The sequence below is a fragment of the Ambystoma mexicanum genome, chromosome 13 (assembly GCF_040938575.1).
Source record: "Ambystoma mexicanum isolate Mex_15411 chromosome 13, UKY_AmexF1_1, whole genome shotgun sequence".
Taxonomy (NCBI): Eukaryota; Metazoa; Chordata; class Amphibia; order Caudata; family Ambystomatidae; genus Ambystoma; species Ambystoma mexicanum.
In genome coordinates this window covers 21051150-21122751 of record NC_090938.1, presented here as the reverse complement: position 1 = coordinate 21122751, position 71602 = coordinate 21051150, and the positions used below count along the sequence as shown (strand labels likewise).

The following is a 71602-nucleotide window of genomic DNA, read 5'->3' as shown; positions in this document are numbered from 1 at the left end:
AGGCAGGGGAATTCCCTTTAGAATAGGGTCAGAGAGTCATTCTCCCAACCCTTTTATTTTCAATGAAAGCCTTTAAACAAAACGTGGCTAACTTGTGTCCGAGTTTCATTCCTGACTCCTTACACTACACTGTTGAGATTAGACCCGAACCATCCCCAGTGAATAAGGATGTGCTTTTAAATGTGCATAAAACTAAGGTAACTCGCTGCGTCTGCTTGGAATAGGCACAGAGGGGTGAGCATTGCAAGAGAGGGTCTTTCCAGACCCTGCCATGCAATTTATTGTTTAAGTGTAACAGCATCGGTATGAACAGCTGATATCTCACTTGCATTTCTATTACTCAAACGGGATAGAAATATATATGTTTTTAATCCCATTTCACTGTGACAGCACCTTTAAGGGCCAGTCATAGTGCAATGAGCTGGGTGCCTGTAGGGCATTAGTGTCTGGAGAGTGTTCCCAATATATAGATTGCGGCTGGTCAGTGGATCACTTGCATCACAGCTCAGCCCCCTGGAAATGTGCTTTTCACCTTTGAGAGCAAGCTGACCTCCTCAGTACAAAAATGCAGCATCTAAAACAGCACACCCTCTGCTCTATTTATATATGCACCATTTTTTGAAGGACTGGCCCAAAACCTACATTTTAAAAATAAAATAAAAAATAGACTCAAAATGAGTGAGGGGAGGAGAGAGAGGTGGAGCGATGGGCCAGAGGGGGAGTGATGGCAAGAAAGCAGAGAGGGAGCATTGGGCCAGATGTGAGGTCCAGAAAGCAAAGATAGCACCGGGCTACAGGGGTAGTGGTGTACCAGAAAGCAGAGAGGGAGCAGTGGCCCAGAGGTGAGGTCAGAAAGCAGAGTTAACGGCGGGCTACAAGGTAGCGGTGTGCTAGAAAGCAGGGACAGAGCAGAGGACCAGAAAGCACAGATAACGTTGAGCTACAGGGGTAACAGTGTGCCAGGAAACAGAGAGTGAGGGGAGGTCCAGAAAGCAGAGATAACAGCAGGCTACAGGGCTAGCGGTAGGCTAGAAAGCAGAGAGGGAGCAGAGAAGGAGCGGAGGTCCAGAGAGCAGAGATAGCTGCGAGCTACAGGGGTAGCTGTGCGGTAGGAAGCAGACAAGGAGCGGAGGTCCAGAAAGCAGAGATAGCTGCGAGCTACAGGGCTAGTGGTGTGCCGCCAGAAAGCAGAGAGGGAGCAGTGGCCCAGAAAGCAGAGATAGCAGTGGGCTACAGGAGTAGCAGTGTGCCAGAAAGCAGAGAGTGAGCAGAGGTCCAGAAAGCAGAGATAGCAGTGGGCTAGTAGCGGTGTGCCAGAAAGCAGAGAGTGAGCGGAGGTCCAGAAAGCAGAGATAGCAGTGGGCTACAGGGGTAGCGGTGTGCCAGAAAGCAGAGAGGGAGCAGTGTGCTGGAAAGCAGAGAGGGAGCATTGGGCCAGAGGTGAGATCCAGAAAGCAGCACTAGTGGTGGGCTACAGAGATAGCGATGTGCCAGAAAGCAGAGAGTGAGCGGAGGTCCAGAAAGCAGAGATAGCAGTGGGCTACAGGGGCAGCGGTGTGCCAGAAAGCAGAGAGGGAGCAGTGTGCTGGAAAGCAGAGAGGGAGCATTGGGCCAGAGGTGAGATCCAGAAAGCAGCACTAGTGGTGGGCTACAGAGATAGCGATGTGCCAGAAAGCATAGATCGAGTCGAGGTGCAGGAAGCAGAGATGGCAGCGGGCTACAGGGGTAGCAATGTGCCAGAAAGCAGAGAGCGAGCAGATGTCCAGAAAGTAGAGATTGTATTTCCAACTATTGCAAAAACCCCTTCAGCTGTTGACATCAGGAGCGAATGCAGGAGCCTACTTCTAAACCCCTTGTTGCCGATTGCAAATCACTACCAAAACCTGCCAATCCCCCTCAAGTGACGAATGTAGAAACTAACCGAGCTACTCTTTGGAGACTGCGTATAGGAAAGTCCCAAAGGCCAAGAACAAAGGATACCATTATACAAGCTTTTGCTATGGACCAAAGGAACTTTATTATCATGAACGTCTTTGAGAAGACAGAAGGAAAAGAACCTAGAGAAGCCTTACAGAACAGTGCTGGCATGGCTTCGCCAGAGAACCGGGCCGCGAGCTGTCAGATCGTTTTATTTGAAGACTTTACGTATGATTGAGCTGAATGATTGGTGTGTTCATTCGAATGGACACTGTGTCCTGGTGGGCTGTGGGTCTAATAATCCACCTCTTAATTTAAGTATGTGTCAATATCTTCCTATGGGTTCCTTGAACTGTAGCTTGATACTTGATTCCCCAGACCTATTTTTTTCATTCTTTGTTATATTTGTCTGGTTTAGCGTTTCTATGACTCAGGGCTTTTGTATCGTGCTTTATAAATAAATAAATACAACATTTAAAAAAAGAGATGGCTACAGGGGTAGCAGCGTGCCAATAAGCAGAGGGGGGGCGGAGGTCCAGAAAGCAGAGATAGCAGTGGGCTACAGGGGCAGCGATGTGCCAGAAAGCAGAGAGGGAGCATTGGCCCAAAGGCGAGGTCAGAGAGCAGAGATGCCAGAATGCAGGGAAAGAACGGAGGTCCAGAAAGCACAGATAACGGTGAGCTAAAGGGGTAGCGGTGTGCCAGAAAGCAGAGAGGGCGCAGTGGTGCAGAAAGCAGAGAGGGAGCATTGGGCCAGAGGTGAGATCCAGAAAGCAGAGATAGATGTGAGCTACACGGGTAGCAGTGTGCCTGAAAGCAGAGAGGGAGCAGAGGTATGGAAAGCAGAGATAGCAGTGGGCTACAGCAGTAGCGGTGTGCCAGAAAGCAGAGAGCGAGCGGAGGTCCAGATAGCAGAGATGGCAACGGGCTAAAGGGGTAGCGGTTTGCCAGAAAGTAGAGCGGGAACGGATGTCCAGAAAGCAGAGATAGCAGTGGGCTACAGAGGTAGCGGTGTGCCAGAAAGCATAGAGGGAGCAGAGGCCCAGATAGCAGAGATAGCAATGGGCTACGGGGGTAGAGTTGGGCCATAAAGCAGAGAGGGAGCGGTGTGCCAGAATGCAGAGAGGGAGTGGTGGTGCAGAAAGCAGAGAGGGAGCAATGGGCCAGAGGTGAGGTCCAGAAAGCATCGATAACTGCGGGCTACAGGTGAAACAGTGTGCCAGATATTAGAGAGGGAGCCAAGGTCCAGAAAGCAAAGATAGCGGCGTGGTACAGGGGTAGTGCTGTGCCAGAAAGCAGAGAGGGGGCAGAGGTCCAGAAAGCAGAAGTAGTGGCAAGCTACAGGGGTATCGGTGGGACAGAAAGCAGAGAGGGAGCAGAGGTCCAGAAAGTAGAGATAGCGGCAGGCTACGGGGTAGCTGTGTGCCAGAAAGTAGAGAGGGGGCAGAGGTCCAGAAAGTAGAGATAGCAGCAGGCTACAGGGTAGCTGTGTGCCAGAAAGCTCGTTGGGAACAGAGGTTCAGAAAGCAGAGATAGCGGCAAGCTACAGACGTAGCAGTGTGCCAGAAATCAGAGAGGGAGTAAAGGTCCAGAAAGCATAGATAGCGGCGAGGTACAGGGGAAGTGCTGTGCCAGAAAGCAGAGAGGGAGCAGAGGTCCAGAAAGCAGAGATAGCAGCGGGCTACAGGGCTAGCGGTAGGCCAGAAAGCAGAGGTCCAGAAAGCAGAAGTAACGGCGAGGTACAGGGTTATCGGTGGGCCAGAAAGCAGAGAGGGAGGAGAGGTTCAGAAAGTAGAGATAGTGGCGGGCTACGGGGTACCTGTGTGCCAGAAAGCTGGGAGGGAGCAGAGATCCAGAAAGCAGAGATAGCAGTGGGTTATAGGGGTAGCTGTGGGCCAGAAGGCAGAGAGGGAGTGGAGATCCAGAAAGCAGAGATGTCAGCGGGCTACAGGGGTAGTGGTGTGCCAGAAAGCAGAGAGGGGACGGAAGTCCAGAAAGTACAGCTATCAGTGGGCTATAGGGGTAGCAGTGGACTAGAAAGGAGAGAGGTCATGCAGGTCCATAAAGCAGAGGTAGCAGCAGGCTAGAGGGGTAGCAGTGGACCAGAAAGCCGAGAGGGAGCGCAGGTCCACAAAACAGAGGTAGGGGCAGGCTAGAGGGGTAGTGGTGGGCCAGAAAGCAGAGCGGGAGCGGACGTCCAGAAAGCAGAGATAGTGGTTGGCTCCAGGGGTAGCAGTTTTCCAGAAATCAGAGAGGGAGCCGTGGTCCAGAAAGCAGAGATAGCGGTGGGATACAGGGGTAGTGGTGTGCCAGAAAGCAGAGAGGGAGCAGAGGTCCAGAAAGCAGAGATGGTAGCAGGCTACAGGGCTAGCGGTCGGCCAGAAAGCTAAGAGGTAGCAGAGGTCCATAAAGCAGAGATAGCAGTGGGCTATAGGGGTAGCAGTAGGCCAGGAAGAAGAGAGGAAGTGGAGGTCCAGAAATCAGAGGTAGTTGCAGCTACAGGGCTATTGGTGGGCCAGAACGCAGAGAGGGAGCAGAGGTCCAGAAATCAGAGATGGCAGTGGGCTACAGGGGTAGCGTGGACCAGAAAGCAGAGAGGGAGTGCAGGTCCACAAAGCAGAGGTAGCTGCGGGCTACAGGGTAGTGGTGGGACAGAAAGCAGAGCGGGAGCAGACGTCCAGAAAGCAGAGATAGTGGTGGGCTCCAGGGGCAGCAGTTTGCCAGAAAGCAGAGAGGGAGCTGTGGTCCAGAAAGCAGAGATAGTGGCGGGGTACAGGGGTAGTGGTGTGCCAGAAAGCAGAGAGGGAGCAGAGGTCCAGAAAGCAGAGATAGCAGTGGGCTACAGGGCTAGCGATAGGCCAGAAGGCAGAGAGGAAGTGGAGGTCCAGATAGCAGAGTTAGCGGCGGGCTACAGGGGTATCGGTGAGCCAGAAGGCAGAGAGGAAGTGGAGGTCCAGAAAGCAGAGATAGCAGTGGGTTACAGGGGTTGCTTTGTGCCAGAAAGCAGAGAGGGGGCGGATATCCAGAAAGCAGAGATAGCAGTGGGCAACAGGCGTAGCAGTGTGCCAGAAAGCAGAAATGGTGCAGACGCCTAGAAAGCAGAGATAACTGTGGGCTATAGGGGTAGCAGTGTGCCAGAAAGCAGAGAGGGAGCTGAGGTCCAGCAAACAGAGATAGCGGCAGCATACAGTGGTAGTGGTGTGCCAGAAAGCAGAGAGGGAGCAGAGGTCCAGAAAGCAGGGTAGCAGCGGGCTACAGGGCTAGCGATAGGCTAGAAGGCAGAGAGGAAGGGGACATCCAGAAAGCAGAGATAGTGGTGGGCTCAAGGGGTAGCAATTTGCCAGAAATCTGAGAGGGAGCCGTGGTCCAGATAGCGGCGGGGTACAGGGGTAGTGGTGTGCCAGAAAGCAGAGAGGGAGCAGAGGTCCAGAAAGCAGAGATAGCAGTGGGTTACAGGGGGTGCGTTGTGCCAGAAAGCAGAGAGGGGGCGGATGTCCAGAAAGCAGAGATAGCAGTGGGCAACAGGCGTAGCAGTGTGCCAGAAAGCAGAGATGGTGCAGAGGCCTAGAAATCAGAGATAACTGTGGGCTATAGGGGTACCAGTGTGCCAGAAAGCAGAGATGGAGCTGAGGTCCAGCAAACAGAGATAGTGTCAGCATACGGGGGTAGTGGTGTGCCAGAAAGCAGAGAGGGAGCAGAGGTCCAGAAAGCAGAGTAGCAGTGGGCTACAGAGCTAGTGATAGGCCAGAAGGTAGAGAGAAAAGGGAGGTCCAGAAAGCAGAGATAATGGTGGCCTGCATGGGTAGCAGTGTGCCAGAAAGAAGAGAGGGAGTGGGGGTCCAGACAGCAGAGATAGCAGTGGGCTACAGGGGCAGCAGTGTGCTGGAAAGCAGAGAGGGAGCGGGGGTCCAGAAAGCAGATATAGCTGTGAGGTACAGGGGTAGTGCTGTGCCAGAAAGCAGAGAGGGAGCAGAGGTCCAGAAAGCAGAGATAACAGCGGGCTACAGGGCTAGCGGTAGGCCAGAAAGCAGAGAGGAAGTGGAGGTCCAGAGAGCAGAAGTAGCTGCAGGCTACAGGCTTAGCTGTGCGTGAAAGCTGGGAGGGAGGAGAGGTCCAGAAAGCAGAGATAGCGGTGGGCTATAGGGGTAGCAGTGGGCCAGAAGGCAGAGAGGGAGCGGAGGTCCAGAAAGCAGTGATGTCAGCGGGCTACAGGGGTAGCCATGTGCCAGAAAGCAGAGAGGGGGCGGAATTCCAGAAAGTAGAGCTAGCAGTGGGCTATAGGGGTAGCAGTGGACCAGAAAGCAGAGAGGGCATGCAGGTCCATAAAGCAGAGGTAGCGGCGGACTAGAGGGGTAGCAGTGGACCAGAAAACCGAGAGGGAGCGCAGGTCCACAAAACAGAGGTAGGGGCGGGCTGAAGGGTAGTGGTGGGCCAGAAAGCAGAGCGGGAGCGGACGTCCAGAAAGCAGAGATAGTGGTGGGCTCCAGGGGTAGCAGTTTTCCAGAAATCAGAGAGGGAGCCGTGGTCCAGAAAGCAGAGATAGCGGTGGGGTACAGGGGTAGTGGTGTGCCAAAAAGCAGAGAGGGAGCAGAGGTCCAGAAAGCAGAGATGGTAGCAGGCTACAGGGCTAGCGGTAGACCAGAAATGTCATGTTCTGTATGGCAGATTCTTATTTCGGGAAGTATTCCAACATGGCCGCCCTATCTGGCGATCATTGCAAACACAACAGTCTAGATGTTCTATCCCAGAACACACTGCAGCTCACTGATGTCACATCCTCCCAAACAGCTTATCAACAGAATCCTCCAAGAGTGCAGTGCGTTGCTACTCTCATAGGAGTATACAAGCACTACGTGAGTTAGTTTGTTTGTGATTTACATATCCTTACTTCCTTACTCTTGACTCCCTTCTGACACTCTCCATAACCTTGTTAACCCTTCCTTCTATTCTTGATCCGCAGACCGCTACGGCTGTTCGAGAGAAATCTTTACCCGATCTCAGACGATTAAAACCACGCCCCTTAGGAGCGCGGTTTCAGCCCAGTTTCACTTCAGTTCGGTATTCCGACCCTCACTCTTCACGAGGTATTACGTTACGCCCTGCCTTAATCCTCCTTCCATTTGAAGTCTAGGGTACTCCATAATCTGTTGTTCCCTTTTTCATGTTTTCCTTCTAGCGCGGTTTTTCTACCACGACACTCCAGGCTTACAGCCACACCCCCGTGAGCAGTCTCCGGGTGGCTTTCCTTGTTCACAAACCGGTAGGCGTTTGTATTTCGTTCTTTGTTGCTCCTTTGGATTGTTGCTATTGTTTTTATCATCTTTATCTATTCCTCATCTACCCTGTTTGTATTTATACTGTTCTCCTTAGCCCATCTATTCAGTATCCTTGGGAACGCCAGGCGGCCTCCCCCTTCCTTCATATCTATTACCCAAGATGCCTTTCTTTCCACAAACCGGGGGTAAGATATAGAATAGAATATTACGGGGGGGTCTGACAGCTTGAAAGGACAAGGGAATCTTATCCTACTCTAACCTACTCTAACCTTTACCTTCATATCCAGTCCTTAGTTACGTTCGCTAAGAAGCCTCCAACCACAGGAGGCGGAATCACATCCCGCGCAGGAACATCTCCGGGAGACAACGCTCTCTAGCAGCTCTCCGCAGGGTTTTATTCCCCGTGAGGGATTCCCTGGGGACCTCCCGGGGATCAAGCCTTTGTGCCGGACTCCGGAGGGGTTTTCAGGGTAATTCCTAATTACTGCAGGGAAAGTCACAGTGAGATTCATTACTGGATATCCCCAGTCCACGGGACATTTCTCCCCGTTAACTCAGTTCAGGGAGGTGATTTTCTGTTTTCCTTCTCTGTTCACCTGGAGCAAATCTCATTTAGGTCCAACAAAGTATAATCGTTGACAAGAAATCAGAGAGGAAGCGGAGGTCCAGAAAGTAGAGATTGTGGCAGGCTACAGGGGTAGTTGTGTGCCAGAAAGCTAAGAGGTAGCAGAGGTCCATAAAGCAGAGATAGCAGTGGGCTATAGGGGTAGCAGTAGGCCAGGAAGAAGAGAGGAAGTGGAGGTCCACAAAGCAGAGGTAGTTGCAGCTACAGGGCTATTGGTGGGCCAGAAGGCAGAGAGGCAGCAGAGGTCCAGAAAGCAGAGATGGCAGTGGGCTACAGGGGTAGCAGTGGACCAGAAAGCAGAGAGGGAGCGCAGGTCCACAAAACAGAGGTGGGTGCAGGCTACAGGGTAGTGGTGGGACAGAAAGCAGAGCGGGAGCGGACATTCAGAAAGCAGAGATAGTGGTGGGCTCCAGGGGTAGCAGTTTGCCAGAAATCAGAGAGGGAGCCGTGGTCCAGAAAGCAGAGATAGTGGCGGGGTACAGGGGTAGTGGTGTGCAAGAAAGCAGAGAGGGAGCAGCGGTCCAGAAAGCAGAGATAGTATCGGGCTACAGGGCTAGCGATAGGCCAGAAGGCAGAGAGGAAGTGGAGGTCTAGATAGCAGAGGTAGCGGCGGGCTACAGGGGTATCGGTGAGCCAGAAAGCAGAAAGGGAGCAGAGGTCCAGAAAGCAGAGATAGTAGCAGGCTACAGGGCTAGCAATAGGCCAGAAGGCAGAGAGGAAGTGGAGGTCCAGAAAGCAGAGCGAGAGCGGATGTCCAGAAAGCAGAGATAGTGGTGGGCTCCAGGGTAGCAGTTTGCCAGAAATCAGAGAGGGAGCCGTGGTGCAGAAAGCAGAGATAGTGGTGGGCTACAGGGCTAGCGATAGGCCAGAAGGCAGAGAGTAAGTGGAGGTCCAGATATCAGAGGTAGCGGCGGGCTACAGGGCTAGTGATAGGCCAGAAGGCAGAGAGGAAGGGGAGGTCCAGAAAGCAGAGATAATGGTGGCCTGCATGGGTAGCAGTGTGCCAGAAAGAAGAGAGGGAGTGGAGGTCCAGACAGCAGAGATAGCAGTGGCCTACATGGGCAGCGGTGTGCTGGAAAGCAGAGAGGGAGCGGTGGTCCAGATAGCAGAGGTAGCGGCGGGCTACAGGGGTATCGGTGAGCCAGAAAGCACAGAGTGAGTGGAGGTCCAGAAAGCAGAGATAGCTGCGATCTACAGGGTTAGCGGTGTGCCAGAAAGCAGAGAGGGAGCTAAGGTCCAGAAAGTAGAGATAGCGGCAAGGAACAGGGGTAGCGGCGTGCCAGAAGGCAGAGAGGGCGCAGTGGTGCAGAAAGCAGAGAGGGAGCATTGGGCCAGAGGTGAGATCCAGAAAGCAGAGATAGATGCAAGCTACACGGGTAGAGAGAGTGCAGGTCCACATAACAGAGGTAGCAGCGGGCTACAGGACAGTGGTGGGCCAGAAGGCAGAGAGGAAGTAGAGGTCCAGATAGCAGAGGTAGCGGCGGGCTACAGGGGTATCGGTGAGCCAGAAAGCAGAAAGGGAGCAGAGGTCCAGAAAGCAGAGATAGTAGCAGGCTACAGGGCTAGCAATAGGCCAGAAGGCAGAGAGGAAGTGGAGGTCCAGAAAGCAGAGCGAGAGCGGACGTCCAGAAAGCAGAGATAGTGGTGGGCTCCAGGGTAGCAGTTTGCCAGAAATCAGAGAGGGAGCCGTGGTGCAGAAAGCAGAGATAGTGGTGGGCTACAGGGCTAGCGATAGGCCAGAAGGCAGAGAGTAAGTGGAGGTCCAGATATCAGAGGTAGCGGCGGGCTACAGGGCTAGTGATAGGCCAGAAGGCAGAGAGGAAGGGGAGGTCCAGAAAGCAGAGATAATGGTGGCCTGCATGGGTAGCAGTGTGCCAGAAAGAAGAGAGGGAGTGGAGGTCCAGACAGCAGAGATGGCAGTGGCCTACATGGGCAGCGGTGTGCTGGAAAGCAGAGAGGGAGCGGGGGTCCAGGAAGCAGATATAGCACTGGGCTACAGGGGTAGCAGTGTACCAGAAAGCACAGAGTGAGTGGAGGTCCAGAAAGCAGAGATAGCTGCGATCTACAGGGTTAGCGGTGTGCCAGAAAGCAGAGAGGGAGCTAAGGTCCAGAAAGTAGAGATAGCGGCAAGGAACAGGGGTAGCGGCGTGCCAGAAGGCAGAGAGGGCGCAGTGGTGCAGAAAGCAGAGAGGGAGCATTGGGCCAGAGGTGAGATCCAGAAAGCAGAGATAGATGCGAGCTACACGGGTAGAGAGAGTGCAGGTCCACATAACAGAGGTAGCAGCGGGCTACAGGACAGTGGTGGGCCAGAAAGCAGAGTGAGAACGGACGTCCAGAAAGCAGAGATTGTGGTGGGCTCCAGGGTAGCAGTTTGCCACAAATCAGAGAGGGAGCCGTGGTGCAGAAAGCAGAGATAGTGGCGGGCTACAGGGCTAGTGATAGGCCAGAAGGCAGAGAGGAAGTGGAGGTCCAGATATCAGAGGTAGCGGCGGGCTACAGGGGTATCGGTGAGCCAGAAAGAAAAGAGGGAGCAGAGGTCTAGAAAGCAGAGATAGCAGTGGGTTACAGGGGTTGCTTTGTGCCAGAAAGCAAAGAGGGGGCGGATATCCATAAAGCAGAGATAGCAGTGGCAACAGGCGTAGCAGTGTGCCAGAAAGCAGAGATGGTGCAGATGCCTAGAAAGCAGAGATAACTGTGGGCTATAGGGGTAGCAGTGTGCCAGAAAGCAGAGAGGGAGCTGAGGTCCAGCAAACAGAGGTAGCGGCAGCATATGGGGGTAGTGGTGTGCCAGACAGCAGAGAGGGAGCAGAGGTCCAGAAAGCAGAGATAGCAGTGCGCTACAGGGGTAGCAATGTGCCAGAAAGCAGAGATGAGCACAGGCCTCGAAAGCAGAGATAACTGTGGGCTATAGGGGTAGCAGTGTGCGAGAAAGCAGAGAGAGAGCTGTGGTACAGAAAACAGAGATAGCGGCAGCGTACAGGGGTTGTGTTGTGCCAGAGAGCTAAGAGGGAGCAGAGGTCCTGAAAGCAGAGATAGCAGTGGGCAACAGGGGTAGCGGTAGGCCAGAAAGCGGAGAGGAAGCAGAGGTCCAGAAAGCAGAGGTAGTGGCGGGCTATAGGGGTGTTGGTAGGCCAGAAAGCAGAGAAGGAGCGGAGGTCCAGAAAGCAGAGATAGCAGAGGGCTACAGGGTTAGCAGTGTGCCAGAAAGCAGAGAGGGAGCAGAGGTATAGAAAGCAGAGGTAGCAGCGGGCTAATGGGGTGGCATTGTGCCAGAAAGCAGTGAGGGAGCGAAGGTTCACAAAGCAGAGATGGCGGTGGGCTATAGAGTTAGCAGTGGGCCAGAAAGCAGAGAGGGAGTGGAGTTCCAGAGAGCAGAGATAGTGGCGGGCCACAGGGGTTGTGGTGGGCCAGAAAGCAGTGAGGGAATGGTTGCCCAGGAAGAGGTAGCGAGCTGCAGATTGGGAGAAAGGATGTGGGAAGAGTGCGATAGAATGGGAGAGAGAATGCAAGATACAGAATGAGCGAGAATGAATGAAGGACTGTAGACTGCAGGGGGCACAGGGGAGCATAAGGTGAAAGGTGTGAGTTAGGAGCATGATTTGGAGTGTGGCAGGCAATGGTGAGTGCGAGTTGTACTTGGCAGTATGACAGAATACCTCAGTATACACAAGACTCGCGAGAGGTTTGGGAATGTAAGTTGTGATGGGGAATTGGTGAGTGTGAGGAGTGTTGGTGAGTGGGATTTGTGGGTGCTTGGAGGACATAGAAGGGGAATATATTTATAATTACATCTGATATTGATCAATAAGGTTCATAATATAAAATAGGCACACACATCAAACCAAAAAAGTAGAGTAAAGCAAACACTTCTGTCAAGCCTGGGACATCTTGGACCCTTTCCTATTAAATTGCTACAAAAGGTGCTAACAATGACAACCTGGCTCTCTTGTAGCCTCACACTGCCTCTTTCTTGCAATCTGCCAATCTTACACCCTGCAGTTAATAAAAAGTGATGAAAAAATGCTGCAAGGAATTCAAATGTATGCCAATAAATGTTTCTATTTCATGCCACAATATCCTGGAGGGTCTGCCTAGATCCGCAAGACCTGTGTTACCACATTCTGATCGGGCAGAGTCGCCTGGAGTTTCTCAGATTTGCAATGGAAGGGGAGCACTTCCTGTTCATGTTACTGCCCTCTGGGCCAGAGACAGCACCCAGGGTCCTTACAAGGCACCTGGCACCCCCAATATCCTCTCTTCACATGGAGGGAAAACAAACATTTCCTTATTTTGAAGATTGTCTGTTCAGGGAGTTCGAAGGACGACAATGGCATCTCATCTCCAGAGGACTTGCCAGTGTCTGGTGGGCTGCCAGGTCCTGATAAATTGGGGGAAATCTCACCCAGTTCTCTCTCAGGGGCTGGCTGTTATTGGGGCACAGTTCTGCATGAGAGATGGCAAGTTGCTCCTGCCAAAAGGCAGGGGTGTTCCAGCTAGAGGTGCAACTGCCCAACACTATAAGGAAGAAGGCTACATCAGTCAGGGGTATGGTGGCACATGGCATCATGTGCTTTTGGTGCCATGGGCCAGACTCAACCTCAGGCCCCTGATATCAGACATTCACAGGTACCGGAGGCCGGTGTCCCAGGAATTCAAAGCCCTCATTCCCATGTCTACAGAACTGAGTTCCAGTCTACAGTGGTGGTCTGTGATGTCCAACCACAGGAAGGGGGTGAGGTTGTAGCAAAGTACCAAGACAATCCTTACTAAAGATGCAAGTAGTTTAGAGTAGTGTGCCACCCTGGCGGACAGGCTTTACCAGGAACAATGTGACCAGCCAAGGCAGATCACACTTCCTCCTGGAGGGAGCTGACAGCGCAGGCAGGGCAAGTAAAGCATTCTTGGACCTAGTGAGGAATCAGGCAGTGTTGATCAGGACAGACACTGGGACGTCTTTGGGCAAAATGAACCAGCAAGGAGGGACAAGATCAAGACTAGGGCCAAACCCCTAGTCCCTGGTGGAGGGGCTGGCAAGGGATGTAGGGGAGTGGACGAAGCTTCTCTTGAAGTCTTTAGAAGAATTTGCCAGCAGACATCCGGGTATTCCTGATTTCCCAGGAAATGTGGGTCTGTCTGGACCTTTTTCAGGAGTTATATCACAGGTGTGGGACTCCTCTGTGTGAGATGTCAAATGGCCCAAAATAACGCAGAGCAAATTTACCAGATGTAAGATGGGAAGGTAAGGTACAGGCCGATAGCCAGACTTGATCCCCAGGTTTGTAGTTGACGGTTGTTGACCTTTTCCGATTCGCATACTTTTTAATCACAAGCCTGGCCAGGGCAAGATGTTCTGTTGCCGACCTTTGAGTTTTCTGCAGATGATGTAAAAATGCTTTGATGGTAGGGGAGACAGTGTCTGATGGCAAGATTCTGGGTATCCTATTAGGATGGAACCCATAAGCACACTGGAAAGGGCTCATACTGATTGAAGAGTGGTAGGAGTTGTTATAAGAGAATTGTGTGGTCACCAGTAACTGTCCCCAGTCGTCCTGTGTGGCTGAAATGAAAGAACGTAGGTACTGCTGAAAGGTATGATTAACCCGTTCCGTCTGTCCATTGTACTCACGATGGTAACCTGAAGAGAGACATCATAGTATTCCTATTTGTTCACAGAGAGGACTACAATTTAGAGGTATATTGAGGCCCTCTGTCAGATATGATCTGTTCGGGTATGCCATGAAGCTTACAGATCTCTTTCAAGAAAGTGTTTATCATTTGAGGTGCCGAAGGCAGTTTGTTCAATGGAGTAATTTGGGCCATCTTGGTGAATGTATCTATTGTCACCATAATCACGGTACATCCTTCAGAGGGCAGAAGATCCCCTATAAAATCTGTTGATATTTTTTGCCATGGTTTTGTAGCGGCTTCCGCTTAAAGTAAAGATCCCACTAGTTTTTTTCCAGGTGTCTTGACTTGAGCACATATCAGACAGGTTGACAGATAATGGTACACGTCCTTTCGTATTCTGGGCCACCAGAATCGTCGAGACATATTTTCAAGAGTGGTATTATTCACCATATGACCTGCAACAGGGGTGTTATGGTGAAGAGAAAGTCAAATCAAATGTAAATCTTGTAAGGGAGCATAGAGACAGTATTCTTTAAGGAGCCATCCGTCTTTAAGGGCCAGTCCCCAATTGCCACAGAAAACATGTGTAGAGGGGTTTCTTATGAGTTCTTGTTGTATTCTCTGTAAGGTCGTTTCGATGCTCAATATAAAGGTGGTAGTTGGTAACATCTTTTCCGTCTGTAAGGAAGGGCCACATACCTGACCCCAGCGAGACAAGGTATCTGCTACCAACTGTTTTGTTCCAGGGATATAAGTCAACAAAAACCAATACTGGGAAAAGAAATGGGCCCAAAGTGCCTGCCAACTGTTCTTACAGTCAAAATTCTGTAACAACTGGAGGTTTCTGTGGTCAGTACATATTTCAATGATTTCTGGAGTTCTAAGTAAAAGATTCCACCATTCAACCCAGGCTAATTTGATTGCGAGGAGGTCTTTTTCCAGGACCGAATTTTTCCTTTCAGAATCGGACAATGGGCCTCATTACGACCCTGGTAAGGGTACCGTACCGGTAATCCCTTAGCGCCTGATTACGAGGTCCCTTTGCGGGTTCCCACCTTAATGGCTGGTTTTACCAGCCGTTAAGGAATGGACCTGCAAAGGGATCTTGGTGCTAATTACGGTACCGCAATTTGCGGTAGCGTAATTACCACCTTCCCCATTCCCATTATGCCTTATGGGGCAAAAATGGGAATGGGGAAGGGCCATGGTGAAATGGGGAAGTACCGCCCCGCCAACCTTGGAATGGGGTGGTACTTCCCCATTTCACCATGGCGAACTCGTTACAATACGGCAGCAACAATGGTGCTAATAGCGCTATGGTTTAGCGCCGGTGTTGTAATGAGGGCCAATGTTTTGGAAAAATAGCAGACTGGATGCTCTTCTTAGTTGTCTTGCCGTTGCTTAAGGATGGCTCCAACTGCCCAGTCGGAGGCATCAGTCTCCATCAGAAATTGCTTACGGATGTTTGGCTGGGCAAGAATTGGTGCTTCGGTAAAGGACCATTTGAGGGAATCGAAAGGCCTCCTCTGCGCCAGTGTACCAAATAAAGTGATGATTTTTTTAGCAGGGACGTTAGAGGTGGGATTTTCTCAGAAAATGCGGGAATACTCTGTAGAAGTTTGCCAATCCAAAAGAATTGTTGTAGGCCTTTGACCGATGTAGGTGCTTTCCAACTTAGTATTGCATGCACATTCTGAGGGTCCATAGCAATGCCCGTAGTGGACAAAATGTATTGTATTGTATTTGGTTATTTATATAGCGCTCTTTCCCATTTGTTTGGCTTCAATGTGCTTTGTGGTTGGAACGCCCTCGGTGACCGCAGACAATGTGTTGCAAGTTCTAAAAGTTTTAGATTAGAAGATGCATGTGTGCATTTCGCCGGACTAGGACTTAGGTGGCTGGCTAGGCTCGACTAAGCAGCCCAAGAAGGTCAGGCACGTGGGTGGGCGCTGTTGGTGGTTTGCGATAGAGTGCTAGTGTTGAGAAGTCGATGTGTGGCCAGCAATACAACATTTCTTTTTATTGATAGTTGCTGTATGCTAGTGGAAGGGTGTTGAGGTACGTCAGGTGTTCAGTGTGGACGGCTATACGCGATGCTAGATCGGATGAGAATAGCCATAGCTGCATTCTACGGTGCTAGATGTTTTGTCTTGCCTGCGGTCTGTGTCCACAGAGGTGCTGTGAGGTATATGTACCATAGGCTTGGGGCGATCTTTGTCCAGTGCGGGTGGCTTGGTCTGATTCTTCATGGTCTCTTGGTTTGAGGGTCTGAGCGGTGAGGGTGGGTGAGTTTATTGCGGTGTGCCAGAGAGAAAGCTGCTGGCTTCCCTGGTATATTTGTTAGGTGAGAAATGTTGTTCTGCATGGGGGACAGTATGTCAGGTGAGCCACTGCGAAAGCTGCCGGCCTCTATGTTGTAATTGGTGTAAGGGTGTCCTTTCTTGATTGGCTGGCCTGACTGGGTCCGGCAATGTGGTTTTCGAGGGGGGGGGAGATTCAGGGGGATATTATGGGAAGAGCCAAGATTTTAGGGCCTTCCTGAATTTCAGATGGTTTTCTGTGTTGCGAATGTGTAGGGGTACGGAGTTCCAGATGATTGACGCTTGTACGCAGAAGGAGGATCCGCCCAGCCTGGAGGAGTTGTGAGGTGGGACCACTAGGCGAAATGCTGTGTGAGATCTGAGATTCCTTGAGGACTAGTAGGGAACTATTTTGTCTCGAAGGAATTCCGGTCCGGTGTTGTGGACGGCACGATGGATGATGCACATGGCTTTAAAGGAAGTGCATCGACCAATCAGGAGCCAGTGGAGGACTTTTAGTGTGGGGCTGGTGTGTTCATTGGCGTGTAGGTTAATGAGCTGGCATGCTGTCGCATTTTGGATTCTTTGGAGTTTCCTTAGTTGAGAGGCCGGAGTGCTTAGGTAGAGGCTGTTTGCGTTATCTAGGCGGGACAGGATGATGGACTTCATGGCCGAGAAGCGTTGGGGATAGGTAAGGTAAGGGAATGAGAATTTGTAGATGGAAGAAGCAGGTTTTAGATTTGATAGTGGTGTGTTGGGTGAGAGATAGGTCTGAGTCCAATGTGCATCCCAAGTTTTTTACCATGTTGGAGATTGCCGGTGCTTGTCCTAGGGCTTGAGGCCACAGAATTGGTTAGGGGAGGAGGGCAGTTCTGCCGCAAACTAGTTTTTCACTTTTCACCGGGTTGAGGATGAGGTGGTTCGTCGTCCTCCAGCGGTCAATATCCGAGAGGCATGCAGACGGGTCCGGACTGCCCGAGCCTTGAGATTTTTTGGATTTTGAGGATGATCCGGTTGTAGTCTGCATAGTTGTAGCAGGTAAGAAAGTATGAGTGAATGATTGCGGGCAGGGGTTTTAAGTAGAAGTTGAAAATTAGGGGAGATAGGGATGCTCCTTGTGGGACACATTTCCTTACTGGTCGTGATGTGGATGTGAACTGGTGGAGGTGCATGGTTTGTGATTGATTTGAGATAAAAGAGGAGATCCATGAGAGGGCTGTGTTTCTGATTCCTAGTGTTTTTACCCTGTCCAGTAGAATAGCGTGATCAGTGGTATTGAAGGCTGCAGAGAGATCCAGCAGGATGAGGACTACGCAGCCTTCTGCATCAGCTGTTCTTTTCTAAGTCATGCCAAATGGAGACTAGGGAAGATTCTGTTCCCCTGAGTGGACTGAAGCCTGATTGTGCAGGGTCTAGGAGGTTGTTGGCTTCAGCAAAGTGGCCAAGCTGTTTGTATGCCGCACGGTCCATGAGTTTGGCAATGAAGCTTGTGTTGGAAATAGGGTGGTAGTTCTGGGGGAGGAGTGGGTCGAGTGTTGGTTTTTTGAGGATGGGTTTGACGCAGGAGGTTTTTAGGGATTTTGAGAACGATCCTGATGTGAGTGAGTGATTGAGGAATGTGCATGCGACACTACCTGCACAGGTGGAGGCTAGGATGTTTTTGAGGAGTGAGGGTGCGCAAGGGGCCCTCAGGGGAGCCTGAAGGGCAGCTATCTGCTCAGAGAGAGAGGAACTCTTGGTTTGTGATGGGAGAGAAAGAGTCAAGGATTTGTATCATAGAGGGGTTTGAAGGTCGGTAGGTGGGCGGCGGAGGCAATTGTTTTAATTTAGAGATGATGGTGCAGTGTCTGTCATTAGCGACATTGTGGAAGTGCAGTGATAAGGTGTCACATAAGGCTTGGGTGATTGGTGGCGGCTGGCTCGTGCATGCAGGGGATTGGAATTCTTTTATGATTCTATGTAGTTCCTTGCTTGGGTTATGAGCATTTAGAATTCTGTTCCCATAGAATGTTTTCTTGCTTTTTTGATTTCCAGTCTGTATATTCTGTTGTTTTTGCTAGGGCAATTTTGTTCTGGGCTGAAGGGCCGGTTCCCAGGTCCGCTCAAGACGGTGCTTGAGAGTTTTGAGATTGGCGGTGAACCACCTAGGTGTTGGTCCTGATCTCTGAGAGGTCTGTTTTGTTGGAGTGAGGGGTGTGAGGGTGTTTGTAAGCCAGAGGTCAAAGGATTTGATCACTGGAGGTCCTTTCTGGAGGCCATGTGTATGGAGAAAGTTGAGGAGTGAGTGTGCTAGATGTGGGGTGTTTACGAATTTGTTCCATAGTGGAATGGTAGGGGCGGGTGGTTGGCGGTGGTCCTGAGTGGCCTTGAACGCTGGCCACTGTGCTAAGCGGTATGCAGAAGTAAATTGCTGAGTGACCAGTCCATGAAAGGGGGCACGGTGCTGAAAATTGCATCGAGGGTGTGACCGCTCGGGTGGGTAGGTGTGGAGATGTATTTTGTGATCGGGGACTCAGGCAGCATCAAACAAGCATTTCTTATTTTCCAATCAATGTAGAACTACTGCTACTTGTTTTTGATGTTCTTCGGGTATTTTGGAGTAAATCAAAATTTCGTTCAGATAGGCTATGACAGAATGTTGCGACAGATCAGAAAATAAATGGTCAATGAATCGATGGAAAACACCAGGGGCATTGGAGAGTCCAAACGGCATACGCAGTATTCAAAGGGTCCAAATAGTGTCCTAAAGGCAGTTTTCCATTCATCCCAACTTTGACGTGGATTAAATGATAGGCCCCGCTAAGGTCTAGCTTGGTAAAGACACATGCACCATGGACGGCTTCCAAGATGTCAGGTATCAAGGATAGTGGGTACTTATCTTTCCAGGTGATTTTATTCAATCTGCAATAATCGATGCCGGGGTGAAGTTCGGTGGTATCATTTTTAGCTACAAAACAAAGAGGCCCCACCTGGAGAGGTGGACTCCCTAATCAATCCATTGGCTAGGTTTTCAGAGAATAAACATTCAGCTGAAGGGCGGCGTGGTATCTGGGAGGAGATTGTTAGCACAATCCTCCGGTCCGATAAGGTGGCAAGGTCTTTGTGATTTCTTTTTGGAACACATTTAGGCATGATGAGTATTTTGCTGGCACAGCACACTTGTAACATCTCATTAGGTGGTTTCTGTAAAGGATTTTTGTTCTCATGTACTGTACTTTGACCTGCTGTTAAGCAAGATTACATGCAATATTCTGACCCAGAGAGGAGGGTTGGAGCAGTCCAGTTAATATAAGGGGTGTGTAGACGTAGCCATGGTATTCCGAATGATTGCATGATGCGCAGCCTTTATGAGGTCGAAATACATGGGTTCTTTATGTTGTACGATCTGCATAGTTAATTCCGAAGTGTTTTCAGTCACAGGACCGCTTTCCAGTGGACAATCGTCCACACCTTCCATGGGTAAAGCATGTTCTATGGTGACACATGGTATGCCAATACTGGGTGTCCAGGATCGATCCATAAACAAACCAGGGGCTCCGGAGTCTATGATAGCCAGCACCTCCCAAACCCGGTCTTCAGTTCACCAAAGGGACACCCTTATCATTAACATGTAACCACAGTATGAGGTGTTGGTTGTATACTGGAGGACACTTCCAACTAGGGACTTTTTTCTGTTTCCCAAACCACTGTCCCTATTAGGTGCGGGAGATGAGTTTCCCTGTTTTCTGGGTGGAGCCAAAGGGCAAAATCAAAGTAAATGTGAGGAAGATCGGCAATACATGCAAAGACCTTTGGAACGTCTGTGTAACCTGTCTTCATAAGACAAGGGCCGTCTAAGTTCCGAAGGATCAGTGGTTGATGCAACTGGCATCTCGGAACTGGTGATAGGTGGTTGTATGAGGGAGGATCACATGGGAGGAGATAATTACCATTAAGATGTCATGACTTTGGATGAGACATGATATCCCCCATGTGCCCATGTAGAAGATCCCTTGATACCCAGCACCATAATGCCATATTGCCACGCATCTGTCCCCCCCTTCAGGGAAAGTAGAGAAACCTTTTCCCAACATTCTTCAAACCAAACTTTTATTTCTGGTCTAAAAAACACAAGCTCCATTTACCCTTCTTGTGGCGCTGATTTGTCATATGAAAATATTGACAATGAGTTTCCAAATGCTAAACATCACTCAATATGGGTGGACTTCAATTTCCTAAGTACTGAGACGAGGAGGATGAAGGAATTGACACAGAGCAACAAGCGTAATGCGCGTGCAAGTTGTTTGATGAAGACACCTGTACGTTGGATCTTTAAAAATGGTAACCGAACTAGAGAAGGGGGCAGCAATGGAGAAGACGTGGCTTCTCTACTGAAAGGCGTACATAGGCTGAGGCCTTGGCCTGTTTGCAGAAGCTGGAGGCATGAGCTGGTGTTGCAGAGCGAAGGAGCTCGCCAGCCGACAAGACAGAAACGTGGTGCAAGAGAGGCAGGCCATAAAGACACTGGGAAATGTGAGATGAACCCTGGGTGTCTGGCAGCCGAGAGAAGCAGCGCTGTCCTTATTGGGAGCCATAGAGAAGCCAGTGTGCAGGAGCGTAGCCGAAGAGAAGCCTGAGTGACATCAGAGCAGCCCAGACTGCGGAGCAAGAGGCAAAGGAATGCTGCATAAGCACAAGCAAGATCGAAGACGCCACACAGAGCTGGTGAGTCCGCCAAAGCAGAGTGGGGATTTCAGGGCATTACAGCGACTGCACAAAAGAAAATTTGAACATTGAAAAGTTACAGAAAGTGAAATGCTAAAAGGATTGTTTGTGAAGCGAATAGGGCAGAGTGCCAACCCAAAACCCCAAAAAGAAATGAATGCAAATGTGAGGAGATAGACAAAGCCAAGAAAGGTATATGCTACTTAGTTGTAAAAAGGAACTATAACATATGAGAAATTCATGCCAAGTATATACCAGACAGTTGAAAGCACAAGAAGATAAATCCTGACAGGTGAGTAACTTATATAAGAAGGCCTGGCAGGAGAGTATACCAGGCAGTTGTGAGTGCAACAGAAGACCTGGCAGGGGAGTACAGCAGGTAAATTGCAAATCTATGAGAAGAAACAAGACAAGACAGTATTTGTTGAACAAAGAAGGAACTTTGTTAAAGAAGGACTTATAATGCTAAACAGGATAGTTGTGGGCCAAGAAAGCCATAAAGAACTGTTAGTCCAAGAGACATTGTTATACCTTTGCAGAATCCTGGGGAAGGGGAGGAGCCCCCTCTGGAACCAAGGTCTTTTCCTCTTGGAGAACATGTATTCTATTTTCATTTATGAACACTTTTGCAAGCATCAGGTTAAATACATTTCCCTTTCCACTTTATTATTTTGTTTGTAGTGTGAGGGTCAGGATAGAATGTTTGGACACAAGGAAGGCTTTTGATCTCTGATATCCTGACAAAAAGGACAGTTCCTGAGTTTTTGGTTTTAGGTGGGAAACTCCTCTTTGTGCATGGTCAGAGAGGCATTTTTCCCAACCCAGTTTAGTTCAGTTTAGTTTATTTATTTGTAGAGCGCACCGAACCCTGAGGTACCTGGGCACTTGCGCTTGTACAAAGGTTACATATACAAAGATTACATACAAAAAACCAAAATGAGCGCAGATGACTGGGGTTACATATCCGGTCAACTGGCAAGAGGTATAGGTAGCATACAATTAACATTAACAAGGGGAACATCCAAAAACAGAAAGTGGCGGTGAGCGTGCGTGTGGTCATAGTGCCAGGTAGCTGCTTGGTATGCAAGCCATTGAGTAGCAAGAAACCAACCAATTATGTACAGGTGGACAGGCCTGGCAGGAATCAGCAAATGTATTGTTTCTTGGCGAAAAGCCATTCTTTTACTCTTCTTCTGAAGGCCCAGAAGGAAGGTTCGGCTCTGAGTGCATTAAGGAGGAAGTTCATTGCTTTGCAGCTAACACCGGGAAGCTGGTCCCACCAGTTTGTATTGGGGATATGGAGGCAGTGTGAGTAGTTAGTTCTGGTTTGTCTGGAAGATTGGTTCCTGGTGAATTTATCGACCAGGTATTTTGGTGCTGTATTGGGTAGACATTTGTGGGTAATTCCTAGTGTTCGGAACGATATTCTGTCACACACTGGGAGCCAGTGTGTATCTCGTCTGATAGCAGATATATGGCTAGATCTCAGGATACTTAGCTGATCTGAGTGCATTGTTCTGAAGCACTTGTAACTTGTTGAGGTTACGAACATTAGAGCCTACGTATGGAGTGTTACAGTAGTCGAGCTTGGAAAGGATCAGTGCTCTCGCTAGGGTAATGGGGCTCTGAGTGGAGATATAGGGTTTGCAGGCATTAATCAGCTTGGTAGTGTGGGCAGTAGCTGAGGCAGTAGCATTGATTTGCCGAGTAAGTGAAAGAGTGGAATCGAGATAGATGCAGAGAGTGTTGACCTCGCTAGAGACCTTAATGATGTTGCCATCAATGTTAAAGGATTTGTAGAGTTCATTTAACTTTAGAAAACGAGGTTGGGAGCCTATGATAGGAAGCTCAGTTTTATCATCGTTTAGGCAGAGGCCGTGTGCAGCCATCGTGTGCAGCCATCCAGGCCTGGATCTGCAGGTAGATTTCATTTCGGATTTGTGCGTCTTTGTCGTAGCAGCCCGTGAGAGTGATGAGGACTTGGATGTCATCTGCATTGTTAGTGTAGGTGACACCCAGTCCATCAAGATGGTTGAAGAGAAGCTTTGCAAAATATGTTGTAAAGGGTGGGCGAAATGCACGAACCCTGTGGGACTCCGCAAGATATTGGTACTGGTTCGGCAGATGCTGAGGGAGCAAAAACCCTCATCGTTTTGTTTACAAGAAAGGATGCAATCCAAGTGGCTGCGTTATGGGAGAAGTGGGCTGCTGTGGTTAGATGTTTGGAGAGGATCTGGTGGTCAACAAGATCAAAAGCCGCAGGAAGGTCCAACAGCAAGATTTCCTTTGTCTTTCGATTCATCCATTTGCATTTTAAGATCAAGATGGGCTGTTTCCGTGCCATGTCTAAGTCTAAAACCGGATTGACGTAGGCCTAAGAGATTGTTATCTTCTCGGTGCTTTTGTATTTGTAAATATGCTGCTCTATCAATGATTTTTATGAGGAATAGCACTGTGGTTATGGGTCTTTAGTTGGACAGAGTATTTGGGTCTAGGTTAGGTTTTTTAAGGAGAGGCATGACTCATGCCTCCTTAAGATTGTTCGGTACAGTGCAAGTTTCAAAAGATGCTTTGATCAAGGCTGTGATAAATGGTGCGAGATCCTTAGCTCCTTCTTTAATAGCCGTAGCTGGACAGATGTCCCCCTGGCATCTAGCTGGTTTCAAACTAGTTATGATATATCTTCTACTTCTTTAGTAGTGACTGGGGAAAGTTGGAATGGCTGACATAGTGTAGGTTGTAGCTTTTGGAGATTGTTGAAATTGGTATTGAGAGTGAGACTTTGCTTTTTTGCCTTGATTTTTTATTGTAAAAGGGCTATTTTGTCCAAAAGGGCTTTTTCGATGTTCTTGCACCACAGGGCGTCTTTGATATAAGACTCTGTGGGTGCAACAGGGGTTTCCAATTCCCTTAGGATCGTGAACAGTTCATTGGCTCCTGATGTGGCGTTTTGAATTCTGGCGTTATACATTTTCTTTTGGTATTTAGTATAGCTGCTCTATGAGTTTTGGCGGTAATTAGGGAATGTTCCTTGTATAGGGTAAAAGGTGATCTTTTCCAGACAGCTTCAGAACTTCTTTTAGAGCTACGTAATGCTTTTAGGTCTGAATTTAATCACTTGTTAAGGTGGGCTGTTGGTTCGGCTTTTCTTAGTTTTAGTGGGGCAATTTTATTTAGACCTTGGTGCAATTCATTTAATAAAAGTCTTTAACCAAAAACATGGCAACTTTGTGTCCGGCTTTAATTTCTGACCCTCACAGCGCTCTGTACGGAGTCACTTCTTGACACTGGGAGAACCTGGGCAACCTGTTTGGCATGACGTCTTGGGTGGGAATGTGTGGCCAATACACGGTTGCCAGGGTTAGACACGTGTTTCCCTCATGCCCAGTTAAGTCTTGACTTTGATATGATATGATCGTTTATTTATATAGCGCCTATACACAAGTGTTTCAAAGCGCTACAAGGCAAGGGAGGGAACAAGGGAAAATATGACGACATTCTTACAGGCCATGAACAGTAAGGATGTGAAATTAACTATCGTACTCGGCCCGACGACATTTCAGATAGTGCAAGAGCTAAGACATAGATAAGGAAGGGAGGGGGAGAGTGGGAAGGAAATGGAAACAGACAGACGACTACAGTACTAGGCCTGACGACATTTCTGGTAGAGCAGGAAAAAAACAAAAGGTGAGGGAGAGGCGTGCAGAAAGGGAGGGGTGGAACCAAACAAGCGACTATCATACTAGGCCTGACATCGTTTCAGATAGTGCTGGAGGGAGGAGGGGGGGAACAGTAAGGGGATGGAGGAGCGACAGGCGAGGTTGCTATCATAATAGGTCCAGGGACAATTCTGATAGAGTAAGTGCATAGAAGAAAGCAAAGGGAGGAGGGGAGGAGATAGGAAAAGGGAGAGGGGAGGGGAGGACAGAACAGAGAGTAAGCAGTCATAAAGAGTGGAGAAGCAAGAGGGGAGAGCGAATACAATTGCAGAAGTCAGTAGCAACACATAATGTTGCAAGCCAGGATACAAGATGAAGATGGGAACAGCATGATTCAGGGCCACCATGAGAAAGGGTGACGCACCGTGAATCAATGAAGTCCATAAAAGTAAAATCCAGCATTGGCCACAAGACGGTGATGCTGAAACCAGAATGTATCAGGACAGACTCCTGTGTGCAGGAAGGGGGGGCACAAGGGAACAACACGGGGGGACCAGAAAGGGTGAGGATGGCCTGTGGGGACAGAGGGTGTAAACACATGTTGGTGCATGCTTACCTGCTGTCTTAGCAGGGGGTCGGACCCTGGATCCTCCTGGACCGAACAGGCCCAAACAGGAATTGCCCTTTTCTTTGATTGCCCTTCACTTTGGACGTCCGGGCGAGAGACGCCCTTGATCTAAGAGTTAAGAGCAGGAAGGAAGAGGCAGGGCTAAGGTGGTGGGTGATGCTTAGGCTGGGTGACCTAGATCCACTTGCACCTGCTCCCCAGCTGCAAAGGAAAAGAGGCTGGAGGGCTCCTTAAGTAGGGAAAAGAGCGGCAAGCAGGAAGGCACCAGGTGGGCGGGGCTTGCTAAGTGGTGAAAAGGAGCGGCAAGCAGGAAGGCACCAGGTGGGCGGGGCTTGCTAAGTGGTGAAAAGGAGCGGCAACCAGGAAGGCACCAGGTGGGCGGGGCTTAGGCCAGGTGACCTAGATCCACTTACACCTGCTCCCCAGCTCTTGTAAGCTCCCCAGCTCCCCACCTGCTCTACATCGCTATTGTAACATAAGTCAATCAATTCTTGACTTTGGCATATTGTGAGCCCTCTACGAGTGGTGTGCCAATCACTTCAGTAGATGGTACTATGCCCCAGCAAGTCTTGATGGCGAGAGACAATGGGAAGTCATACGGTTTTGACTTTGTGAGAGTGTTGGTGCCCCCTTATGGCCACAACTCTTGACTTTTGGGCGTGCACATAGGAGTGTTTTCCACTTCTGCAGTGGCTCATGATAAAGGCAACCATGAAATAGCTTCTCGCATGGGTTCGCTGTGGGGAAAGGGTAATTGTAAATCCCTGTAATGTATTTGACGTGATAACCTGTAAACCCCATTAAGTTGAGGGAGGAGGGTGTGAGTTGTTATGCTCCCTCTCATCATGGGATATACCGTGGCAAAGTGATGGTTTTGCAGCTCTGTGTTGAGCAATGGTTGCATTCTTTTAAAGTGTGATTCATGTCACGGCTCGTGTCTGATGAACAGGCGGTGAGTCGGGCTCTACTACCTTGGTCATTTCTGTATGTGTGCTGCACAGGTGTTGCATCTCGTGGGAGAAATGCTGCTTACTTTAACTTCACCAACCTTTAAAGGTTTCTCAAAAATGCCTGTTTGGTTTCCCGGAATATCATTAAATGTCCTGAAGATAAGTCATTGGAGGACCGAGTCAAGCCTCACATGTGGATTAGGCTTCGATTACTGGCAGTACCCTCTTTCTGATCAGTGGCCCCTCTAGAGGCACATGGCATGTGCCCAGCTCTGTCCCCGCATTACCTGCCTTCCAAAAGAACTGGCTGTGAGCAAACTTCCAAATTCCCTGCCTCGCTGTCTTTGTCTAATTCTCCCTCCTTCCCGAGCTCCCAACAAACCAATCCATCTTCCACAGACTTCCTGGATCCTCCTAAAATGCAAGCTCTCCAGTACGATTGACTTTCCATAGATACAATTCATCCAGCAACATCTGGCATCTCATACGTGCAGACACAATATTTCAGACTCATCCACATTGCCCCATCCAGAAATAAAAATGGACGCCTACACATCAGAACCGGTCAATGCTTTCCAAGAATTTATTTGCACACATGATTATGAAGACAGACCTTGTTTTACAAATGTGACCTGAGGATGAGAAAGCAAAGAGGTGGCAGCTAAGAGCAGGTGCACTGTTCAGATAGCGTGGCACTCCAGCAGCAACGTTTAGGATAAATGGAGTCTCTGGTCCTCGTTGGAAGAAGGCGTTGGATATCGGTGAAGGAAGGAGGCAATGTCCTCATCGTAGGGAGAGATGGTGCAATGAGATTGCTGTTTAAAGTTAAAAGTGGAAAGGAGGATGGGTATGACTGTGGTCATGGCTTGAACAGCTGCGCTGGTGGTGCTCTGTGCTAGGAGCTTCCATAGGATGTGGTCACTATTTCAAGAGCTGGGTGGCATGTGTTGGTATCCCCTCCCCCCTTCTCTTCACCAGACATTGACTCCTTCGTGCCTGTACTTTGTCTGCACCTTCACATTGTGAAGGTGGCAATGCATGTGGCTAAGGTGAGCTAAAGGTTAGGTGGGTCAAGGGGTGGCAGGGGAGTAGAATATGGCATAAAAGGGAAAGGGGCGGCGCAAGGGGGTCTCGCCCTGTAATGAGGAAGTGAAAGACAGGAGAAGTCAATGTGACTCAGTGAATGTATGGTGAAGTGAATGCAGGGGGAGTAAAGGCAGACATCTGAGTTGCTCTCACATAAGGGGTTCCATTGGCTGTGGTTACTATTTCAAGGCTGGGCTGGATGTGTTCTCTTATGAGAGATCCCATTGGTCGCGTGCACCGATTGGATAGCACTGTGGCATGGACCCATCAGTGCAATAAAGGGAACTGCTTCCTGTTGCTGTTGGGGATGGTGGTTGGGCTGGGCCACTTCCGAGGAGGACACATTCTACGGACCAGCAGTGTCTCTGAAATGTAAAACATGCTCTTGGTGTCCCAATGTGACGGGGAGACGCCAAAGCTCCTATTTGAGTGTAGTTTGGAGTTATTGTGAACGCGGAGCTCATCTTGCTCAGACATCCTTGCTTCTCCTATTGGCACCAATTATTGGCCTTCTACCAAGAAGAAGTAGATGGGGGGCGGCTTTACGATCTCAGATGGAGGACAACCTGGAAGATACAGGATCCTACTGTCCAAGGTCCTGCCCTAGCACTGAACCTACCCCCCTTACTGGTGAGGTTTACTGCAATCTAACAAATGAAAGACAAAGGTATCCAATGTGTTAGTGCCGAGCGGAGATGTACCCCAATGGATTTTTAAACAGGATTTAGAAATTTGGAGGTGCTTACCCTATGTGTGTGTGTGTATATATATATATGACGTCACTCATTCTGCATCTCGAAATGTATGAGAAATCCTATATCTATATTCCTTACCCAGTTATAAAATAAAACAATTATTTAGTTTCTATGGCTGCAAAAAACACACCCTTTGGATCAGTGCACCTTGCTACACTGATGTGGTAAATTAAGTTCCCCAACACTATATTATTTTCTGTTTAGTAATCAAAAAGTGAACTTGTAATCTTAGTTAGATTTTATTATTTGCTGTTCAACACATTTCCCACTTTTGCTAGTACGTGTTTCGAGCAACTGCTCTTCATCAGGGAATATTTAGGGGTAATGTTAGTAAAAAGTAAGCACTACACATAAACACCTTGGTAAGTGTTATACTTAAATCGTTAACAAACAATCACAATACAAAACGTATGATTGTTGTTTCAGGGCTACGCTTATTTAACAACGTCTCATTAGTAATCAGATTCGCATCTGGTACGTATCGTGAATTTCACTTGGCAGTGCCTTCCCTATTTGGTCATGCAGATTGGTATCCTGGTCCCATTTGATCAGTCACCTGAAGTGTTTATCAGCCTCTCCTTATGGTTATAGTCTTGTATCCTGGTTACACAGATTCTTTAGGCCCTGTTCGAGACGCGGTAATACTGCGTGTAAGCCTACGGTTGGCTAAATATATTATGCTATTTTATGTTATGTTGCAGTTTTATGAAGCACCCCGACACCATCAGAAGATGGCTTCTTAGCACTGAGAACGGGATACACTTAGAACAGTATTTTTTAAACTGTAAGCGAGCTTTGCATACTTCATGCGACCTGCACTCCCAAATGCATGGTCAGCACACTCGATATACGTCACTCACACGCCTCTTCCCCACCTAGTTGCTAGTGTGCAAGTTGTCTTCCATATACGCCAATGGGTGATGTTTGTGGTTGCTGTAGGTGAGTGCACTAAGGCATGTGGTATATGGTGCATGGAAGATAGGGGTGCAAGCGAGCAGGGCCACATCATGAGTATTGTAAACAGCTCTTTATTGCAGTCAGAAGCACATTTTGGTGATATTATAATCTGGAAAGCAAAATGTTTGAGTTTGAGAACCCTACATTGGGTCCTCAATGACGAGAGGCCATTGGATCTATGCCATCGCCGCCAAGCCCACACGGTTGTTGCCAAAATCGTAGACAGAGTAGTACTGGCGGAGGAAGACATCACCCAGGATCCAGAGTGGCTGCCCGTTCCGGGCGGGCAGGTAGGTGGACTCCACCCCGATGACACAGTTGCCGTTGATCTGCAAGAGAATGGACATGAAATGGATCAGGAAGTTCACACCACTGTCTCAATGGTCAAAGTTGTTGATCACCTGTAAGAGGCCATCAGTCAAGATACAATGCCACAGAGGTCCAGAAGAGGTCTTTCCCTGTGTTCCATGCTACACCCCATTGCATGCTGGGACGGGAGACCTGACATTGGCACAGAGGTCTAGGAAAAGGCTGTCCATGTGCACCCTAGTACACCCCATTGCATGCTGGGACAGGAAGACCCAATGACATATCTTGGAGGGAGGTGCATCAGAACTCACCCCTTCTCAAAAACCCATGTCTTTTATAAAAAATATTGATAAACAAAAGTGGTGCCACACATTATAACAGGCGTCTAGATAAAGAAAGTGACAGAAAAGTATAATTTTCATTCCATTAACATGTCAATTGTTTTCCTCGATCATCACAAAAATTCAGAAATAAACGGAAACTCTTTTTTCCATGAAGGAAATATTTTTGGCCCGTGAGACGATTACCAACATCTAACAAAAAGCAAATTAAGTTGAGGGACCTTTTCCCAATGGACACTTATCAGGGTAGACCTCAGCGCCCTTCTGTTTGTCGAGAAGCTAATGTTTGTCGCATGAATTGCGTAACAACGGAGAAATCGTGGTTCCTCCACTCCGTTTTGTAAACTAATAGTAAAAGTATAGTTACACCTTTTCATTCATGCGCCAGATAAAGAAAGGAAAAACCCACTCAGTAGGAATATGGTTATTGAGACTGGCCTCATTCCGAGTATGGCGGTACGGGATACCGGTCACCGTTAACGAGACCGTGCCGGTAATCCCTTACCGCCACATTCCGAGTTCCCTTTGCGCCCTCGTCCTTAACGCCTGCTTTTAGCAGGCGTTAGGGACGAGGGCGCAAAGGGGCTTTTTAGCCAATAACGGTGACCGTAAAGTACGGTCACCGTTATTTGCAATTTTCCCATTCCCATTGAGTCCTGTGGGGGCTCATTTGGGAATGGGGAAGGGCCCTGGGGAATGGGAAATGACCGCCCTGGTCAACTCGGAATAGGGCGGTAATTTCCCATTCCACCAGGGCGGTGCCGGTACGGGTCCGGTGCCGACCAAGGCGCAACTACCGCCATTAGTTAGCGTCGGACTCGGAATGAGGCCCTGTGTATTAGTACGAGTGGGTGCCCTTTGTGATGACACGTGTTTCAACGGACTTTGCCGTCTTTTTCATATCTGGGCTAATTTGTAACACAAATTAAAATCAAATGATAGGCAATGCCATTCATTAATTATTGTGCAGTCAATACAAAGGAAAAGGTACCAAATGCAACACAGACATGAAGGAAGGGGAGTTGGGGAGGATTGATTCGGATGGACAGTGAGCCATCAAGCATTAAAACAATAAGACAACATGGAAAACATCAAGGGAATATGAAAACACAGACAAATGGGAAAAAGGGGAGCCCAAAAGATGGCACCCAGAATAGTAATTGAAAAAGGACCATTACAGTCGCCGTGGAGACCACAGTAACAACTATTAAAGCAACCATTTTGGTTTCTCATACGAACGTGGACAGATTTGCACAGAGTTCTTTTTTGAATTGCAGAGGTAAGATACGAGCATTAGGCTGTCTGCACCCGCAGCCCGCACGACATGCGGAGTGATTATAGAAACTGCACTTGCAAATTACTCACTTAATAATTCAATGAGATAATAAGTTCGCTTTAGATGTTAAAAAAAATACTCTTCGCGCAGCTCTGTGACCAACTGAATGGCACATGAACAAACACAAGATGCATTAAACCTTCCTTCTTCTTTTTTACCATATGGGCACGTTTAAACTGTAATCAAGAAAGCAGTATTACTCTAATCCACTGACTTATGTAAAACCAGTTGTATTAGCATAGAACTAATTACCTCCACATGAACAAACACAAGATGCATTAAACCTTCCTTCTTCTATTTTGCCATATGCGCACATCTAAACTTTACTCAAGGAAGTATTATTATTTCAACCCACATACTGATGAAAAACCAGTTGTATTAATATAGAACAAATTACCCCCAGTTTATTTGGCAGGTTGGGATTGAGCCCATGACTTTTTTGCTTTGCTGAAAAGCCACGTTCCGAATTAGAAATCAATACCATTAGGGAAGAGAAAATCCTCTTTTGTTCCATGTTTGAGATCACTCACTATTTGTTTTCAAGTATGTAAACTAATACGCAAGAGGTAAATGAACTCATGGAAATGTTCTTTCTTTTGGGCTCCCCTTTTTCCCATTTGTCTGTGTTTTCATATTCCCTTGATGTTTTCCATGTTGTCTTATTGTTTTAATGCTTGATGGCTCACTGTCCATCCGAATCAATCCTCCCCAACTCCCCTTCCTTCATGTCTGTGTTGCATTTGGTACCTTTTCCTTTGTATTGACTGCACAATAATTAATGAATGGCATTGCCTATCATTTGATTTTAATTTGTGTTACAAATTAGCCCAGATTTGAAAAATGCTAATACAACTGGTTTTACATAAGTCAGTGGATTAGAGTAATACTGCTTTCTTGTTTACAGTTTAAACGTGCCCATATGGTAAAAAAGAAGAAGGAAGGTTTAATGCATCTTGTGTTTGTTCATGTGCCATTCAGTTGGTCACAGAGCTGCGCGAAGAGTATTTTTTTTAACATCTAAAGCGAACTTATTATCTCATTGAATTATTAAGTGAGTAATTTGCAAGTGCAGTTTCTATAATCACTCCGCATGTCGTGCGGGCTGCGGGTGCAGACAGCCTAATGCTCGTATCTTACCTCTGCAATTCAAAAAAGAACTCTGTGCAAATCTGTCCACGTTCGTATGAGAAACCAAAATGGTTGCTTTAATAGTTGTTACTGTGGTCTCCATGGCGACTGTAATGGTCCTTTTTCAATTACTATTCTGGGCGCCATCTTTTGGGCTCGGAAAGCAAGAAGACTAAAACTCAAAACTAAATGATAAGCCTTTTACAAAATCCAATGTGGGTTAATTACACAAACATAATATTAAAGAGGATGTACAACGGCATGTGCCAATTTCTTAATAATACTGCAGGCTGTTATCATGACAACCCGTAGAAGTGATTGCTCGATAATAGATCGCTAATTACTGCAAGGTAATGAACAAAAAGCCAATTGAATATTTAAGTGTTGTGAGCGTTATTTGCTGAATTATCATGTGTGTCGATTGCACAATGCAATGTGTTACATTTGGTACCTTTTCCTTTGTATTGACTGCACAATAATTAATGAATGGCATTGCCTATCATTTGATTTTAATTTGTGTTACAAATTAGCCCAGATTTGAAAAAGACGGCAAAGTCCGTTGAAACACGTGTCATTACAAAGAGCACCCACTCGTACTAATACACAGTCTCAATAACCATATTCCTACTGAGTGGGTTTTTCTTTTGTTTATCTGGCGCATTAATGAAAAGGTGTAACTATACTTTTACTATTAGTTTACCCAAATCTAAACCCATCATGCATTAATTGTCTTCCCACGCACTTGATATCATCTTTGATTTTGGGAACCCACCACCTATAGAGGCACTTCCCACATGCCTGGTTTCCATTTTCTGGGACCTTCTTGAGGCAATTCTCATTCATTTTAGATTAAGTCGTTTTTTGTTCATCTCGTTTAATAAATGAGTCTTTTCTCCCTAATATCAGGAAATATCAGGTGCTAATGTTAAAGACTACACATTCAAGGGTAAGTACCCGCCCCATATCTGATCCGTTTGCAGAACGACTCCCATTACCCAGCTCATGGGGTTGCTATCAATGCGGCAGTGGGGGAACCACCTGAGGTTATGAAGCGGGCTTTGAGGACCTACCTGGAGGATGTATGCTGAGGGCGGGATCGGGAACGAGGCGCTGTTGATGGTGAAGCTGAGGGACGGGAGGTTCTGCACATTGTTGCAATTCACTGCATACTACAAAAGAAAAAAGAGAGATTCAAGGTACGCCAACACCTCGGAGGAACCCCTCTCGCAGCCGTCCTCCATCCTTAACTTCCAGCCTCAGCCTGCTTCTCCTCTCTGTAGGACGTTTCCCTTGTGAGTACTGGTCCTCTGTTGGCAATTCCATGTAACCCAAGAAATGTGTGACTCTGGTTTCTCTCTAAGTTTCTTGTAGCAATGTCCGGGATGAGACCTTACGGTCCTGGGCGAGCCGTATAGCCCTGTCGCCGCCGCTGCTTCGGGGACCCTCAGAGCATGCCGCTGCGTGCCCTATCTGGTGCCGTAAGGTCCACTAGTGCGCTTCATGGCCTACCTGCCCATTTTGCATCTGCTGCCCTCCCAGGTACTGCACCAGATCGCCAATGTACTGCTTTGGGACGGTGAGCAGCGGCGTGCCAGTGTCCACGATAGCCTGGCATCCCTGGCTGCACCAGCCACTTGCCTGGCTTCCGATGGAGAACCTGTGGAAAGATGGGAGAAAGGAATCAGTCTGAGTGGAAGCCAGAGAGGGGGGGAATCTGAGGGTCAAGGAGTTGGAAGGGGGGAACTCTTGGGGTTTACCAGTCCCTGGTCCCAGCAGGGTGCTGGGAGTCTGTGCAACAGAGCATTGCCAAGGCGTGAGGGATTCCCACTACAGAATGCTGTGTAGACCACTCCTGGTAATCCACAATGACTTCTCTGTTACGGCGCTTCTAGGAGGGCTTCAGGGTCTGGTGATGGCTTGGGTACCATCATGAGAGGGATCGGGGACCAGTAATGGAAGCTACGAATCACCCTTGATCAGGAGACTGGGGGCACGCCATCTGTGGTAGGGCGCGCCACTATCCCTTGGTAGGACAAGCCTCCTCTACAGTGTAGACACAGCAGAGAGACTCTAACCCCCCAAGGCTGGGGAGGGTGAGGGGAAGGTGGTGAGCTTAGAAGGGAGACCTACTCCTGGATCCCGATTTGCCAGTAGATCTCTTGAGTGACGGGCGCCCAGTAGATCTGGCCAGAGTAGAGGCTGGTGTCAACGCCGCCAAGAACAACTTCTCCCGATTGCCTGGGGAGACAAGGGGCACAAAACACAAGAATAAGCAGCGACACAACAACCTGTAGAAGTCTAGATGATATGTGTGTGCCTTGTGAGCACTGGAGGCGGGGCACTGAGCCCACATTTAATCTTAGGCCTCCTACTTACATCACACTTTCCATAATTAAAGAATGTTTACATTTCACCCTTATGTCTCGAATGAATTGCCTTGGGAGAGTGAATGTTTTGGCAACCTCTCTCCCACGCTGCCAAGAGAATTCATCTTCTGGCCCTGACCATTCCATGGTTCTGCGTCTGACTATGGACAGCCCCCGCTCCGTGCATGGTGACCGCGCTTCTCGTGGTGGTGGTGCAGTGTACGGTAGATTCACCCCCGGCAGCCACTCCATGTGGACCTACTAACATTCCCATTCCTGTGGGCTGCGACCTTCTGGTTGAAGGTAAAGTGTGTCACAGTGAACGTTGCAGGAGCTTGTTGCACCCACCTTCAGTGATGAAGGCCAGGTGGTGGTAGCACGTATCAAGGATTATTATCTAACGTGTAAATTACAATGGACACCATTTGCATGGCTTCTTGGCGCTGACGACTCTGTGGGTTAGGTGTGGTGGGCAGAAATGGTTCCATGGCTTTTAATGTTTGATATTTGGCAGGGTGGGGTCTTGCACACCTCCTAATACACTAGAATGTGCTGTGAGTTGGGGGTGGTAGGTTGTGAGGAGACAGGCACTGTGTGTGTAATACTTTACACACTTGGTGAACTGCTGCCGGGTTCAGTGAACTATGGTGGAAGTCCTGACTTGGATCCTCTATTAGTGAGTTTTGAGTCACTGTGAGTGTTGTTGAGTTATGGCCCAATCACTCTGTGAGACTGATAACACTCAGCTTCGAGGGTCGAGGGTCGAGGGTAATCAGGGTGTAAGCACTGGCAAGTGGTGAGCAGGCACTCTGAGTAGTGGTAAGGGTCAGAAAACACACCCAGCTCTGACATTGCAAAGAACAGTGAGTCCCCATGACTCTGTGTGAAGTGTGGTGAGCTAGATTTTCACTGGTGCAAATGAGACGCCCGAGTTGCTCGTGCCACCGTAGACCTGATTCACAAGGAATGAAACCAGAGCAAATCTGGAGCCGTCTGGAGCATCTTGCAGAGGCTGACGTGCAAATGCGGCCCACAAGGATTTGCCTGAGGGCATCTCAGAGTGGCTGCAGGCTACCCGGATTTGCTCCAGCTTTTTGTTCGTTAATGAGGTATAAGGTCACAGGTGCAAATCTGACATAGTCGCAGGCATCTCATGACTTTGGATCTCATTATAAGTACAGCGGTGCGGTAAAAACCGGCAGTGAAATAGAGGCTACTGTTATCAATGCATGTCCTCACCGCCGTACTATAGGTTTGCCGGTGAGGTGGAGGAAAAAAATAGCAAAATGCTGGAGGTAAATCTGCTGCCTTACCGCCAAAAATCAGTGGATTGAACACCAGCGGTAATTCTGTGAAATCCCCATGGAGTCCTATGGAGTGTAAATGGGGACTAACACTGCCATACCACCACTTGTGATCCGGCGGCAATTCCACTGGACCAGGTGGCGGTAACAGTGTAATGGGGCAGATGAATATGCAGGTATCACCTACTGCTCCACCTCAGATAAATGTGCAAGCACCAATTGCTGCCCCTACTCCTCAACATTACTGTCCAGGCGAGAAACGATACCAGCTGAGGCAGCCCCTCCGCCCATAAGTCTAGGCGTTGCGAGACCAGACAAACTAAGGCAGATTAGTTAGGGTGTGCAACACTAGTAGGGAATATAGGACTCACTGCACTGATAGGGAAGATGAAACTATAGGCAGGCAAGATGCAGCATACACGGGGCAGCGAAGCCAATGTATGGCAGACACACAAGGGGAATATAACATGAACAGACACGCACATAGGTTGACAACATGGAGGCGAGACGCGCAGAAGTGCAGGCATTTTTCGATCACAGAAGCCGCAGTAGGCCTAGGAGTTGGCAAGGCCTCAGACACGATGCTGAATTCATAAAAACACATTTATTTTAAAAGCTTTGAAGCTTCCCGGACAGTAGTTCATAGCAAGCGCCAAGGTCAGATGCATGGAAGGGAGTCACACTACCCTGCTTATGAACTAAAGGTACGCTCTGTAAAAATGAAAAGAGCTAGTGGTACAGCGTACCGATGATTATACTACACTTCCATCTCTGAATGTCAGTGAATTGCCGCCCCCTCCCACTTTTTGCAGGCACCAAGACTTAACACTGTCCATGAAAATGTAAAATACATGTCCCGCAAATGTACTTAGTAACAGTTAAGGTCACCACCTCTTTACTCATGACCTCCTACAGGCAGTGCCTTAATTCTATAGAATAGCTGGTCAGATAGCTCAACAGGTTGAGCGCTCATTTCTGTGATCTGTGTGTGATATGCAGCTTGTAGGTCCTCATCCCAGCAAGACTAGCTTAGCCTTTCATCCTTCCGAGGTAGATAAATGGGTACCAACTTCGGTGTACATTCGTCGACATGCAACTATGCTGTGTGTGCAGCGCTTTGAGGAAAGATTTTTGTGTAGCCATTTTTTTTGGGCTTGGCTCATTGTGGGCTCCTAGAGCTATGCCCAGGCTTGCCCATACCCATGACATCTCTGGCTCCCCCACCTCTATCTCTCTCCCTCTACCCGATGTGTCTCTCGTATTTTGACATCTTGTCAAAGTGTCCAAGGTTTGTGAGTAATGTGCCAATCAATAGAAATCCCTCTTGCCACACTGCCCACGATGAATAACGCCAGCCAATGAGTGGCCAGTATAATGATGTAGCCGATCTATTATCTATGATGAGTTGGGATCAGAAGGAGCCGTCAGCGATGCAAAAGCCAAAGAGGAAATGAACTTGTATGCATTTTATATATATCTAAATATATTAACCAATCCTAACCACTCATACATTTTGTAACTGATATCGTATTTTGACATCATTGCTTATGTATTTTTAGTACAAAATACGCTCACATTCAGTGTGATGTTGAGAGCTGCTTGTATGCTGTCCCGGCCAAGATTCTGTGTTTTGAGTAAAGCTGGGCTTTGTCATGCATTCTGAGTATTGATTTTATTTGGTTGGTAAATTGCGGCCCGTCTCTATAACACCAAATCCGTTTGGCTGTATTCTGCAAATTTTACCACCGGAATACCAGCAAACCTGTAATGAGGCCCTTTGTCCAGTCCTTATCTTTGTGACCGAGGCCCACAGTATCTTAGCCAGGGACCTGGAATAATCGGCCGCATTGTACAGAAATTCCACTGCTCGCACTTGGCTCTGAGCAGGAAATGCATTTTTAAAGCTAAACTGTGAGCATGTTACCTCCTTTTTCGAATCCTTGAAAGGAGGTGATATACCCTTTTAGCTGGAGCAACTGAAGATTTTTAAAATCGGTGCTACGTTCTTATAATCTCCCTCCAAAATACCGCCGTTTTAATTGGCTAATGTTGTCATATGGAAAGAGTTTGCTGTGTTATGTCATGATTTTTGTATAGCGCCCACTGCCACTGTTATGGAAACAAAGCGCTGTGGGGTGTAAGGCACTTCAGAAGACCGTCGTTTGTGCAAACAGTAAAATACAAGAGCTGTCGATGGCTGTTGTCCTGTCTCTTGCTGTTTCTTCTTAATTATCCTATTTACAATTCACAATTTCACTCACCCTATGACCTTTTTTTTAACCTGAATCGCCAATATACCTTTGCAATTTTCAAAAGTGTTAACCTTGGTCTTTTTTTTACCAGAAGACATAGGTCCTCAGTACAAGTTTGGCGGTATTTCCTCACAGCATACTCCCAACTGGAATAGTGTTACAGGGTGCGCAGGGCATACTGTGATGATTCTGAGGTAAGCAGAGGCCTCGCTTATTCCCCACTTTGGGATTGCATAGGACTCCATTGGGAATTGCCATGAGCATAAGGAATTGCCATGAGTATGTGGTAATATGGCATGCGTTCATGTTTTTTGTGCCGCCACTTACCGCCACTCAGAAGCAGGCAGAATTGAAGAGCTTCGGGGAGTGGTAAAACACAGCAATTTTCAACTACTGCTTTTTTTTTTAAGCATGAACGCCATAAACGCTTTTCTAAATATAATACATATATCATTTTTATTGAAATATAACGTGATAATGAATTCTCTTTTTTGTTTCTGATGGTGCAACGGTCTAACGGTGCTTCCTCCTGTTGGATAAACACAGAATTGGGCCTCAAACAGGGTTGTACATTGGCTGCATTGTTATTTCACCTGTATCTTTCTGACATGGGGCGAGCACTACCCAACTCCAGATGCCCACCGCCTCGCCTGAGCAATCAGGAAGTACAGTGCTTTGGCTACGCCAATGACATTGTTATTCTCAATCTAACACCCTGGTGGCTTACAATTAGCACTAGACAATCGCCTTCCCTTCTCTGAAGCTAACTCTCTAAGAATAAACACCACAAAAGCCAAAATTGTGGTGTTAAAGCCACCACACAAAAAAGTTGCATTTGTTGCTTGAAATCTCAAAGGGACCCCCATCGAAGTTGTGGATGAATACACCTACCTGGGTATTGTATTCGATGCTAAATTAGTGGGTACTCCCCACTTGAGTAAGCTCAGACTTCGGAAGTCATACGTGCACCTGCTTCCAAAGGAGGGGGATACCCAGTGGGATCTGTGGTCAAAATATATTCCATAACGATCGCACCTATAATTTGTTACGCTGCAGAGGCATGGGCTCTTGATTCTATGGAGGCGATGTCCAGAATTGAGTCAATGGGCCTCATTACGAGTTTGGAGGTAGCCATGTCCTTAATAGGGGCATGGCGACCCCCAAACCCAGGTTCGGGTTCCCTGAATGGGGAAATACCGGGACATTCCGACCGTGGAGGGCCCGGTATTTTCCCATTCAGGGAACCCATTCGCGGTACATCCCCATTCCCATTTGAGCCCCCCCATAGAGCTCAATGGGAATGGGGAGCATGCTAACAACGGGCCCGTTGTTAGCATGCTGGGCTGCTCACAGGACCCGCTAAGGACGTCTGGTAAAGCGAGGCGTCCTGAGCGGGTCCCGCGAGCGGACCTCGTAATGGGGTGGTAAGGGGTTAACAGCTCCGGAACCTTTAACGGCGCCGTTAACCCCTTACCGCCCTCCTCGTAATGAGGCCCAATGACCCTCAAACGGTTACTATGCCTACTGCCTTATGTGTCACTTGAAACAGTGTTACTAGAATCTGGCCTAATGCGCCTAAGTAAACGTATCATGTTGTCGAGTTTAGTCTTCTACTGGAAGCTCGCCCATGCTGTGAGTAATGCTCTCATGGGCTTGCTCTATGAGGTGACCCATACAAAACACGAGTTCATGAAACCTCATCCCTGGGAGCCCTTAAAGGTTTGTCTGAGCAATTGTTTGCGAAACTCAAAATTGTTTCCCTTGAAATGACCCTCAACCATTACAAACGTACTATCAGTATGTTGCTGGGCGTATATTTTTGAGATCAGCTGTTAGTTGACTTGGCCTCTAAATCAACTGCTGAGTGCTTTTTTCCATATATACTGGAACGACAGCTAACACCAAACTATATCCAGAACTTTATCGGAAACCACCTGGCATGAGTCTATTTACGTATTAAATTCAATGCAGTGAACACCCTTGAGACTACTGGCCGTTGGAACAATCTTGAAAGAAAGCTTAGACTTGGCCGCTTCTGTGTCGAATCATCTATAGAAACAGTGCGACACCTGTTTTTCGATTGTGGTGGCCCTGCGGCGGAAAGCGATCATAGCCTCTGGCCTCCAGATGATGACAAACCTCAATGGGCTTTGGGACCTATTCATGTCTGGGAACCACGAGGGAAGCCTCATCTATTTCTCTAAGCTATGTAATGAAATTGGCCAGATAATAACAGTAATTGAAACATGGACTAATTGTCCAATGCGATACATGGATGTCAGTGAATGTCCTTTCTTTGTCTCTTTCCCTCTCCTTTTAACTTATATGAGATGTATTAAAAAGTTATTAATTTAACTACATAATACATTTATAAAAAAGAAAAAAGTAATGGATTTTTATGAATGTATGTCTTTTTTTGTAAGAATGTTGTAAGAATGTTGTCTTTGTACTCTTCTTTTTACGTTCTATTTCTGTGTGTAAGGTTTGTAAAAACCATGAACACAATAAAAACTTGTAATCATGTCTTCCACCGAGGTTTGCAATCGGATAAAATGCAAATTGAAAGGCAATAAAACCTTGTATAACACTTTCTTTTTAGAGTGTAATTTTTGTTATATTTTAATTAAAAATAAGTATGCCGCCATTACTCTGCAAATCCACCCCGATCTTCAGTGAGTCACGTGAATATGCAGTATACTTAGAGAAAGTTGGGTGACTTTGCTAATCCTACTCTATGGCTCAGCTGGAGATAATCAATTGATCACATTGGCAAATTGCTAGCTAGGGGTTATCTCTCCGGCCAGGGGGTTGCATATAGTGAGGCCGAGTTATGCCAAGTTGCAGTTCAGTAAAGTTACCTGCTGTAAGGCCTTGAAGGTTGTGTAGTCTGATTGAGAAGTAAGTTCAGCTTGTGGTTTAGGTTTAGCTGTCATAGGTAGGGTTACTTGTGTCAACCACCCTGCCCCAAGGCACCATGGGATGGGAAAGTGCAGGAAAAGCAGCTGCCCAGGATAAGGCAGGAGGAGTGGTGGAAGTATACAAGCCCCCAAACCCCCCATATGACTCACCCAGTAAGGTAGAAGCTGAAGACTGGCTCGGTCACCAGGTTCTGCTGCATAAGGCCTTGGACGGCGGTGGTGGCACCGCCCGCAGACAGGGTCTGGTAGGCCATGCCAAAAATCCCATCAAACTTTGCATAGTAGAAGAAGGAGCTGGGCTCAGTCACACTCAGGCCGAGCTCCTGGTTGGTGATCGCCAGGCCTTGCACCTATAGGAAGTACAGAGAATGATATAAGACCAGCACCATAAGAGTGAGCAGAACTAGCCTTCATAGAACTCTACAGAACCAACCTATATGGAACTGTCCCTGGAAGAAATGTGGGAAAAATTGATTGAGTAGAGGGTCGGTCATTGTAGTTTGGATAACCAAAGGTGTAACTCATTACCACTCCCTGCTACCCAAATGCCCAAGAGTCAATCAAGTAAAGTGTTGGCTGTTGTTGTGGTAGTGGAATGTGGAAGCAGGTTGTGGCAGGAGGTTTTTTACAATAGTGGTGCTTAATATGTTGTAATAAAAGATTACACAGGGTAGTGTTGTGTACTAAACTCTTGGACATTTCTTATGTTGCAAGGTGTGGGTCCAGCTGGCATGTTTAGTTACCAACACTAGTGGTGTTTGACCTTTGACCTCAGAGACTGTTGTACCGGGTAATGACCATGATTTCCTCATTCCTCACTAACCGTTACCACACCGACTCAATAAAAGTGTGGTAGTGGGTATGGACTGTGGGAATCCACACTAGCGGTGTCTGCCCCTTTTTGTGTTTGCCACAGTAGAGTGCGGCACCAGGTCCTGCTGCCTTCTCCAGTGACTGACCTCTTCAGTCATTGAGGTAAACACGTTATGACTGTACTCACCGTCACCGTGTCGTAGCCCAAGATTCCGGTCATGCTGCCGCTCCCATACCACATGGAGAACTGCTGATTGTTGCTGGTGTAGGTGGACGACTGGCTGGGGTTGAAGAGCGGGTGGTTGGCTGCGGCAGAAAACAGGGTGACAGAGTGACCTTCTGCACAGAGTCCAACTGGGACGGGCGAACTGGTAAAAAAGCATAGCCACAACACCCAGGGAGGCTATAGTACCTGACACTTAGATCTTTTGACCAATGTTGGACCTCTGGGCTTTTCCAGTCAGCAAGAAAAACAAATGCAAAAGTAACACACCATATATAACTAAAAGGGTTACATTTCAGGGGAACAACACTCTCTGTACCTACATAGACCCCACAACTAGCATCAACCTGGGGTCAAAGATCCGACAACAAGCATCCTTTCTGAAACCTCAAGATTTGGCAAAAGATGAAAACCTTGCCAAGCCTCCGTCCTTCAATGTGGCGGCCTCCCCGACCCGCATGCCATCTGCTACCACGTCACCCACCACATCTTCCCAGTGGCAGTGCCAGACCCAGCTTAACCCAGTCAACATAGCAACATCCCAAGTCATATTGTGTCATCACCCACAGTCGCTAGTCCTTCAGCACACGGAGCAGTGCAGCCCCACACACCTCTGCATGTGTGTTAAAAGTCTCAGCCCCTGCTGGATGAACTGCAATACACACCTTAATGCACAGCATTGTAGCTACTCCACACACTGACATGCCGGATTAGCGCCTGACCTGTGTGCTGCACCTGGCATATGCATTTCAGTGTACTCACTGCAGGCCTGGCTCTGGCAGTAGGTGGAGGCCACCCAGAGGTTTGAGGATCCGGTGTCGAAGGCAACCAGGAAGTTCTGAGGAGGAGTGCCAATGCTGATCTCCCCAAAATAGTATGTCTAGAAGAGAGAGAACATGTGTATCACTCTCCACTCACACATATAGGACACCTTTCACATGTTCAAGAGCATAGATGCAGAAACACCTCCCATAGACACAGCATCTCTGGAAGACTGAGGTAGTGAATGAGATAGATTCAAGTACAAATCACACACACCTACTTTCTAGAGCAACAGAACTGAGCCTTAAAAGCAAGGACATGTTGTACCGCACTCTGTTGCACACAGTCAGGTTTGCTGTATATAAACTCCAGCACGTACGTGCATACATACATACATGCATGGTTCCAGGATGAGGCATATAGACGTGTCCTTCTCATATATTTTATAAGATACCAGGGAGAACCAAAAGGAGATGTAGAGGGTGTGGCAGGACAGCCGGGCACTCACATCCAGGTACATGGGCTCGTAGGCAACAGCAAAGTTGGTCCCCTCCGTGAAGCTGTACTTGGCAGCAGGATCTCTCCTCTGGGTCTTCTCTATGTCGCCCAGGACCCCTTGGTCCCTCATGTTCTCTCGGATGGACTTGTGTTTCTTCAGAGGGATCCTACAGGTTGGGAACAGAGCACGGAAACTCAGACCATCACATCACCACTCGGACCACTCGGCCATTTTGGATCTTGCCACAGTTTATTTTGGAGGTGGGAGAAGCCATATGTTATCTCGTAGACAATCCGCAGCGATTATCCCCATTAATGCTCAATACACCCTATTGCCAGATACCTTCTAAACAGAAAGTCACACACACTCTCGTCTGCATCACCCCATAGCTGACTTTCCTGAAGTTGGAGAATGATGGAACTGCTTCCCATTATGAAGCATCCAAGCATTAGTGGCCTCCGTACACAAGTCTAGGATCCAAAGGAGCATCCCAACCCAAATGGCATCATATTCAACACATCCATAGATTGGAGACTGTCTCTCACCAGGATGAGCAATTTTATGAGACACAACTCCACCACCCACGTGAACCATCTGAACAGGAGTGTCCTCCACTCACAGCCGTAGAATCCAAAGGACTCCTCTACCCCCATCTGCCATGCACAGCTCAGCAGCCCCTCTTGGAGCTGGAGGTGGATCATCACCGCAGTAAGCCATTTCATGATCTCCAAATACACCAGCTGACACGAACCTTCTGAAAAGGAGTGTCCTCCCCACATGGCTTGAGACCCACTCTTACCCCACAGCAGCTTTACTCACCTCACCAGTCCCTCCGAGAGCTGGAGGCCGAGCATCACCACGATAAACCACCTCATGATTCTTGAGTCTATGGTCCAATGTCTGGGAGTGAACTCTGATCACCGCTGCAGGACCTGGGCTAAAGTCCGGGACTAGCCGTCAACGTCCTTATTTATACGCACCAATGCGTGATTTTAGTTTCTCTCCCTCTCAAACCCCCCCCCCCCCCGCCTCCCATCCGGGTTGACCTACTTAACAGACTTTGCCTTTGTCCTTCTTACTTGGAGTGGGGTCATGATGGCTATCAGTGTTTTTCCATTTTAAGAAATTGTGTAACTGGCCAAAAGTCAGGCTGAGATTAGCCTTCTGTTTCACAGAAAGAAATTGCCAAGAGGTCAGACCATAAGCTTGGGTTATTCCAAACTCAACAAAGCAGCTCTTTGATGCTTGCAAGCTGTGTTTACGCTGCTGTTTGGCTACTATATCTCTACTCAGGCAACTGTTTCCTGAAGTCTTGGTGGGAGTGAGAGATGCTCTTCTAAGAAGCCTTCCCGTCAGTACACGCACTGTATGTAATGTCGTGTGGTCTTGTGTAGCACGTCTCTCTTTTTTTGCTTGGTGATGATAGAGAAAGGGCCAGGCGAAGTTAGTGAGAGGAGGAGAAGAGGCAAGGTATGAAACCTGAAGTAAATGGGAAGGTGGCGTTCAGCTATGCTTGGTTCCCGTTAGCATGAGTACACCCCTCAGTAGTGAGTTCCTAATGTGGCTCGAGGCTCGATCTAATGGTGGCCATCGTCCATCTCCATTATCACTGAGAGATTGACCTACTGCTCACAGCCTTTGGCCATCTTTATAGTCTACAGAAGGTCACAACAAGTTTAGTTGGGATTACTGTGCTCCCACTTTAGTTGAACATTTGAATCTACCGTCTTTGCCTGCTCACTTTGTTTTTCTGCCTAATGTATCAATTTCTTTCTCCCAAACATAAAATGCTCCTTTATAATACATTACATCTTTTCATCATACTTTGTCAACATTAGACCAGTCCTTTGTCTGCTCACCTTGCATTAGGATGTATTCACTGTGAACACATTTCCCTTACTTCTCTTCTTTCCCCATTGCTAGTTGTATACTGATGTATCACTCCTTTTGCCCTGATGAAGCTCTTAAAAGAGTGAAACATGTGTCGAGGATTCATAAGGATATATAATCAGGAAAAATCAATATTGAGGTTTCACAAGTATACACAATCACATTTAAGACACATTCTAATTTCTGGGAATCAAATAAGAAAACGTTTTATTAAGAACTGTGATTTATTACATTTTAACTATCAACCAGGCACAGTTGAACACAACCTATCTATTTTCTCCACATACATTCCTTGGCAGTATTGGCTTGGGCATGTTTGGCTGCAGCAAATTGTACCGCTTGGTACCCCTCATAGCCTCTGCCCTCTCTTGCAATTTATCCTGACATGTTGATGAGTGCCGGCTGGCAGGACGGGTGTCCTGCGAGTTCCAGTGAGAGAACATGGGGTATGTGCACCCAGAGGGGAGTTGTGGGTGCATGCGTCCTGCTCAGCTAGTTACTAACGTGGTCTGCCCCGAGAGCGAGGATTGTAAGGGGCGATGGATTAGTCCTCCCTGCGATGGGTGAGTGGCACAGCTGTAGAGCTCAGATGGTGCTGGTGTGAGAAGTATGGGGTGGGTGGTCAATGGGTATAATGCGGGGGTGAAAAGAGACTGGTGGCCAGTTTAGCGAGCAGTGCGATAGTCGAAGACAAGCCCCAGACTTGGCGGGGTATGGGATCTTTCCAGGCTGGAGAACCTTAGCTATACAATGAGGTCCAGTTGCTTCATAATTATAGCAAGTGAGCGATACCCCAGAAATTAGGTGAAAGTCTTCTTGCCCTGGTCCAGTACAGTGGGCAACCGAGAAAGTCCAAACACATGCGGTGGTGGAAAGAAGCTTGGCTGAGGCCAGCTCATCAGACACAAGAGTTCTGGCTGTTAATTGGGTCCTCTCATTTAGGAGTTCCAGTGTTTGAGGGGATGACATGGAGTTTGGGGTAGGTCTTGTGAAGGAAGCGGTGGTGAGTACGATCCATGCAAGTCAGTTCTAAGCAAATAAAGGAGCAGATTGGGCCCTTTAGTTTGGCCTATTAGGTGTAACTTGCACCACCTACAAGCCAAAACTATTACATTAGAGTACTGCTGGGCAGAAATGGCATATGAGGAGCCATTGTAGGTGTCTTTTGGTTATTTTGCCACCCATTGACTGCTCATGGCAATGCTAATCCTATGGTCATTCCCACCCAGTTCTTCCCTGTCCCTGATGAAAACACCTCCTCATGGGAACTCTTATTTAATCAAGCCTTACCATCAAACTTTTCCAGCTTGTTTGTTTATTTTATTTATGTAGTGCGCCTGACCCAGGGGTATCTGGGCGCTCTTGGTAAATGTTACATACAAGGGCAATCATATTAACAGTGGTATTTGTACATACATAGGGGTTATATACAGTTACAGCTGGTAGTAGGATACATATATACATTTATGTTTACAGTTGTGAATGTTTACAAGTAGCAAAGACAATAGCAGTAAATTACATTAGTTGCAATACTAGAAGGGAAGTTTATACAAGACTAGATTAGCAGGTGGGGGGACGGACAAGCGAGTAGAAGCATTTGTTCTAACGAGTCCCTAGGATAGGCAGGTCAAATAGGAGGATTCGGCAGTGAATTGAGAGGTAGCGTAGGATCTGAGTACCTGTTAGTTGGATCTTGCTGAGTAACCAGGATATGACACTTCTCCTGAGGTTGGAGAATGCTTGGACAGATTTGATGTCAGAAGGGAGTGTGTTGAATAGTTCTGAGGCCAAGACTGGGAAGCTGGAACCTGCGGATCTTTTTAGATTGCATCTTGGGTCCCGCAGGCAAGTTGTGTCAGAGGATCTTGTGATTTCTGTGAGATACGGGGGGGGGGGGGGCTGTATGGTTCAGTGCTTTGAAAGTGAGGCATACAGTTTTGAGTTCTATCTTTTTTTTAATTGAAAGGCATTTGCAGTTTTTCCTGATGGCTGAGATATGCTCCCTTCTAGGTATATTTAGAGCAGCACTAAGAGTGTTGTTCTGCATTATCTGGAGTTTGTTCAGTACGGTTTCATTAGCACCTAAGTAGACACCGTTACTATAGTCCATTTTGGACAATATGAGTGCTCTGGCTAGTATGAGACAGCTTTCTGAGGACAGCATGGGTCTGCAGACTCTTCTCAGTTTGCGGGTATAGGCTGTGTCAGAGGCAGTCTCATTCACTTGATTGTTAAGGTTGGATGTGTATCAAAGTAAAAGCCTAGTGTTTTTACTTCGTTGGCAGTTTGGATGTTGTTCCCATCTATTTTGAGCACAGGGTAATTGGGGCTCACTTTGTTTCAGTTGGCTGGAGAACCTATCAGAAGGAGTTCCGTTTGGCCATCATTCAGGCAGAGGCCGTCGATGGCCGTCTATGCGTGAATGATGGTGTAGATTTCGTTCACACCTTGTACGTCTATGTCATGAGTGCCTGTCAGTGGTAGGAGTATCTGGGTGTCATCTGCGTAATTAGTGTAGGTGACACCCAGACAGTCCAATTCATCGAACAGGGGCTTTGTAAAGATATTATACAAAGTTGGCGAAACACATGAGCCTTGGGGCACACCACAGGTGATAGGTATGGGGTCAGCTGCCGCAGAGAAGACTCACATAGTCCTGTTATTGAGGAATGATTGGATCCATGTGATGGCTAATTTGGAGAAGTGGGTCGCTGAGGTGAAGTGATCACAAAGTACCTAGTGGTCGACCAGATTAAACGCCGCGGACAGATCCAAGAGTAGAAGTATAGCAAGTTTGCCTTTGTCTTTGAGATCGTCGATCTGACTTTTTAGATCAAGAAGGGCAGTTTCGGTCGCATTTTGCGGTCTAAAGCCAGATTGCTGAGTTCCCAGAAGTTTGTTATCCTCTAGATAGTCTTGGATTTGCAAGTATGCAACCCTATCAAGAATTTTTAACAAAAATGGGATCGTGGTGATGAGTCTATAACTCGTGGGAATAGTGGGGTCTAACATTTGTTTTTTCAAAAGTGTTTTATCAAACAGTCTTCTGTGAAATAATGGCTTAATTGAAGCTATAAACGCACTTCTGGTGTAATACAAATGTCTAAACCAGGTCTGCGTTCAGCCACTCAATTTATAAGCACTACGGTTGTCCTTCACTGTTTGTATGTGTATAAGTATTAGGCATTTGCCAGGCACAGCTACTAGATGCCTAGGGACTTGTATAATAATAAAAAAACATTGTTTGTTAGTAGGTTCACATTACAACCAAACCCAGAGAGCACATCGTGCCTGGGAGGAAAGACACAAACATAAGTTATATGTTTGTGGCCTGAGCCATTCCACAGATGTCTTCCTCAGTAACCTCTGCCTCCTCCTGATCTGAAAGCCAGGTCAGCGCACAACATATCGAGCCCGAACCGCACGTCCAACAGCCGCAATACTCATGTTAACATAAAAAGAACATTACCTTTTATAGTCATGACATATTAACAGATTGCCAGCACCTCATTTCTCTAGAGTTTCATCCAGGAGGTGACCGGACAAGTGAATCATCCTTGGGAAGGCTCGCCCTCCCTCCCCTACTGCAATCTTCTCCGTTTCCCTTGTCAATAAGAAAGCACAAACTGGACCCCACACATAATTTGGTCTAGCATTACTGGGTAACAACTTGACATAGTCCTATTCAACATCACAGCACCAGTCCAAGTCTTGCAGCCACCTATAAAAGGATGGAGCAACGTGGCTAGACCAAAGTAATAAAATGCACCACTTAGCCAGAATCATACAAATGGACAATAGATGCCTACCCCGGTTGGGGATCCCCGGGAGTCACCAAAACAAGCAACAGAGAATATCTCGAGGCACCACACAGTACACCACACAGTACACCGCACAGTACACCGCACAGTACACCACATGCCCCTTTATTTCAGTTACTTGCCGCCGGAGTGATGATAGAGAGAGGCATTCTCACAGCACATGTTTAAAACAAGAGTATCTAGGGCAACCACCATCATTGGTTGTATTGAATTTCCTCTAAACAGCAGGAGTGAAATAGGCTAGATGCAAGATTTTAAATTGGATGAGTTTGAATCCAGAACTTAAAACCATCATTTTATCTTAGTAGACATGCACATGTACTGCCGCTGCCTGTCTTCTAGGTCCATCCCAATATCTCCATCTGCTAGGCAGATTTATATGCAGTACCCTTTGGGAACACCACACACTAGTAAGACTACAAGTGACAGTGCAAATTCACCTTTGGTACAAGTCTGTACTACACAGTAAAGTGGTAGTGATGGCTGAGCAGCCAGACTGATCTCAAGAGCAAGTGAGCAGTATCACTAGTTACACAAAGGACAGCAATTACTATGATTCAGTAAACACTGACTCCAGGGTTCTGAGTAGAAGAACATACATTTATTTACACATCAGTTGTTTAACATCTCACTAAAGTAAGGCAGTTGAAAAATCACACTCTTAATACACCACACCACTCCCAATAGATTCTGGACAAGTTAAACTCAAAATGAAGTATGAGAAAAATGGCACTCCAGTAATTTAAAAAGGGACGGGAAAACAAAGTTAGGTAGAAATTGAGCAGCACCAACAGGTAAGTAAGCAGGGCAATCTAGAAAGAGTATTGGATGCATCTGTCTGCACAATGAAGGGTTGGTGATAATCAGGAGCTCGTAGGACTGGAGTTTGACAAAGGGCTTTCTTCAGGTTTTCAAAGTCCAGGTTTTCAAAGTGCACTCCTCATTCCAATTTACCTTTTTAGGGAATTCTGGAGGGGCGAGCACATTCAAGGGAGAAGCTATGGTCCCATAGTTCTTTATGAAATTCCTGTAGTACCCAGTGAGACCTAGGAAAGCTCTCACTTGGGTTTGAGTAGTAGGTGTGGCCCAGTTTTGTACAGCTTGTACTTTGCTAGGCGATGGCCTTATTTTACCTCCTCCTACCTCATGACGAAGGTAGACCACTTTGCTCTCACCAATTTGACATTTGCTTGCCTTTATGGTCAGATGGGCCTGCTCAAGAGCCTGCAAAACATATCCTAAGTGATCAACATGTTCTTTCCATGTAGGGCTGAACACTGCAATGTCATCCAAGTATGCCATGCAGAATCCTTCATCCCATTCAGAACTTGATTGATCATCCTTTGGAATGTAGCAGGTGCATTCTTTAATCCAAAAGGCATAACCTTTATGGATTGTCGCTCACTGTGGGAGCAGGAGCTCCGGTGCACTGCAGGAGCAGTATTCATGCATCCACCGCCAGCCCAGCTGATCGAGGTAAGCCTACTGGCCACCCCCTCCACCGAGTCCGAGTAGAGGCCCCAGATTACTCTTAGCGCTCTCATGCGCGGTAATCACCCCCACGACGAGCCACTGCATGCAAGTCTAGTTGCTTTCATTATCCGACTCATTCAAGGCATCTGTGCCTGTAAATTCGACCTTATCCATCTGTGCACACGCGGTTTCACCAAGATGGCGCCCCCCCCCGTCCCATCGGCAGACACAGGGAGAAGTTGCACTCACCACCCGGCGTCCCATTGGTCGAGGCACCCTTTGTCTGCACCAATCCACGACCAGAGGCACGAGCCGGCCCACCTCCAGGAAGGCCCACACTAGCAAGGCTGGAGCCTGTCCAACCCTGTCCTGGCCCATCCTGCCATCTGCCAGGAACCCTGCCCGACTGAGGTCCCATCCCAGTTGCAACCCGGATGTCAGCGGAACTTGGAACCCCCACACCACTATAGGAGCAGTGCCTTGTCTCTTCCCGGTAAGGTCGCCTCCACCCATCCCCCAGAAGTGATATAGACTACCTGCACTACGTATCCCCTATAAACCTGGACCTAACGTTTGCCCCTCTGGGCCCAATGCTAATGTCACCTGCCGTTGAACTTTGAACGTGACCTGAGTTCACACGTTATACACGGATGTCGCCTCATAACAATTTAGCTTATAAGCACTACTCTGTATCTAGGCGCTGGCCATCTGCATTCTAGCCTAATGAAAATCATCTTGCCTCTAGGTTTTACCCTGCTGCAACCTAGCACAAGCGATTCACCTTGCACCTAGGCGTTGCCCCCTTGCAATCTTAGTAAAGTGTATTATTTTATTTCGAGGTGTTTAACTCAACTGCATCATCTTGCATCTAGACGCTGCCTCACAGCAATTTAGCTCAAATGTCATCATTCTGTCTCTAAGCACTAACCTATTGTACATGCATTTGCATTTTTTAGCTTAAGGTCAATCTCTCTGCTTTTAGATGCCGCGATACGCTCTAATTTGAGTATTACTGCTGCATTTACTGTTCTTTATGGCTATTACTGGGTCTGCACTGATTGTATTTACTACCAATCTTCTTATTTCTGTGTGTAAGATACTGCTGCAATACTGAGTGCCCTGCAACCTGTTACGTGCATACCTGCCACCCTCACTGCCAACGTACCGCCATTATTATTACTGGTCCTCACTTTCCCATATTACTTGCCGCAATATGACTTATTACACCTGTCTTTGCGATAAACATCTTGATTTGCCATGTTGCTCCCAATGCACAATCTAACCTTACTGGCTTAATGTGCCCATCTTGTACCTATCCTATCTGCTCACCTTTGATTGTTGCCTACTCTGTCTGCCCTTTTTCTTTTCTATCAGATGCACTAGCCTAAGGCGCACACTACCCCCACTATCCAGACTGTTATTAATCCAGCTGCCCGTGCCCTCGTATGCCTTAGCCTTGCCAGTAGCATACGCGCATATCTTAAACATCTAGCCTCCTGCGTTTATCTTGCTCTTAACTCCTGATGCCTGCTCTGCACACCAGCCAATAGCACACAATCTAACTGCAGCCTACTTTGCCTATATTACCTATTTTTCTAGCTATCACAGCCCACTGTGCCTGTGGTGTGCTCTACTCCATTGTTTAGGCCAAAGGGCACACTGACAGTCCCCTAGCATATTGCATTGTGCCCACTGCGGCTTGTTCTAGCATATCAGGTACCTATTGTGTCTATGGGCCTCATTACGACCCAGGCGGTAAGTTACCGCCTGGGCAGTGACTTTACCACCATGGCGTAAACTACGTTTACGCCATGGTGGTTGGCGGACTTACCGCCCCATTCCGAGGTCGGCGGGGCGGTAAGTCCCCAATCCCCATTTACCCTTCCCCATTCCCATTTTTGCCCCATAGGGCATAATGGGAGTGGGGAAGGCGTTAATTACGCCACCGTAAATTACGGTGGCGTAATTAACTCCATGGTCCCTTAGCGCCATGGATTTTAACACCTGCTAAAAGCAGGTGTTAAAAGCGCCATGGCGCTAAGGGACCTCGTAATTGGCGGTAAGGGGTCGGCGCAGCTAACGCTGGCGTAAACCCCTTACCGCCAGGGTCGTAATGAGGCCCTATGTGTCTTAGCATACCTTGTATTCTAATACTAGGCACCCAATGCCTTAGTCCATGTTAACTCTGCCCACATCATCCTAGCATACCACGCCACATGTATAGCATGTACCCAATATGCCGTGCATATCTGACATTTTAAATTCTTGTACTACAATGCCTAGTTTCTTCCATGCTTTTTATCATGCCTACTTATCATTGTGAACATTGGCGTGTCTACCACATTGCACTGCCCACCACGATCTGTCTCTACAGCACACAAACCTGACTAGTGCCTAGCCTCTAGCAAAGTTAGAACCATGAATAGTTGTTTTACCTCTATCTTAGCCAACTGTGCCCCAATCGAGTGACCGCCTACTGTGCCACCCCTGGGATCTTGTGTTCTCAGCCTACCTATCTATACGTCACAGTATATGGTATAACATCCTCTACTTCAGTAGAATGCATTTTAGCACGACTCTATCAACAAACATCCCACAGCTGTTACTACAATTAATACTGGTAACTATAGACCAATTTAAACATGTACCCTGCCCTACTCTCCATAGAAACTCTAGGCTTCGCGCTAACCTCTCCACCCTCTACGAACTGCAGTTACCTAGCAACGCCTATTTGAACCGTCGCACCATTCCTAAAAACCAGACTAGGAACTCAATGCATCCTAACCCACAATTACCTGCTAGCACCATAACGAAAGAACCCATCCTGGTTACCTCTAACACCAACTGTCTTCCTAAAACAACTTCCATGACAGGAGCACTGATCAATGCTAGATCAGTCGTGGCTCACACCACTGAAATAGCCGGCCTCCTTACATTAGATAACCCCGACCTCCTAGCAGTCACAGAAACCTGGCTACATGACGCAGCAGGTCCAGCCCTCTCTCTTGCAATACCCAAAGAGTACCACCTACTAAGATTAGGCCGCCCGAACGCCAGAGGTGGTGGCTTAGCCATCATCTCCAAATCCATCCTGAATGTAACATTAACAACACCGCCCACCCTAAAATCCTGTGAACTCCTGACCGCTAAATTACCCAAATCACCATGCCAAACCCTATCTATCTATCTCATTTACAGGCCACCAGGGCCTTTAGGCCTATTCGAAGAGGAATTATCCAGCCTCTTAGCGAGTAACACAAAAAAGTCTTCCCAGACAATGATCCTTGGTGGTTTTAACCCAGGTCTTAACGACCCAGATGACAAACAAGCGCAAGTTATTGCCACCATGCTTGAGGGACATGGCCTCACCCAAAAATGTTCTCACCCCCACCCACGACATGGGGAGAATATTAGACTGGGTAGCCACTTCCAACTGCCCTACTACTATCACCAAAATTACACCCCAGCCGTGGACTGATCACTTCCTCATTAATTTCTACTTAACATTCAACAAGATGCCCAGAACTGAAAAAATAATGGCACCATCTGTTCCCACTAGATCCAGAAAAAACATCACACCTGACAATATCTTACCCCTGCTCCTCCGAACCATCAATGCCTTGCCAACCGATTCTGACCCAAGCACCATGGTCAAAATATACGACGACACCATGGCCATAGCCATGGACACCGTTGCACCACTGAAGAACTGTAAAAGTAAACAACAATCCCACCTCAATACTTGGTTCACCCCCCACCTAAAAGAACTGAGAATGGAAAAAAGGAAGCTTGAAACTGTATGGCGTCACACCCCTACAGCTGAAAATAAACTTAAACTCAAACTATGCGCTACTAACTACAAGAAAGCAATCATCCAAGCTAAAAAAGACATCTACAACGATAGAATCTCCAAAGCATGCTCCAATACAAAGGAATTATTTGCAATCCTGCGAGAACTTGAATTTCCCATACCACCTCCCGATAACGTACCCAAAGACAAGCAATGGTGTACCAATATCCAAAATGCCCTCGCAAATAAAGTGAAAACATTACAATCTAAAATCACTACAAAAAAAGCCTCGCTCCCTCCCAGCGAAACTCCCAATACGCACACGCCCAAACCCAGCCTAACACCATTCAAATTCGCTAAAGTTTCAACTGATGAAACTGAAAAAAACATTGCCTCACTAAACCCTTCCAACTGCAAAGGCGATTACTGCCCGGCCCAGATAAATAAGGATGCTGCCAGAGATCTATCCCCCTACGTCACCAAACTCATCAATGCCTCCTTCTCATCTAGCGCCGTACCAAGCAGCTTAAAAGAGTCCTGGGTTCTCCCCCTGCTAGAAAAACAAACCCTAGACCCCTCCATACCCACCAACTATAGGCCCATCACTACTGTCCCCTTCCTCCTGAAGATAATTGACAGAGTGGCCTACCTCCAAATCCAAAAATACCTGGAGACTAACCAACTCCTTGGCACTCGTCAATCGGGCTTCAGACCTCAGCACAGCACTGAGACCGCACTTTTAGATCTAAAAGCCCAAATCGACGAGCTCAACGACAAAGGAAACACAGCTATGCTACTCCTCCTTGATCTGTCGGCGGCTTTTGACCTAGTGGACCACGCAGTTCTCTGCAAACACCTCGCGTCAGCCGCCAACTTCTCAAGTGAAGCTATAGCCGGGTCCAATCCTTTCTCGACAATAGAAGTATGCGAGTCTTCTCCACCTTAGACTCGGCAGACCCTATCCAGACAACATGTGGAGTCCCACAGGGCTCCTGTGTCTCGCCAACGATGTACAATATCTTTACTAAACCTCTATTCGACAAATTGACAGACTGGGAGTCACCTACACAAATTATGCAGACGACACCCAAATCCTCATCCCCCTTTCGGGCAATTTCACTACGGATACGGCTTTAGTAAGCAAAATATACACCCTCATTCAGGCATGGATGGCAACCGATGGCCTCTGCCTGAATGACGAAAAAACAGAGATCCTTATTCTAGGCTCACCTAACAACTTAAAAAAACTTGACTCCAAGTACAGCTCCTTCAATATCGACGGCAATATAACCCCGTCGCCAAAGAGGTGAAGACCCTTGGTTTCTATTTGGACTACACTTTGTCCCTAAGGAAACAAGTGAACTCCCTGGCTTCATCCACTGCCTACACTGGTAAACTTATTAAAGCAGGCAGACCCTTCCTCTCACCTGCTAGCTGCATTATCCTAGCCAATGCACTGATCCTCTCAAAATTGGATTACTGCAATGCACTTTATGCAGGTGCTAACAAATACATCATCAATAAACTTCAAACCCTGCAAAACAACACGCTCAGAACGGCCCTGAACCTCCCAGTCAGAGAGCACATGTCTAATACGCGTAGAAATTACAACTGGCTAAAAATTAGCGATAGGATCACCTTCAAAATTGTCACACTAACATTCAAATGCCTGAACAATGCAGCCCCCATACCTCAGGGATAGAATAATAAGAAAAACCTCTGCACAACCGACCGGAACAGCCAACTCGTTCTGCCTCCAAACCCTGAGACTCCGACTCAAAAACAGGAGGCAGTAGCTTCCCTGTGCAAGCAGCTCAGTACTGGAAGACCCTGCCAGTTCAACTAAGAAGGGACCAGTCTTACAACTGTTTCAGGCACCATACCCGCACTTGGCTCCGACGCAATGACCTTTGAAACCTGAGACCATGTGCACTGTGATCTGATGCCATACGTATCCCTCCACTCTCACATGTAAAATGTACATAATGTATTTACTGTTATAATATGTTACCCTCTATGTCTACATGCAAAGAATGTATATAATGTAATTACTGTTTATAACTTATGATACCAACATTCTGTAACCTGTAACCAAGTTCTAAGTATTCTTGTTATTCTGTGCGCCCAGCCTCCCAAGGGTTTTATGGTGCCCTATAAATAAATAAACAAACAAACAAACAAACAAACAAACATAACCTTGTATTGGTAGAGGCCTGCTGGGATTGAGAATGCAGTTTTCTCCTTGGCATGGTCTGTCAGGGCTATTTGCGAATAGCCTGACGTCAGATCAAATGTACTGAGATATTTGGCTGAACCAAGTCTATCCACCAGTTCATCTGTCCTTGGCAAATGATGGGCATCAGTCTTAGTGACTGCATTTAGAGCTCTACAGTCCACACAGAATCTCAACTCCATGGATCCTGCCTTTGGTACTAGAACAACTGGACTAGACCAGGGACTTGTAGAGGGCTCTATAACCCTGAGATCAAGCATCTGTTGCCCTCTCCTTTGATGTTGGATCTCACATGTTCTGACATTCTGTAACCTCTGCTTTATTTCACAGGTAAACAGTCACCAGTGAGAATATCATGCTGGACCCAAGGGGTCAAGCCTGGTGATAGTGAAAACAGGGAGACAAACTGATTTAACAGCATTTTGCACTCCTCCTGTTGTTCGGAAGTCAGTTGAGAAGAGAAATTAACTCCTTCTATTTTCTCATCCAAAGGTTGGCCTCTGAGGAGGTTCACTCTCCTCCTCCTTTTGAGCTGAAGCTAGAAGCAAAGCTCCTACTTCTGGTCTCGAGACATATGCCTTCAAATGGTTAGTGAGAAAGAATCTGGGAGCCTCCTTAGGTCTGCCTAAATCCACCAAATAGTTCACATCTCCAAGTTTGCCCACAACCTTGAAGGGTCCTATCCATTTGTCAGGCAAGGCCCTTTGCCTTGTTGGCACCATAAGTAATGCAAGCTGGTCTTGAGTGAACTTAAACATGCTGGCCTTCTGTTCATGCCAATGTTTGACCAGAGCCTGACCTGCTTTAAGTTATCACTAGCTTCTGCCATCATGTGTGACATTCTCCTCCGGAGACCTATCACATGGTCAGTTACTCTGACTGGCTTGGTGGAAGGAGCACTCTCCAACCCCTCCTATATCAGGGCCAATGGACATCTGACTGGATGGCCATAGAGAAGTTCAAAGGGACTGTATCCAACTCCCTCCTGAGGGACTTATCTATAAGCAAAGAGAAGGCATGCAGTAGAAGGTCCCACTTTCTCTTAAGGTGTTTCTCTAAAGCACCTATCATGCTCTTCATAGTACGATTAAACCTCTCTACCAGTCCATTTGTCTGTGGATGGTAGGCTGTAGAGAAAGTGTAAGTGACACCACAGTTTTTCCACATGGCTTGCATGTAGTGGGACATAGAATTGGATCCCCATTGGATATCACTTCCTTAGGAAACCCTACTGTGGTAAAAATACCAAGTAGAGCCTTAGCTACAGCCCAACAGTTCTCATAGGTATGGCTTCTGGGTATCTTGTAGCATGGTCTACTACAACCAGGATAAACCTGTTCCCTGAAGATGTGGGAGGGTCAAGGGGACCAACAATGTCAATGCCCACCCTCTCAAAAGGAACTCCCACCACTGGGAGAGGCACCAGGGGTGCCACATTCTTGGCTCCACTCTTGCCAGAGGTTTGGCAAGTGTGACAGCTCCTACAGAATCTGTCTACTTCTAAACCCATTTTAGGCCTGTAGAAGTATAAGGAGAGCCTTTCCTTGGTCTTTTTGAAACTCAAATGACTAGCCAAAGGTATCTCATGGGACAACTGTAGGAACTGGAGTCTGTTGGCAAGGGGCACTACAATTCTTTTGCAGTCCCCAGGGATAGACTCAGTCGGTTCACTGTAGAAGAGGCCATCTTCCCAGCTTATACTATGCTTTCCAACTTCTTGCCTATCTAGTTGGTTAGCAGCCTGTTGTCGAAGACCATCGAGAGTAGGAAACTCTCTTTGTCCTCTGCTGTAGTCTGCCCTGTTGGGTCCACCTTCTGCCAGTAGAGACTGCAGCTCAGGGTGGTCAACAGGGTCAAGATCTCCAACTAAAACAGTTTCTTCTTCCAGATCTGACTCTTCAGAAACTGGCTCAACCACTCAGAGTTGTACCTCATACTCTGCCTCAGCAGGTGGAGGAGTCACAGGTGTGACCTTGGACAATCTTGGGGATGTCCTTGTTGGTAGCACAGGGGTGCTGTCTGACTTTTTCTTTGAGATCTTGGGTTTCCCCTTTGCCTCTTTCTTTCCAGAAATAGCAGTGAGCAACTCCTGTGGAGTGGGAGTGATAGTTTCCTCTAGCAACTCCTATGGAGAGCCTCCCAAGGTCCTCTCCCTTGGAGGCCTAGTGAGCCCCTGTCTCCTCTTACTGGGAGGTCTGGGGGTGCTGGACACAACTCCAAGAGTTTTCGGGTCATTACCCAACATAACTCTCCCAGGCACTTCACTCTGCACGCTAACAGGTATTTTGACAGTCATATCATTACACTGGATGAGAGCTGGTAACTGGGGAAGCATTTGCACGGGGCCTCCAGCTAACTTGGTGAGGCGTTTGGGGGCCTTAGCAACATCCTCCACATTGAAAAATGATCCATCCACCACAGTTATGCTGGCTCCAATGTCTCTGATAGCAGGGGTTTCCTGACCATTCACAAGAACACTATCTTTATAATACTCTTTAGTATTATCTGGGACGGAATTATAGACATCTAAATTCTGTTGTTCTCATAAGCCCAGGGGCACTAAAGAAACACTAGCTGAGACTCTCATGGGTTCATCAGCCAGTAGGTGAAGGTTTACACTTGCCATAGGTACTTCTTCTTCTGGGGAGAAGGCTAAGGAGACAGTGTGGACCCCTAAAGGTTTACCCTTAAATCTGGGATCCCCTTTCACATGGTCAGCTGACCCACAAACATAACATTTCCCACATGTCTTGATGAATGGGGGTTTGTTCTAACCTCCATCTGGTTTGGTCCAGATGGTGCACTAGCCTGATTCGGTTTTCCCTGTGGCTTACCCTTATGTTGCTGTTTGTGGCCCTCTTTTGGATTTGAGGTATTAGAATTATCCTTGTTGTCTTTCTTTGGCTGCTTTCCCTCATCCTTCTTCTGGGTTGCACCAGAATCCTTGTGAGTAGCCCTGTTGGCAACCCACAAGTCAGCAGCCTTAGCTAACTTCTTAGGATCTATCTCCTTTGAATCAGCCAAGTGCTGTCTAAGCTCAGGAGAGCAGGCATCATAAATTGACTCCAACATAACAAGATTCCTCATACCTTCATAAGTGTTTACTCTGTAACCCTTAATCCAACCATCTAAGTTTTTCTAACAGTCACACACCCAGGTAGTCCAAGGGGTACCATCATGCTTTTTGAGGGTCCTAAACCTCTTAAGGTACTGGAAGGGGTCTACCCAAATCTAGCAATTAAAGCTAGCTTCACACACTCATAATCCATCCTATCCACCTCCCCCAACTCCATCACAACATCAGATGCAACAGTGGGTAGCATAGAGAAGAACCAGGGAAGCAATTGATTCCCTGTAAAACCTTGAATCCCATGGTTATATTCAACCAATCCAAAATATCAAGCTTAACCTCATACATACCCACAATTTCTTTAGGCATATGGGGTCTCTTAGGACTGGAAGACCTAGAAGACTCTGGGAGAGAAGCATTTTCAAGAGATAACCTTTTCATTTCTAGTTCTTGGTGTTTTTGTTCAGTTTGAGCATTTAAACATTTGAATTCCAATTCAAGCCTCACCTTTTCTAGAGCAATGAATTCAGGACTGAGTGTAGGACCTGGTGGGGTCCAAAGGTTGAGGTTGTTGAGCAGGTAAGGGAGCAGTGAGACCTACATTATGAGACACATCTACTTCCTCATCAATAATATACACATTGGGCCTCATTACGAATCAGGCGTTAAGGGGTTAACGGCGCCGTAAACGGCGCCGACCCTTAACGCCTGATTCCGAGGCCCCTTAGTGCCATGGTGAGTTTAACGCCTGCTTTTTGCAGGCGTTAAAATCCGTGGCGCTAAGGGACCATGGTGCTAATTATGCCACCGTAATTTACGGTGGCGTAATTAGCGCCTTCCCCACTCCCATTATGCCCTATGGGGCAAAAATGGGAATGGGGAAGGGTAAAATGGGAAATGGGGATTTACCGCCCCATTCACCTTGGAATGGGGCGGTAAATCCGCCATCCACCATGGTGGTAAGGGTACGACCCAGACGGTAACTTACTGCCTGGGTCGTAATGAGGCCCATTATCATACTCATTATTTTCCACATTTGCGGAGGGGTCAGGTATTTCAGACCTACCCTCCAGACTTTGTTTCTCTAACAACTTTTCAATCAATTCATACTTTTTGCCTTTGGCAGAGAGATTCCTTTCACTACACAGATTTTTTAAATAATCCACAGTGTAACTAAGGTGGGTCTCCTGACTGTAGCTTTCTATATCAGACAGGATTAATATTGATTTTTAGTTTAAAGAGTAGAGAAGGACAAGCCCTCAGATTGGCGGAAGGTTTCACACACCTTCACCGCGGCTGGACAAAACGAACAACCGGATTTGCACAGTACCTTTAAAGGAAGAAGCTGTAGCTGATTCGGACGTTCCTGGCAGTTCCTGCAGGCTCACGGTTCCTGAAGCGACTGTCGGACTGACATGAAGTAGGAAGACTGGAGGGTCCTGCACTGCCCAGGGAAGAAACCAGCAGCAGAGAAAAGCAACAAATAAATGGTGCGCTCCTTAAAACCCAAGCAGGGTCCGACCTTCCTGGCTATCCTGTTCACTGTCGTTCTGTATAGCAAATTTGACCAGAGGATGGAGTCCTGGCTTGCAGTTTGGGCAAACTGGTTGGTCCCACCAGCTCAGGGGAAGAAGATTTCTGGTAGATCTTCTCTGTCATTGGAGCTTGAAGATTCGGACCTGCAGCAGCGCTTCACCGGGCGGTTCAGTCGTTGTAGGGGTCCTCTTCTGTCAGCTCCCTGTCGGTTCTTTCGTTTCAGTGTGACTGTGCCTTTCCAGACCCAGAGACCTTCTTTTGATGCAGTTTTCCCTCATTCACACAGCTTCACTGTCAATCACACAGCAGGGTGGCTGTCCTGGGGAGACAGTCACCTAACCAATCAAACAGGGGTTTGACTTGGGTTACCAAGGGAACCAATGGCAGGGGTCCTAAACCCCTCCCTCACATCCTGCCTACCCAGACTTTCAGGTGACTAAGGAGGGCTTCTGTGTAGAAGCCCGTGAAAAGACAGTGAACAAAGGAACCAAACCTGGTATGGTGCGCGGAGTAAAACACGAGAAAGACTTTTTCAAAAAGAAATGGTGAATAAACCCAGCCGGAACCGTATAAAAACGTATATGGTCTAGCGGGTTTAAGTTCGAGGCTACAAGATAGCCAAAAACAATACCAAGGTTTTTTAAGATAACCGCGGTAGGAAAAATATGGTAGTTCACTGCCACCAGTCAAGTCTTGATGAAAAGGGAGCGAAACAATGCTCCAAGAGAAACAGACAAAAAGGGATAAGTATTAACCCTTTCCAGTACCCCTTGTAAGATAGTTTGTACTGGGTCTGTGGATTCGAAAGACTAATAAAGTTAATGGCAACTTTACATGCTCTGGGAGACAGTAGTCAGTCCCAGAAAATGGAGGCTGAGTTGGGAAGTCTGAAAGACAACCCTGTGTCACTGCACTGAGGGTGCTGTGTAACACACAGTAAAAAGATGATGCCTATGGAGTAGGTGAGGCTCCACAGTCTATGAACACAAAACATTTTAAACACACACAGCAAAACACATTTAAGAATGGGAAAAAAGTCTCACACTCTTACCAGGTGAAAAAATTAATCCTAGAAATCCAGCAAAGCTGCTGAGGGACTCAGTAGGTAAGGGAAATTAGCCACTCTGGAGAATTCTCCCTAACACCATCCCACTGCGATCAGCAAGGGAGAACCTCCTGCGAGGCACACCTGGTAGACAGTGAACACCTCCCGCCTGGTGTTCCCGGAATTAACCAAATATTTTAGCATCGCTGGCCCCATAGGTTCAGCCGGGAAAACTGGAGAAAATGCACAAAACGCTTCCCGGAGCAGAACATTTTGAAATACCAGCCCAAACGCTCCCACCCCTCAAACTTGTCCTCCACCTGCTCCCACGAAACAAACTTTCCTTCCACATAAAAATCAAACATGCGAGAGATCACCAACCTCGACCACTCCCTCTTGAGCCTGCCATCACATGTTGCGGCGATACACTGAATAGCCCTGACGACAGTTCCGGGGTGTATGGGGTCACCCCTCCAGCCTCAAACATAGCCACCACCATGCATGCACCGTGCATGCCACAGAATCAAATGGACACTTGTCGCCCACCTGCTTAGATTCCAGGGTGCTCTGCAAAGAGTACTGGTAGGCCGGTTGTCTCTCAATTTGCACATGCAGGAAGGCCTATTAACCCGCCATCCGATAAGACGCAAACTACACCTGGGCCGCCAAATAATACAATTCCATATACGGCACGTTCAACCCCTCCCCTCCCTGCTCCCACAGACAAGTAAGTATATCCTACCAAATTCATTGGGATTTGGGACCCCAGACCAACCAAAAGAACAATGACCGCAACGCCTTAAGAAATACAGAGAGCACGGCCATACCGGGATATTAAGAAACAAGTAGAACAATGTAGGAAGAATTATCATCTTAATAATGGCGACTAAAAATCAGGAGCGAGGCCCACCCCTCAACCTTACCCCAAAGCACCTCCAGATAAACTCCATGATTATCCTTCAGCAACTGCTGCCGACTTCCGCTGACCGTGATCCCCAAGTATTTGGCACTCACCTGTTCCCACAGGAACCCCCCAGCAACAGTAGGCTTCCGAGTGGCCTCATTCAAAGGGAACAGAATGGATTTAGTCCAGTTCACTCTGAAACCGGATACCTCTCTGAAGATCTCGACCGCTTGTGAAATCGGCTGTAGACAACATCCAGGATCCTTAATATACAGGATAACACTTGCATACATGAAGAGGAATTCCCTGATCCCTCCCAACACCAGTCCCCGATTCCTATGCAGTGCTCCGAAGCGGATCGCAAGCGTTTCCATAGTAAGCGTGAATAGGAGGGGGGAAAACGGGCACCCTTGTTGCATCACCTCGTCCCAACACAAAGGGTGCCAAACGCATGTCACAAACAACAATATGTGCCGCCCGCCAGAAAACCGGAGTTTCACACATTTCAAATAATACGACAGGAGTCCTACTTTAGCCAATACGTAAATAAGTAATCCCAAGCAACCAAATCAAATGCCTTCTCCACATCTAGTTCGCTCCAATCGCCTGCACCGAAGGGTCAATCTGAGCCAACACAGCAAATAGTACCTGCAAATTAAGTGCCGTGGAGCGCCCCGGAAAAATGCCAGACTGATCTCTATGTACAAGGGAAGAAAGAAACGGAAGCAGCCTGTCCGCCACGATTTTAGAGAATATTTTAGTATCCAAATTAAACATATCAGTCGATAAGAGGCACATTCCGTTGTGTTCTTGCCAGACTTCAATATCAAGAATATAACGCCTTCGCGCATTGTGGCGGGTAGCGACCCCGCCTGCAACGCCTCCTGCAACACTTGATTTAGGTATTCCGCTATGTTCGAGCCAAATTCCTTATAAAACTCTGAGGTAATTCCATCAGAGTTTGAGGCCTTAGACGTCGGTAGACCTTTTATCACAGCCATAATCTCACCCACTGTTATGAGGGCACCCAGAGAGTCCGTAGCAGCCTTATCCAGGCTCGCCAGTTCCGGCTCCTCCACAAAAGACTGCACAGCAACATTATCTGACCGACCCCTATCCGCATATAATTCCTGATAAAAGTCCTGAAATGCACAGAGGATTGCAGCAGGCTCAGAGACAAGAACTCCATCCACGCCCCCTAATCACAGGAATATCTGTGTGTCCCCCGCTCGCCTTGCACCAACTATACCAAATACCTCCCAGGACTCCCCTCTTCCCCATACCAACGTGCCACTTGTGGAGATGCGTGGAACGTCACCTCCTGATCCGTCTGCTCCCTAAAGTGGTCAACCACTGTCCGAAGTGGCCAGGTTGCCACCGGATGGCTGATTCACACCCCTAGACTGAAGCTCTTTCAGCTCAGCTTCCAATCCCGCCATCCTCCTACGAATCGCCTTCAGCACCCAGTATCCCAGCAAAATGCAACCTTCCTGCAAAACCACCTTAAACGTCTCCCATAGAAATCTGACAGAATCAGCCGAACCTTCATTTGTAGCAAAAAAGGACGCGATACCCTCCAAGACCTCACTCCGATACATCACGTCCAATAGCGCTGTTCTCTTGATCCGCCAATGTGGCCGCCAATGTCCAACTCATCCGACAGGACCTGCCACAGGATCGGAGAGTGAACAGGTAACATCCTCGGGAACATTACACACCTACACATGTTATGACCAGGTCTTGTCCCACCATTATGTAATCTATATGCGATCTCATGTCGTGGAGTTAAGAATAAAAAGAGTACTCCCTATCTTCGGGACTGTAGGCCCATAATCCACCAACCCCCCATGAATCGCCTTTGCCGTAAAAGACCGGCAACCCGGTGCCGACCTCTTGAGCTCTGCATGTAATACCGTGTTAAAGTCGCCTGCCACAATTAACCGAGTGTGGGAATACTCCAAACACTTGGTCATAAAACCAAGGGTCGTCCACATTTGGGCCATACACATTTATAAATGTAACTGATCGCCGCAAAAGCGTCCCTGACACAATGACATATCGACCTTCAGGGTCACACTCCGACTTCAAAGGACAAAACCCCAGTGGTTTATGAAAGATGGTCATGACTCCTCGTGAATACATGGAGAAGGAGGTGTAGAATCAGGGATACCCCCAGGATCTTGCAAATGTCTCATTCATTTTCCCCATCAAATGAGTTTCTTGAAGCAGAGGTATTTTAGCTTTATAACGTTCCCCATAGGCCATCACCCTGTGCATTTTAGTGTGGTTATTTAGGCCCGCACATTCCAAATGAGGAGAGTACAGGGGTCAGGCATTACCGGCCCAGCCACCATCCTATCCACAAACCCATGACCTCCATCTACATGTCATGACTCAAAAATACACTCTGACGTACTCTACGCATAGTGCAATAGGAACCCTTTTGCAAAAATGACCTTGAACCACCAACTACCCTCAACCCTGCCCCAAACTCCAAAGCCAACTCACAGCCATGTCGTGCCGTAGCCCCTCGCCCCACCCCCACTACCCAGCCCCAATCTGCAGTTAATAACCACCATCCCTTCACACCAACTCGGGTTATGACCCGGGGACGTCAGTCTCAGCGACCTTCGGCCCGGCCCCCAACCACTCCTAGAAGGGAGAGGCCACCAAACCAATTAGTTAGCAACTGCGCAGTGCAGTTACATAAACAAACCTGGCCCTAGCGAGGCTCAACAACTCCACTCCCCCTGGCAAATCCACATCGTGTTTCACCCTTAAAAGCACCCAGAAAATAAAAAGCCAGGAGGTATATGATCCATTGGGATCCACAAGATATGCATAAGGCTTCCAGTTCTTCTGTTTTCACTGTTTTTTATACATAAATACAAATGGAAATCAATCTGCTTTCTGTCTATATTCTTTTATTAAAAAAATTGAAAAACCATTCTTTTTGTCAGGTTCTCCATGATGTCACTCATACTTCGCAGGTCAATCGCATGGAGAGTGTAAATGTTGTATAAAAATAGCATTAAAGTTCTTCAAATTGCTGACAGTGTATATCTTAAGGCTGCAGCAGTCACAGGAGCACCATTTTGTTATGGAAAAAATGGAGCTAGCATTTCTTTCCTATAGGGCTGCATGTGTGTTTCATAAATACATTTCTTATTCAAATAAATGCATAAAAATACTGGTTGTGAATTATCTTTTCCAATGACAAAAAAGAAATGTGGATAAATATAGAAAAAATGGCACAAAAATAAATATGGATAAATACAGACAGAAATGGCAGAAAAATAAATACCATAAAACCGGAAGCTTTACATATAAACAACGCTGATCCCGCCAGAGCAGAGGTCCAGCACATCCGAGACAATATCAAGTACATCACCTCTTAGGCAACGTCTCAAGAAAGTCTTGTATCTTCTCCGGATCTGAAAACAAATGCCCTTTGTTATTGTGGACCACTCTTAACTTGGACGGATAAAGCATAGAATATTGTGTGCGTCTCTCTCACAAGGAAGGTTTAGCCACCAAGAATGACAGACGAGCCCTCTGAACATTCAGGGTAACATATGGGTAAAATGAAACTCTGTCTCCTTTATATTGAAGATCCCCAAGTTCTTGGGCTCTGCGCAGGAACGTATCACAGTCCCGATAATATAGCAACCTTGCTATTACACAGCACGGATTCTGTCCTGGGCTAGGCGCCTGCAAAGATGTCCAGTGAGCATGCTGCACCAAAAACTGGGATGTGAGGAAGGGACCTGCCAGCAGCTCCCTGATAAATCTTCCATGTTCCGCGGGGGCACAGGCCCAGGGATCCCCACCATCCAGATGTTGTTTCTGTGCGATCGTGCCTCCAAATCCTCATTCTTATCTCTAATGATATGATATTTTGGGCCTCATTACGACCCAGGCGGAAGACCATGGTGCTATTAGCACCATGGTCCATGCCGGTAAGTTACCGACTCCGCCATGGAGAAAGGGGGAATTACCACCCCATCACAAGGTTGGCGGGGCGGTAATTCCCCCTTCCTCCATGGCCCTTCCCCATTCCCATTTTTGCCCCATAGGGCTCAATGGGAATGGGGAAGGCGCTAAGTACGGTGCCGCAAATTGCGGCACCGTACTTAGCACCAAGGTCCCTTTGCGGGTTGGTTTTTTAATGCCTGCTAAAAGCAGGCGTTAAAGTGCCACCCGCAAAGGGAACTCATAATCAGGCGTTAAGGGTTTAACGGCGCCGCCACCTTTTACGGCGCCGTTAACCCCTTAATGCCTGGGTTGTAATGAGGGCCTTTGTATGTGTATTTGTATTTATTTTGTTTATATAGCGCCTTACACCAAACGCTGAACATTTTTACAACTTCATACATAAAACATTTTAACAGTAGAAGCAAATTACAATAATGAATCAGTCCAACAAAACAGTAAGAAGAGCAATTAAACTGGAGGGAAGAGGGAGAGCAGAGCAGTAGAACTGAGAGGGAGGGGTCAGGAGGAGAAGGGGGAGGGAAGGGAAGGGAACGGGAAAAGGAGTGAGAGTTGGGTGGAGGGAGAACGGAGGGAAATGATCAAGGGGAAAGAAGAAGGAAGGAGGGGGAAGGGGTTTCATGGCGGGGAATGGAGGAGAGATTTAAGGGATGTGCGGAATGAGGAGAAGGAAGGAATAGAGCAGATAGAGAGAGGTAAGGAGTTCCAGTGCTGGGGGCAAGGAGCTGGAAGGAGCGGAAGCGGGAGGGGGCACAAGGGGATGGAGGAACAGTGAGAAGGAAGTGGTCTGCAGAACGAAGGGAGCGGGAGGGAGTGTAGAAAGAGAGGAGGGAGGAGAGATAAGGGGGAGAAAGACCATGGAGAGATTTAAAGACTAAGCAGAGGAAATTAAATTTAAGTTGGGAGTGAAAGGGGAGCCAGCCAAGGGAGGAAAGGGAAGCAGAGATGGAGTCACGGGAGGTAAGGAGACAGAGGGTACGGATGGCAGAATGGTAGATAGATTTGAGGGGGGTCGAGATGGGAATTAGGTAGTCCAAACAGTAAGGGGGAGCAGTAGAAGAGGTGAGAGGAGATAAGGTAGGAGATTAGAAGTTTAGTAGAATGGAAGGTGAGAGAGGGGCAGACTTTGCAAATGTTAAAGAGGTGGTAGCGACAGGCACGAGAGGTGAGAGAGATATGGTGGGAAAAAGAGAGAGAGGAGTCAAATTTAATTCCTAAATTGCGAGCGTAGGCAGAGATAGGGAGATAAGAAGGAGAAAAGTGAATGAAAGGTGGGGGAGACAGAGGGGGAAGAGAGTTGGAGGGGAAGAATAAGACTTCAGTCTTGTCCGTGTTGAGAGAAATAAAGCGGGAAGACATCCAGTTTTTTATGGTGGAAAGACAGGAAGAGAGTTTAAGGTGGAGGTCGGGATAGAAGGAAGAGAAGGAAAGGAAGCGCTGAGTATCGTCGGCATAGAAATGGTGGGAAATGCCAAACAAGGAGATAACAGGAGAAAGGAGGGAGGTGTAGAGTGTGAAAAGGAAAGGTCCAAGTACCGAGCCTTGGCGTACGCCGTATTCCAGCGGCTGGGTAGGAGAGGACCCGCCCCAACATGTAACAGTGAAAGAGCGGGAGGAGAGGTAGGAAGATAGCCAGTTAAGAACAGAGCCTATGAATCCAAAGGAAGAATGAGTGTTGAGAAGAAGGGGGTGATCGACAGTGTCAAAGGCAGCAGAGAGGTCAAGAAGAATAAGGACAAAGGATTGCTTAGAGTGTCGAGCGGAGAGGAGGGAGTTAAGGATGTAGGTGAGGGCCGTTTCAGGAGAGTGTTTAGGGCGGAAACCGGATTGAGAAGGGGGAAATAGAGAGAGATTGGAGACAAAGGTTGAGAGCTGAGAATAGGCAAGGCGCTCGAGAAGCTTAGAGAGGAATGGGAGAAGAGAGATAGGACGGAAGTTAGAGGTGAGAAGGGGATCAGCAGAATGTTTCTTCAAAATCGGAATGATAGTGGCATGCTTGAAAGCAGAGGGGAAGGTAGCTGAGGAAAGGCAGGTGTTGAAGAAGGACGTTAAGTAAGGAATAAGAAGAGAGTACATCTTAGGGATAAGAAGGGAGGGGAGAGGGCCAGTTGGAACAGACGAGAGGTGGGCTTTGGAGAGGAGGATGGAGACGTCGGAAGGAGAGACAGAAGAGACAGAAGTCGGACATGCAGGATGAGGGGGCGAGGGGAGAAGGCGACCGGGGGGAAGAAGAGGAGTTATTGATTTTTTGCCAAAGGGCAAGAATCTTGGAGGAGAAGAAGTAGCAAAGTCAGAAGGATAAAGGGTGGAAGAGGTTGAGGGATCAGGGGTAGGAGGGGAGAGAAGACGAGAGTTTGGAAGATGCAGTGAGGGTGAGAGGCTTGGGAGTGGAGATCGTTAGAATAGTAGGAGCGTTTAGCCAAGGCAAGGCATGAGTCGTAAAGAGAGTGGTAGGTGAAGTATGAGGTTTGGTTGGAAAGCATGGGAGATTTAAGCCAGAGCCTCTCAAGACGTCGGAGGAGACGCCGCATAGAGAGAAGTTGAGGAGAGAGCCACGGTTGAGAGGGTTTCTGGGTTGGACGGAAGAAGGAAAGGTGGGAAAGTAGATCAAGAGAGGAGGAGATAGAGGAGGAAAGAGTGGATAGTGCATCATTGGCCGACAGTGAAGAGAAATCTTGGAGAGAGGGAAGAGAGGAAGAGCACATGTCGAGAAAGAGGGAGGGACAAAGTTGCGAAGGTCACGTTGTGAGAAGATGGAAGGAGAAGGCAAAGTGGAAGGCTGAGGAAGGGGAGAAAGGGAGAAGGAGAGTAAAGCATGATCAGAGAGATAGATAGGAAGTGTAGAGACAGAGGAAGAGGGGTAGGAAGAGTTGAAGATAAGGTCAAGAGTGGAGCCAGAGGAGTGAGTGGGAGAGGAGGGAAGGGGGGAAAGGAGGGTAGGAGTCAAGGATTGAGAAACGGGGTGAGGAATGAGGGGGAGAAGGGAGGTGAAGGTTAAAGTCACTGAGTACAGTGAGAGGAGAGGGGGAGGGACAGATGAGCGAAAGGTGATCAAGGTCATCGTAGAAGGAAGAAAGAGGGCCAGGGGTACGATAGATGATAAGAAAGGAGATGGGGTGAGGAGAGGAAAAAGATTTGTAAAGAAATTCGAAGGAAGGGAAAGAAGGAAGAGATGGTGAAGAGATAGAAGAAAGGTGTCTAGGGTGGTAGAGAGGCCAATACCTCTGCCGCGGCCAGTGGCGTGAGAGATGTGAGAGAAGGAGGACGAGGAGGTGGTTAGGGAAGTGGGGACAGTAGTGTTATGAGGGGCGATCCAGGTTTCAGTAAGACATAGGAAATGAAGGTTGAGACGAAGGAACATGTCTAAAACTGCTGCAGTCTTATTGCAGATGGATCTGGTGTTCCAGAGAGCAATGTTCATGAGGTTGGGGGGTTGTGCAGTAGGGGGTAGAGAAGATTGGGACGGTGAGAGAGGGTAGGTGTAGGACGGGAAGAGTGGGGGAGGGGATTGAAGAGGGGAATGGACATAAGCAGGAGGGAAAGAGAGTAGGAGAGAAAGGGGAAGGTGGAGGGAGGGAAAGAGGGGGGAAGGGAAATGCGGACGGAGAGACAGAGTTATGGCAGGATGAAAGTGGTATGGTGAAGGAAAAAGTGGTAGGAAGGGAAGGTGGGTGAAAAGGATGACGAAAGGAGGAGAGAGAGAGGAGTAAAGGGGGAGAAGTCCAACAGGAGGGGGTAGAGAAACGGTTGCAGTCAGACTAGTGCAGACAGATCTGGTGCAGACAGCGAGAAGTTGGCAGATCAGGAGCCGTTAGAAGGTCCTAGCTGAGCCCACGCTGGAGTGGGAACGGGAGGAGGCTCCGCAGTAGGGGCTGTTTGGTAGGAAGTAGGCAGAGAGACAGGGGGCAAGATCAGGAGCAGACAGTGAGAAGTTGGCAGATCCCACGCTGGACTGGAAGCGGGGGAGGCTCAGTAGCAGGTGGCAGGTAAGGAGACAAGAAGGGCAAGAACTGGATCAGTCTGAATGTTCCTGGGTGACCCCGCTCAGATGTAGGAGCAGGTGGAGGTTCGGCGGCAGAGACTGTGCAGCAGGTGGTAGTATCTCAATAGAGGAGGCAGGCAGAGCACAATTAGGATCTTTGAGTATGTTCCAGGCAGAGCCCGCGATGACGAGTAAGCGGGGAGAGGCCCAGCAGCAGGGACTGTGCGGCAGGTGGTAGGCAGGTGTGATCCTGGCTGAACCTGTGTGACAGGGAGGCGGGAGGAGGCCCAGCAGCAGGGTCTGTGGGGCAGGTGGCAGGTAGGGGAGGGATCTGGTTGAACCTGCGTGATTTGGGGGCAGGAGGAGGCCCTGCAGCAGGGTCTGTGAGGCGGGAGGCAGGCAGGGAGCCGGGCAGGGCTCATACAGGTGATTTGAGAGAGATCCTGGCTGCTCCTGCGGTGAGGAAGTGGTGGAGGCCCAGCAGCTGTCCCGACCCGGGACCAGGATGGCGGAGAAGGTTAAAAGATGCCCTTGTCCTTGGAGGAAGGCGGGAAGACTCACTGCGGTCCAGAGAGCCCGCCCAGGTGAACAAACAGGAAGAGGCTGCACTGGGCGCCAAGAAGAGAGCCAAAGGAGGTCCGCTGATGTGGCTGCAGCGCTCCTGCGCTGAGGAAGCGGGTGGAGGTCCAGCAGCAGTCCTAACCAGGGACCAGGATGGTGGAGTTGACCAAAGGACAACCCTGTCCTTGAAGGAGGGCGGGAAGACTCACCGTGGTTCGGAGAGCCCTCCTAGGAGACCACACTGGAAGAGGGCGCACTGGGTGGCTGAGAAGGGAGCCAGAGTAGGTCCACAGATGGAGCTGCAGGCAGAGGCCAAGACAGGAGCTGGGCAAGAGAAGCAGCGGCTCCTGTCATTGCAAGTAGGACGCTGTGAGCTGCAGAGGAGGTCTGGAAGAATCGGTAGTCTGGAGAGCCTGCTCAGGCAGCAGAGCTTGCAGAGGCCGCACCGGAGGGCTGAAACGGGAGCAGCTGACGAGGGCCCGCAATGGAGTGGAAGCGGGCAGATTCACAGTCAAAGGGGCAGCGGTCCAGCAAGAGTGAAGACGGGACCGGTGTGCCAGAAGCTTGA

General features: G+C 47.9%; 1 protein-coding gene across 1 annotated transcript; it reads right to left on the bottom strand.

Annotated features, from left to right (window-relative positions):
- Positions 1 to 27933: 27933 nt before the first annotated feature.
- LOC138520054 (gastricsin-like) lies at positions 27934 to 43611 on the bottom strand. Its single transcript, XM_069632584.1, has 9 exons — positions 43556 to 43611; positions 42746 to 42902; positions 42238 to 42355; positions 41440 to 41558; positions 40590 to 40789; positions 33730 to 33837; positions 33109 to 33256; positions 32670 to 32768; positions 27934 to 28814 (listed from the first exon to the last, which is right to left on the bottom strand). The coding sequence occupies exons 1-9, from the start codon at positions 43609 to 43611 to the stop codon at positions 28662 to 28664; spliced, it is 1158 nt and encodes a 385-aa protein (XP_069488685.1). The 3' UTR covers positions 27934 to 28661.
- Positions 43612 to 71602: the final 27991 nt, after the last annotated feature.

Bases quoted from the DNA above. Each gene is read 5' to 3' on its own strand.
- LOC138520054 (XM_069632584.1), bottom strand. From the start codon at position 43,611: ATGAGGTGGTTTATCGTGGTGATGCTCGGCCTCCAGCTCTCGGAGGGA. The intron at 42,903-43,555 runs GTGAGTAAAGCT...CCCAACCTGTAG, and splicing joins CTCTCGGAGGGACTGGTGAG to GATCCCTCTGAAGAAACACA. The intron at 42,356-42,745 runs GTGAGTGCCCGG...TCTCTCTTCTAG, and splicing joins ACGAGCCCATGTACCTGGAT to ACATACTATTTTGGGGAGAT.